The 72089-nt window shown below is 37.5% G+C and overlaps 4 protein-coding genes and 1 pseudogene across 4 annotated transcripts; all 5 read right to left on the bottom strand.

Annotated features, from left to right (window-relative positions):
* Positions 1-3800: 3800 nt before the first annotated feature.
* On the bottom strand, positions 3801-6375 carry LOC115079685 (annotated as a pseudogene).
* Positions 6376-14591: 8216 nt separating this feature from the next.
* Positions 14592-17078, bottom strand: LOC115080011 (protocadherin gamma-A10-like). The gene has a single exon (XM_029584017.1). It carries the CDS (start codon positions 17010-17012, stop codon positions 14592-14594), a length of 2421 nt encoding a protein of 806 aa, XP_029439877.1. The 5' UTR covers positions 17013-17078.
* Positions 17079-26028: 8950 nt separating this feature from the next.
* Positions 26029-28617, bottom strand: LOC115079684 (protocadherin gamma-B1-like). Its single transcript, XM_029583437.1, is given in 3 exon segments — positions 26029-27819; positions 27821-28234; positions 28236-28617. Coding segments are annotated over 3 exon segments (2442 nt in total). The 5' UTR covers positions 28473-28617.
* A 3321-nt stretch (positions 28618-31938) lies between these two features.
* On the bottom strand, positions 31939-35103 carry LOC115079683 (protocadherin gamma-A4-like). The gene is given in 3 exon segments (XM_029583436.1): positions 31939-32025; positions 32524-34419; positions 34421-35103. Coding segments are annotated over 3 exon segments (2508 nt in total). The 5' UTR covers positions 34946-35103.
* A 21542-nt stretch (positions 35104-56645) lies between these two features.
* Positions 56646-59369, bottom strand: LOC115079682 (protocadherin gamma-A4-like). Its single transcript, XM_029583435.1, has one exon. The coding sequence runs from the start codon at positions 59199-59201 to the stop codon at positions 56646-56648; it is 2556 nt and encodes an 851-aa protein (XP_029439295.1). The 5' UTR covers positions 59202-59369.
* Between the last annotated feature and the right edge of the window lie 12720 nt (positions 59370-72089).

Here is a 72089-nt window from a genome sequence, read left to right as displayed (position 1 = left end):
CACAATTAAATTCTGGAATTTGTTGCCAGAGGATGTGGTTAGTGCAGTTAGTATAGCTGTGTTTAAAAAAGGATTGGATAAGTTCTTGGAGGAGAAGTCCATTATCTGCTATTAATTAAGTTGACTTAGAAAATAGCCACTGCTATTACTGGCAATGGTAACATGGAATAGCTTAGTTTTTGGGTACTTGCCAGGTTCTTATGGCCTGGATTGGCTACTGTTGGAAACAGGATGCTGGACTTGATGGACCCTTGGTCTGACCCAGTATGGCATGTTCTTATGTTCTTATATTCTTAACATTTTTGTTGTCTTCTCTAAATCCAGTCATCATGCACTACATATCAGAGTCCATTTCACAAGGAGTATATGGAATGATTCCCCTATGAGGAAAGGCTAAAGAGGTTAGGAATTTTCAGCTTGGAGAAGAGACTGCTGTGGAGTGGAATGAGTAAATGTTGATCAGTTGTTTACTCTTTCGAAGGGTACAAAGACTAGGGGACACAGAATGAAGTTACTCGGTGAAACATTTAAAATTAATAAGAGAAAACATGTTTTTACTCCATGCATAATTAAGATCTGAAATTTGTTGCCAGAGCTATTACTGAAGTTGCATTTAAAAAAGGGTTGGACACGTTTCTGGAGGAAAAATCCATAAACAATTATTAAGGTGTACTTGGAGAAATCCACTGCTTATCCATGAGATAAGCACCAAGGAATCTATCTATCCCTTGGGATCCTGCAAGGTACTTGTGACCTGAATTGGCCACTTTGGAAACAGGATACTGGCTTGATGGACATTTGGTCTGACCCAGAATGGCTAGTCTTATACTCATGTTCTTATGCTTTACATTTATTAGTGAAGGGGTAGCCAACTCTGGTCCTTAAGAGCCATAAACAGGCCTGGTTTTCAAAATATCCACAATGAATAATGGAGGCAATGCATGTAAATCTATCTTATTCATATTCATTGTGAATACATGAAAACCAGATATGTTTGTGGTTTTTGAGGATTGGAGTTGGCTATCCCTGCACTAGTAGGATATAAGTTGGGATGACTGAACCATTTTAGAATATCAATAAATGATTGCTACACACTTCTATGCTGATATAAAACAATTCCCTGTAAACTAAACAGTTTGTCATCATGCTGCATAATTAATACTGTCTTTTTACAACTTGAACAATTACATAGATAATAAAAATGAGGATTCAGGACTTAATTTCCTCCACCTTGTCACTTATACTCCAGCTGAGTACTGTCTGTCTGTCTAGAGCAAGAGTCACATATATATAAAATGGAAGTACATCTGAACTCTGCTCTTCATATGATAAGTGACTGCCTATGCCCAATATTAGTTCAAGAATTTCACATTTTATTGGCCATTCCAACTCATAATTTGAGATGACTAGCTTCAACCAGGACAACAACATTTAAAGATCACTACAATATGGCTCACCCCATCCTTCAGACACTGCTAGCATAGTGCATTCAAAGCCACAAGCCTTTCATGAGAGCAGCTGAGACTTTTATTCCAGCAGAAGACTGTCAGAGCAAGGAGTGAATGGATCATGAAGGAATGCCAGAGAGAACATCAATTTGATGTTCTCTCTGGCAGCATTCTTTAACCCTTAAGGGTACAGCTTGCCATCTATGACATGGAGCAATTTAAATAATTTGTGAACAGGCATTGTGAATTTTAACCACTGTGTGGAATCTTTACATCTCCACAGCTGTAAATATAGAATAACAGAAGTGGTCAACCATTTGGTCAAGGAGTATCCCATTTACCATTTTATAGGGCTTTGCTTAAACAGCAAGTGCAGCACATAAGCATAAAAGCCCTATGAGATTAGTGAACATTAGAAATATGAACTAGAGATTCTGTTAAACAAAAATCAATCAAATGCTCTGGTGTTAGCACTGGGAAGATGGCCTTTCTTTGCTGACATCTAACTCTCTTTTACATTGGCCCTGAAGCAGAAATGGTTTTGTGACAGAAGCACTTGTCAGGGATTTGGGAGTTAATGTTGATAATCTGAAAAATTGCTTTTTTGTATATGTCAGGCTTTTGGCTATGAACTATTTACATTGGAAGTCAGCATCCTTTAGTTGGCTGATGGATCACGAACTAATGAATACTCTATGGAGCCCCATATATCACTTTAATTCCAGTAAATATATTTCCTTGATATAACCATATTGAGAACATTTATCTAAAATTACTCTTCTTAACCTTTCTATGATTTATGGATTCCTTGTCCTTGTATGTTTGATATAAGTTTTTATCTACACTAGAACATCCTGCAAAAACAAATAATTCAATTTATTTTCTCTATTATTTTATGAAAGGAACCAAGCAAGCAAATAAAAAAATGAGAAAGCTCTTTTTGGAAACAAAGTAGGAAGTACTAAATTGATTATAGTCTACATTTTCTGAAGATAAGTTTTGATTATATTTAAATCCCTAATCATATTTGCATTAGTTAGAACACACATTACTATGCATTATAAATTGTAAAGTGTAGCATTTAATAGTCAAAATAGCTGTGAAGAAAACCCTTATTGATCCAAAATCAGAATTATCCAAAGATGATGTTATACATGAATTTTCTAGATCACAAAATCCCTGATCATAATTGACACTAGTTGAAGCATAAATTACTAGGCATTATATATTGTAAAGAGTAGCATTTAGAGTCAAATTAGCTATGAAGGTTCTTTGCAGTATGAGAAAACTTTTATAGGAGAAAACAGAAGGATTATCCAAAGATGATGTTGTACATGAATTTTCTAGATCACATAGGTAATTGCACTAGATTCTTAAAGCAGGACTGACATTATGAACAGAGGTTCAAAACACATCACCTTCACTTTAAGGGTCTTAATCAACACAGATTTTTTCTTGAAACACATAATGGAGAAAAATATTTGGACTGCAGTTTTAAATCTGAAGAAGGGATCTAAGTGGTCTGGAAATCTTGTACATAGAATTGTCTTTGGATAATTCTTATGTTTATCCAATAAAAACCATCATCATTTCAGAATAAAAGATAAATATTTTGAAAATATGTTTATATCAGAACAGTCTTACAGATGTATAATATTGTAAACATAATTAATTAATTACTTAATTAATTAATTAATGAGTTTTATATACCGTCATTCGGAAACATCAAAATAACGCCATCATAACAGTTTACAAAATATAAATATGTTCATATATGTTGGGCATGAGATTTTGAGAGGACAGGCCTGTGTTTTCTAAGGCATGAGAGTACAGGTTATGTGAAGCAATTACTGGGTGATTGGCATAAACAAGCAGTACATACTACAGTGGGTTAATTTAATTATATTAACATTAACATAAATTAATATTGTTGATTTATTTGGTTTAAATAGTTGTAGCAATACTGCAAATTATGCACAGGTATGATATCAATAAGGCAGACATCAAAACATAAATAGCTACTGCAAGACACTATGAGCCTGTCAGATGTTCTACTTCACCTCTGTATTTACCTTAACTTTGCTATACTTTCTTAAATTCTGCTACAGTTTTGTCTTTACTATCTCCGCTGGGAAGCAATTTCATATCACTTTTTCTCTGAAGGCTACTTCCTTACTTTACTCCTGAGTTTCATAACATGACTGTTCTAGAACAAACCTAGTTGCAAATTCAAATGACATTTTGGGAACATGATTGCAGAATAAAAAACTTACCATGTTGGCATATGTGATATTTCTTACAGAAGGGTTTCAGCCTAGAATTAGATTCTACTACAAAAGGTTTTCCAACAAATTAACTCACCTGAGTTGAATTTGGATCCTTATTTTCTAAATCATCAGAAAGTAAGCAAAAATCTTGTTGTTGAAATGTATGGTTATTAGTAAGTGTATTTGAATATCTTGAACTGGGAAAATTCTGCTGACTCTTTCCAGAATCTGAGGTCAGAGAAACTTCTTGAGAGTAAGTCTGAAGAAAGGCTCTGACACCATCTATGCCCAAAAACTGAGAAGTAGGAACAGCTCGGAAATTAATATTGGAATTGGCAAACATTCCTGAATCTTTCCATTTATGGAACTTGAGTGCCAACAGTACTATTATGAAAATAAAGAACAAGCAGGACACAGCAGCAACAGCAATAACCAAATACAATGTGAGATTCGATTCGGAATCTGCAGGAGCTGAAAGACTGCTCAATTCAGAAACCATTTCGGAGATGCTGTCTGCCACCACCACCGTGACAGTAACCGTAGCAGAGAGAGAAGGCTGACCATTGTCCTTCACCAAAATCACTAGGTTTTGTTTGACGGTATCTTTGTCTAGAAAGTAACGAGTTGTCCTGATTTCTCCAGTATGAAGCCCCACAGTGAAGAGCCCTGGATCTGTAGTTCTTAGAAGTTCATAGGACAGCCAGGCATTCTGTCCAGAGTCAGCATCAACAGCAATCACCTTCGTTACCAGATAACCCGGATCGGAGGAACGAGGTGCCAACTCAACTCCAGTGGAACCATCCGTAGGAGGTGAAGGATATAAGACTTCAGGTGTATTATCATTCTGATCCAGAATGAAGAGCGTAAGAGTGACATTGCTGCTAAGAGAGGGGTAACCACCATCTTCAGCCTTCACTTGAATTTGCAGTTCTTTGAATTGCTCATAATCGAAGGATTGCAATGCATAGATAACGCCTGTCTCCGAGTTAATGGAGATGTAGGATGTCAGTGGCACTTCAAGAATGCGACTTTCCATTATGGAGTAAGTGACTTTAGCATTTTTATCCCAGTCTAAATCTGCTGCTTTTGTAGAAAAAATAAAAGTTCTTGGTGGTATGTTTTCCATCACATAACCTGTATAAGATACCTGATCAAATACAGGTGGATTATCGTTGATATCAGAAATCAGCAGGAGAATATTTGTGACTGCAGACAAAGGAGGTGTTCCTTTATCAGTGGCTGTAATAGTTATATTGTATTCCGAAACTTGCTCCCTGTCCAATGTTCTATCTGTCTTCAGACTATAATAATTGCCAAACGACCTATCCAATTGAAACGGAAGACTTGTTGGTATAGAACAAATCACCTGGCCATTTTCGCCTGAATCTCGGTCTTCTACTTTTAGAAGAGCGACTACTGTACCAACAGGACTATCTTCATTTACTGTGTTGACAAACGATGATATTGAAATCTCAGGGATATTATCGTTTTCATTAACTACTTGCAATATAACTTTAGAAAGGGTGGATAAACCCCCACCGTCTTCTGCTTGAACTTCAATTTCATATAATTCAGAGTCCTCAAAGTCCAGATTTCCTTTTACTGATATTTCCCCCGTTTTTGAGTTCAATTGAAATATTTGAGAGGCTTTTTCTGGAATTTTTATATATGAATAAGTTACCTCTGCATTTATTCCCTGGTCCTCATCAGTGGCGCTAACGATTAACACCACAGTACCTTCCGGCACGTTTTCCAAAATATCCACTTTGTATACAGATTGAGTAAAAACTGGCGCGTTGTCATTTGCATCCAGAACAAGGACGCGGATTTGCACTGTGCTGGATCTGGCAGGATCTCCTCCATCAGTGGCTGTGAGGATTAGGTGGTGCACATCCTGTTCTTCCCTATCCAGTGATTTCTTAAGTATCAGTTTGCAATGTTTTACCCCATCTGTTCCTGTTTGTACATCTAGAGCAAAATGTTTATTTTCACTGAGTTCATAGCTCTGGACAGAATTTATGCCCACGTCTGGGTCCTGCGCAGTAGGCAAAATAAATTTTCTTCCTGGTGTTATAAATTCACTGCATTTTAACAGTATTTCCTTGTTTAGAAAACTCGGCGAGTTATCATTTATATCTTGAATCTCGATTTCTATTGCATACAGCTTTACTGCATGCTCAACAAGAATCTCTAAATTTAACAAACACTGGATTGTCTGTCCACAAAGCTGCTCTCTATCTATTTTTTCATTGATATATAGATATCCATTTTTCGAATTGAAAGCAAAGTACTGCGTCCTACCTCTAGAAATAAAACGGACTCCGCCAGCCGAGAGCTTTCTTAAATCCAGTCCCAGGTCCTTTGCTGCATTTCCCACAAAAGATCCTTCCTCCATTTCTTCTGGAATGGAATAACGAATTTGCCCATAAACAGCTTCCCAGGCTGTAACCAGTATCCAGCAAAACAGCACTCTCTCTCTCAATTGCCGGTTTCTTTTCATGATTGTTATTTCAATCTGTCTGTTGCCTCGTGTCCGACTCCAAGTTGTGGAGGATTCCGATATAGTATAACCTCTTTCTTTAAATCGGTGTATGTCGCAGTCGGAGAGATCACCTTCTGAAACCTGGCTCCATAAAGCAATGTCAGACTCTCCACTTTCATGTCCCTCCGCTGTGTAAGTGCAGTGGAAAGAGCGCTGGATCTCTTACTGTATTTCAGCGCCTGATTGGTGAACAGCGGCGCTCAGAGTCCCAACCAATAACTGCAACAGCACTCACAACACACAGCTTTTAGTCATTTACCCTCAGCTGTTGTATGCTTCTGACGTCAATATTTTAGAATATGGAAGTGGGGAAATGTATTTCTTTGTTTTACTATTGATTTGAAATATCTACTTATAGACTGATTTATTATTCTTTAGGAAGGCGCTGAAGTACAATTAGTTTCTTACAGCAAAAATGCAGATATTTATATAGCGGCATTCTTACCCAACCTCAAGGCCAGATGTAGAAAGAGTTTTCTTCCATTTTGTGTCTACGGGAAAATGCTTAATTTATGTAATGCCCTCAGTTTGGGTACACGGAAATAATGGGTTTCCTGGTTCTGTCCAGCAGCTCTCTGTTGGAATCAGTAGATTACATTTCCAGTGCTAGTTTTTCAGGAATCAACAAAATATGCTGATTTCCATTGTAAAAAAATGGAATTCTAGCTGTATTTTTTAAAATGTTAATATGATTTTATATTAGAATCCTACCAAAATGCACAGGGAAAAGAAACTGGATTTCTCAATTAATTTGTTTATAGAACTACTGAATTACTAGTAATTATATAGTATTTTTTGACATGGCATTTAAAGTTTCTTGAAGTGAGTGCAATAAATTATTTTAGTAAATTTGCTAACTAGAAAATTCAAGCCATTTTGTGATAAGAATTTTGCAAAAATCCTCCTAGCAGGAAGTGCACCAAGATTGTGAATTATTTCACAAAGAAAGCTGTAAGCACCATCCATGAATAGCTGGGTTTGAACTAGAGTCAAGGGTAAATTTCCTACAATGATTTGAAAAATATTGTCCATACTATTTGTGTTTGGAAGGTTACTCCAAATCAGTTTCTTGTGATTTATTGTTTGCTTCTACTGTTCTCTCTGTTCCTGTCTAATTGTTTGAAATGGGTTACCCTCCCTTGTGCATAACTGTTTGTTATCAGGCTTTCAGGCAGTTTCCATTCATAACATTCCTTCTGAATGTATCTAGAACAACTTAATTCCACTTCAGAATAAACAGAGTAAACCATCAGTACACATCCTTCTGAAATCTGGGCTTTCAAGATTTGGCGATAAGAAATTCTGTACTTTACTAGCTATTGTCACTTATTATTGTTTTATGTATGATATGGTTATTATGTTTTTTTAAATATTGTAAACAGATGTGGAGGTTAGGTCCAAACATCGGTATAGAAAAAAAATTATTAAATAAATAAATAAATATGCCTTATTATACTGACTTAGTAATCATTTTCATTAGGCTTGACATACATTGGATTTGTGTACAACTTAAAGTTTGATTGACTTTACTTTTTAATGATGGTATCTGTAGTTCTGAATGATAAGTTTTCATTAGGTTGCTGGTTGAAAATTAATAATGATTGCTACACCCTCTCATACTGATTTAAAACAAATCCTTGAATGTTATACAGTTTGACATAATTCTGCATAGTTAACACTGTTTTCTTACATCTGTATCAAGGATAAGATTACAGAGATAATGGAAATGAGGATTCAGTTGCCATAGAATAGCTATGAAAGGAAGCTTGAATAGATATTATGGATTGTGGTATAAAAATTTATGATCCAAACAAAAGCAACCTCCCAGCCTAATCACAGTTGTGGGAGGGCCTGATTGTTATACATCTCCATCAAGCAACTTTTAGTTTCCCATTTTCTTAGAGGAGAAAGAACTGATATGCAACACTTCATCTTTCATTAGATTTATTAGAGATAAAATTCTACATGGCTATGGCACAGTTGCTCTATTCTTGATCTCCCCTTAGCTTCCGGGGTCATTTCTAATATCTTTTATTAACAGGGCATGTAACCAATCAATGCTTCATTCCCTGATGACAAGCATTCTTACATCACATCATTATTCTTATTGATACATAATTTGTCCAAATACAGACCTAATTTAGGATCTATTGCCAATCATTTATTGACCCATTGTAACCAAGTCTGAATACTGAAACACCCATTTTCCATAAATACTAGGTGTCATTAATTATATCACGCTAGATGTCAATTGCAAAGTCTGATGCAACATTGCACAATCCATCCTTCAAGTCAGCATGTAGTCCACTCCATATTTTGACTACAAGATGTCCAAACAAAATCTAACAGTACATTCACTACTTGAGACAACAGCAACTCAGAACATAATATGCTTGCTAAGCTCTACAAAATCTGAAAAATATATTTTTCTTATAAATCCACCGTGCTCCTACATAAAGCCAATCCAACAAAAACAGAGACCTTTAAGAACCCAGAAAAAGCTATTTTTCTTAAATTCCACAGAATCATCATCAACAACCATGCTTTCTGGAAGGGTGAACTAACTGGGGGGGGGGGGGGGGGGGGGGGGGGGGGGGGGGGGAGGGGAGAATCTTGTATGCTTATCTGCCCTAGATAGTGGAGTATAAATGAAGATGATAAACTGTCCTGGATAAGGAGAGATATGTTAAAAGTGGTCATGCTATGCAATTTATAACTGGGATATATCCTTCAGTATAGACAGGAATAGCTGGGCAGAGTGGTTGGTCTTTTTCTTATATCATCTGCTATGTTACTGTGTTACTGTATTGTTTTTCATGAGCATGAAACGCATAGCACTATTACATTGACTGAAAAAAAATGGGGTTTATATTCCACTCTATGAACAATTATGCCTATTTGATATTAGTATTTTGGATGTGAGGTTGTTCATACAAGCATTTGGAGAAGAGGGATAATAATATAAAGCTGATTTTAGAGGTTTCAAATTTATTATTCTATTCTATTCGAGTGTACATTCATTCTTTAATACTTTTTTAACATTTTATTTCAGATTATAATTGATTTTGTTGATTTTATCGCTAATGTTTATTTTAATGTTTATTATGATGTATTTTTATATGCTTTATTATGATGTATTTATATTGTTGCAAACCAGTATGACTGTACCAGAATATCAGTATATAAAACAAACTAAATAAATAAATGTGATCTACTTGAGATTCTGGCAATGATATTCTCTGTCACAGTTGTTCTGGCCTTCAAAGTCTTTTGTAAGCTAGTGAAAAATTCTGGTCTAGAACTAAATCTGTGCATATATATTAGACTGAACTTCAATAACACTTAAATCAATGGATATATTCTGTCTGTTTCCATTATCTTGTCTGTTCTCAGTTTTACAATTGCATTTAAACTCTCTGTAAATAGATTTAGGTCCACCATTGTTCTATTTATACTTCTATTAATTATCTATGGTCCCTCATCAGCTTATTTATTTGTGATTACAGTACAAATATATTTGATCAGTATATCTGTTTCTTCCCAGTAGACATATTTTTGTTATGAAACTGAAGGTGGACCCTTAGTCTGAGGTAGAGTTGGCACTACCTAAGGGAGAATAAACTCTCTTAGGTCCCCACCATTGGAAGGCAAGGCCAGGTAAAGCAGACATTGAACAGTTACTTCACCACTGGAAGCCCACGGTCCCCCCAGGAGAAGACCGTAGGAACCCGAGCCGCTTGGACTTAGGAAACTTCCTGAAGACTGGTATGGATGCAGGCGCCTCCTGCAGGTCATGGGATCCAGGCCGCTGGTGCCTCCAGCAGGTCATAATGCAATCCGGAAGTCGAATCCAAGGAAAGGTTGGAAGCCGGTCCAGTGGTCGAAACCAGGAGAAGAGGAGAAGGGTCGAAAGCTGGCCCAGTGGTCAAAGCCAGGAGAATCCGACCAACAAGAGGAGAAGCAGGAACTGGGAACAGAAGGACAAGACCAAGGAGAACAAGAAGCGGAGTCCAGGAGCAAGAAACAGGAACTCGGAGCTCAGGAACAACACCAACCAGGAGCCAGGATACCAAGGCAAGGTCTGAGGAGCAGACCTTGCCTTAAAATAGTAAACCAGCAGGGAAGGTTCCCCGGAAGGAGCTTCAGCAATATCTGGTAGTGGTCCCTTTAAGAATCCTGCTTAGTCGTGCGCGCGGCTCTAAGCAGGCTCGGCGGGGGAGGAGTCAGTGGCAGAAGGACGTCAGCAGGATCGCAGCCAGGCTTCAGCAATGGCCACAGCCATGAGTCGAGCGTTGGAGCTGGAAGCCCACTCCCGCGGGCACCCTGGGAGTGTCCCGACACCACGGGTGAGTGGCTGGCCCTGGTTGTGGACTGCCGCGACTGGCGGCCATAACAATTTCTCCCCTTAACCATTGTTGTTGATACATTTTGTGAAGACTTAATCGTCATTTGACATGCTGTAGTTTCACCAACAGAGGATAATTGAGACTCTCTACTCCCATTCTATAGTTCAAGTCCAACAATTTTGCAGCTGTTCCTTTTGAGAAAGAGCATAGATCATTAACCATCTTCAATAGAGATTTATCAATTCTATTAACTACCTTCCAAAATTCTGTAAAGTAATCTCTTCTGGTTCTCCATCATGTGAGGCCACAGAAGGTGAAAGAAGGCAAAGAGCCACAGGAGAAGGAATAGCTACCCCAGGATCTTGCAAGGTACTTATAGGTAGAATCCTGGTAGGGTTCTGAGTTATCGCATCATCTAGATTAGTTGTACTCACATATTCCACAGAAATATCAGTCCCTAATGATCCAGAGCCAATAGCCACTCCAAACAACTCATCGTTCACCTCCCATGGCAGACACTCTGGTTGGTGAGTGGTTAATGGCATCGGTGGGGGAGACCAAGGGGCCAGCCTTAAGGAGGTTTCCTCATTAGCTATACTCATATTAATTTGCAGTTGTGTGTGAGGTCAGTACACATGACTATCCATGGGTCCTCTTAACAATGTCGGATTTGGAGAGTCTGATGAAGGAATTTTGCCTTTCCTTTTTCTCCCCATAATGGTAACAAAGGGGGAGGAAAAAAATCAATAAAGGGTGTGTCCCTTTGCCACACAGCTTAGGCACATCGGCAGCAGCTGCGTGCCACCATACACTGGTTCTTATTCCTCCAGGGGCCTTGAGCAATGCCTGCAGAGTCAGACCGTCCACCTCACTGCCTGCAGCTCTTCTTCTTCTCGGGTCCTCGGAGCAGGTAACAGGCACTGGTAAGCTCCCCAACCAGGATGCCATTGCACGTGTTCTTATTCCTCTGAGGGCCTTGAGCAATGCCTCTGGAATTGGGCCGCCCACCTCACTTCCTAGAGAGCTTACTCCTTTTGGGTCCTTGAAGCAGGCAACAGACGCTGGTAGGCTCACCGACCAGGACTCCACTGCACTGGTTCTTATTCCTTTGGGGGCCCTGAGCAATGCCTGCAGAGACAAGCCATCAGCCTCACTGCCCACAGCGCTTCCTCCTTTCAGGTTCTCAGAGCAGGCAACAGACACTGGTAGGCTCGCCGACCAGGACTCCGCCACACTGATTATTATTCCTCTGGGGGCCTTGAACAATGCCTCCAGAATTATGCTGTCCACTTCTCTGACCACAGCACCTCCTCCTCTTGTGTCCTTGGAGCAAGTAACAGACACTGGTAGGCTGCCTAACCAGGACTCCGCCACCATGGCTCTCATTCCTCTGGGGGCCCTGAGCAATGCCTCTGGAGTTGGACCGCCCACCTCACTGCCCACAGCATCTCTTCCTCTTGGGTCCTCGGAGCAGGTAACAGACACTGGTAGATTCCCTGACCAGGACTCTGCAAAGCTGGTTCTTATTCCTCCAGGTACCTTGAGCAATGCCTCCAGAGTCAGGCTGTCCACCTCACTGCTTGTAGCACTTCCTCCTCTCAGGTCCTCAAAGCAGTTTGGTGTCCCCCCCACCCCCATCCCAGTTTTTCTGTTGATAGATATCTTGTGTTAAAATATATAAAGTAAAAAAGTTTAACAATAATAATAAAACATTTTCTTCAACAACATTTATAAGCAGCGACTAATAAGTTCTCTGTTCCATATATCTAGTTAAAAATAAACTTTGCAATACTTTACTTCTAATCTTTTTTTCATTGTTACCTGAGATTTTTTCTTCATTACTCTACAATCTGACAAGACTTCACAATGGTTATAATGGTTGTAAAGTTACATGGAAAAGCAATTCTAGAACTCAAAAGAATATTTATAGAACATACTCCATCCTTTAACTAAAAAAAAGTAGGAGTGTTGTAATAATAAATCCTTTTGAGCAAAAACTATAAAACAGGCAAAATACAATTCTTCAGAATGTGAAGCATAAACTCCAAGTAGAGCTCTTTCAAGGGATTAACTTGCAGTGGAAAATGTGCAGTGTAGACAGGAGAATAGGACTTTACTACCCTATTCTCTTCCACGCTGTCACTTATATTCCAGCTGAGAACTGTGTGTCTGTTTGAAGGAAGACTGCACTTACATCAAAAGTGGATGTACATCTGAATTCTGCCCTTCGTGTGACAAGTGGCTGCCCATGCCTAACATAAATTCAAGAATTTCACAATTTATTGGGCATTCCAACTCAATTTGCGATGACTAGCTTCAACCGAGACAGCAACATTTAAAGATGACTACAACCCTGCACACCCCATCCTTCAGAAATTTCTGACACAATGCCAGCAAGCCAGAGTGGTTCAGGTTTTTAGTCCATCAAATGAATACTAGGGTAAAGAATACCATTAGGTAATGGTGGAAAAAAATAACCCTTTGACAGACTTGAGACAAAAGCTGCCTGTATTCTTTAACCATTCCAGTCATAATAAATTCATAACAAGTGATAACTATGTTTGAAAATATAGTTGTATCAGAACAATTTAATACATTTTTAATAATGCTATTATGATGTAAACATGTTTTCACAAATGTTGGATGAGATTTTGAGAACATATAGCTTGTTTCTCTAAGCCATGAAACCACAGACTATGTGAAATATGAGCAGTACATGTTAAGGTGGATTATGTTTTATTAACACTAAAACTTCCACAAATTAATATTGTTGATTTTATTTGATTTAAATAATTGTAAGAAAAGTGATAGTGTGGCAGGAACCCTCAAACATCAGTTTTGGTCATGTCCAAAAATTAATATCTTTTGCCTAGAGGTGTTGGGACTGATCTTTTCAGTTACGGGGTCTCCAGAGCCTTTAGATAGAAAAATAATTATTTTTGATGACCCTACATGTGATGGTTCCCACCAAACGATGGTATAGGAAAAATGTTAAAAAATAAAAATACCCTTTCATAATAGATATTTGCACCTATGGAGAAGGAAGGTGTTTTTGATAGTAAATTTGCAGAAATGGATGGTATCCAAACTGCTTACTATAACTCAGCTAAGGAATGCAATATTTCAGTATTTTAATATGGAAAAATGTGTCTTTAAGTATGACATGTATAAAGCTAAGCCAGCTTTCTTGCAGACTTGGACTATGTATCTGCAACCATTACCACTCAGAGCTGGTAGCATGATCATGAATGATTTGTCTACTGAGTAAAGGGATCGTATGATGATTTGAGTATGGACATAAGAAATGTTATTATTAGTTCTTGGTAGGACGGTTCAAGGGAGAAGAATTGAGGGGGGAGGGGGGGGGGGGGGAAGTGGGAGGATGGGAGATTTCTTGTTCCCCTGCAGGGGGAATTGTATTGTTCAAATTCTTATCCAGTGATATATAAGCATATCCCATTGTTGAGATTTGTATCTTATTGTGGTAAAAATGAAATAAAAATATTTAAGCATAAATAATTGTGATTATAATGGGAATTATAGAACATACATGACATCAATAAAACAGACATTATAATATAGATAACAACTGCAAGGCTCTTCAAACAGTCAAAGTCCCCTTCCTGTTGCAATAATACATATCTTACTTCATCACTGTCATATCCTATTTCATCACACTAACTTAGCTTTGCCATTCTTTCTTACATTCCATTGCTGTTTTACCTTCACCATCTCTATTAGGAAGTTGCTCCATGTGTCCATCAACCGTTTGTCTGAAGAATAGTCTCATCTTTCTCCTAAATCTACCTTTCCAGATTCATAACTTAACATCTTGATCTAGAACAAACCTAGTTGTTAATTCAACTAAGATTTTGGGAACCTGATTGCAGAATATAAAGTTTAGTTTACCATGTTAGCACAAGTGATATTTCTTACAGAGGGCTGCCACTCTAGATTTTGGTTTCAGAAGAAAAGGATTCCAAACGAATTAACTCACCTGAATTGAGATCTGATCCTTATTATCTAAATCATCAGAAAGTAAAATAAAATCCTGTTGTTGAGAAGTATGGGTATTACTAAAAGTATTTGAATATCTTGACGTGGGAAAATTCTGCTGGCTCTTTCCAGAATCTGTGGTTAGAGAAACTTCGTGGGAATAAGTCTGAAGAAAGGCTCTAACACCATCAATGCCCACAAACTGAGAAGTAGGAACAGAGCTGAAATTACCACTGGAGGACTCAAATATTCCTGAATCTTTCCATTTATGGAGCTTGAGGGCCAAAAGCACTATTATGAAAATAAAGAACAAGCAGGACACAGCAGCAACAGCAATAACCAAATACAATGTGAGATTTGATTCGGTATCTGTAGGAGCTGAAAGGCTGCTCAATTCAGAAATCATTTCGGAGATGCTGTCTGCCACTACAACCGTGACAGTAACCGTAGCAGAGAGAGAAGGCTGACCATTGTCCTTCACCAAAATCACTAGATTTTGTTTGAGAATATCTTTGTCTAGAAAGTAACGAGTTGTCCTGATTTCTCCAGTATGAAGCCCCACAGTGAAGAACCCTGGATTTGTAGTTAGGAGTTCATAGGATAGCCAGGCATTCTGTCCAGAGTCAGCATCAACAGCAATCACCTTCGTTACCAGATAACCCGGATCGGAGGAACGAGGTGCCAATTCAACTCCAGTGGAACCATCGATAGGAGGTGAAGGATATAAGACTTCAGGTGTATTATCATTCTGATCCAATATGAAGAGAGTAACAGAGACATTGCTACTGAGAGGTGGATAGCCTCCATCTTCAGCCTTCACTTGAATTTGCAGTTCTTTGAATTGCTCATAATCGAAGGATCGCACTGCATAGATAACGCCGGTCTCTGAGTTAATAGAGATGTAGGATGTCAGTGGCACTTTAAGATTGTGACCTTCTATTATGGAGTAAGTGACTTTGGCATTTTGATCCCAGTCTAGATCTGCTGCTTTTGTAGAAAATATAAAAGTTCTTGGTGGTATGTTTTCCATAACATAACCTGTATACGCTGCCTGATCAAATACAGGCGGATTATCGTTGATATCAGAAATCAGCAGGAGAATATTTGTGACTGCAGACAAAGGAGGTGTTCCTTTATCAGTGGCTGTAATAGTTATATTGTATTCCGAAACTTGCTCCCTGTCCAAGGTTCTATGCGTCTCCAGACTATAATAATTGCCAAATGACCTATTCAATTGAAATGGAAGATTAGTTGGTATAGAACAAATCACCTGGCCATTTTCTCCTGAATCTCGGTCTTCCACTTTTATAAGTGCAATTGCTGTACCAACAGGACTATCTTCTTTTACTACACTAACAAGAGATGATATGGAAATTTCTGGGACGTTATCATTTACGTTAACAATCTGTAAGAGAAGTTTAGACCTGGATGAGAGACCCCCACCGTCTTCTGCTTGGACTTCAATTTCGTATAATTTAGATTCTTCAAAGTCCAGATTTCCTGTAACTGTTATCTCACCAGTCTTTGAGTTCAGATGAAATATTTTGGAAGCTTTTTCTGTAATTTTTTTAAATGAATAAGTTACCTCTGAATGTATCCCTTGGTCTAGATCTGTGGCACTTATGCTTAATGCCAAAGTACCTTCTGGCACGTTTTCCAAAATGTCCACTTTGTATACAGATTGAGTAAAAACTGGCGCGTTGTCATTTGCATCCAGAATAAGGACGCGGATTTGCACTGTGCTGGATCTGGCAGGATCTCCTCCATCAGTGGCTGTGAGGATTAGGTGGTGAACTTCTTGTTCTTCCCTGTCCAGTGATTTCTCAGTAATTAGTTCTGCATATTTTACACCATCGGCTCCCGTTTGTACATCCAGAGCAAAATGTTTATTTGCACTGAGTTGATAGCTCTGGAGAGAATTAATCCCTACATCTGGATCCTGCGCGTCAGGCAGAGCAAATCGTGTTCCCAGTATTGTAATTTCACTGCATTTTAATAGTATTTCTTTGTTTAGAAAGCTGGGCGAATTATCATTTATATCTTGAATCTCAATTTCGATTGCATACAGCTTTACTATATCCTCAACAAGAAGCTCTAAATTTACCAAACACTGAATTATCTGTCCACAAAGCTGTTCTCTATCAATTTTTTCATTGATATATAGATATCCGTTTTTCAAACTGAGAGCAAAATACTGTGTCCTACCTCCAGAAATAATGCGGACTCCGCGAGCCGATATCTCCCTTAAATCCAGTCCTAGGTCCTTTGCAGCATTTCCCACAAAAGATCCTTCCTCCATTTCTTCTGGAATGGAATAACGAATCTGACCGGACACTGTTTCCCAGGCTGTAATTATTATCCAGCAAAACAGCATTATCCCGTTTAGTTGTCGGCTTTCATGCATTTCTCCCATTTCTCTCTGATTCCAAGTTCTGAGGGATAGCGATACTCGTATATCAGTTATTTAAAGGAAGATACTATGCTCAAAGTATTACAGAGCGCAGGCAGTGAGATCCCTTCTTGTATTCGAGCTCCAGAAGCTAATGTCTGACCCTTCACTTGCATGTTCGTCTCCTCCGTACGAGCAGAGGAGGGGACTGCTCCATCTCTTGCATTTCAGCGCCTGATTGAACAGCGGCGCTCAGAGTCCCAACCAGTAACTGCAACAATTCTTACAAAACAGAACTACAGTAACAGTATTTATGCAGAGAGCACTCAGTGCACCTATCTCAAACAGTTTCAGCAGAGGTAAAATAACTGGATTTTTCTGGTGCTTTCTTTAGCAGCCCCATATTTTTATCGCTAGGTTGCATTTGCCAGTGCTAATTTCTCAGGGAACATAAAAATATGTTCCTTTAGATTAAACATGAAAAAAAAATTTAGATATCAGATGTATTCTTAAGGTTTAATATGAATATATCAGTAATACCCGGACTGCCTAATGTCACCAAAAGTAGAAACTGAAGATCTTAATGAATGTATTCATAGAAAAAGTAGTACTAGTGGATATAAATATTATAATTTGCTTGTATGGTAGTTAAAGCTCGGTAAAGAGCCATGCTCATTTTAGTAAACTTGCTAAAGTGAAAATTCATGTCAGTTTTCAACAATACTTTTAGAGTAATTCTAAGTGGGAAGTGATTTGAGGCCTGAGCATTATTTATAGAAAGAATTGTAAGCCCTAAACACTGTCCATCAATGTCTGGGCTTGAACCAGAAAGAGAGCTGAGATTTTTCACCATGATCTGATGGTTTTCTTGTCCACACATTTCTGATTGAAAGATTGCTTAAAATCTGTTTCTTATTTCACTTTTTGCTTGTTTCTGTTCGCTCTGTTCCTATGTGATTTCTTGATACTGATTACCTTGCTTATTTTCAGGTTCTCAGTTACCAAAGAAAATACCGGGTAGTTTTGATGGAAAAAATTCCTTCCAAATGCCATCTTAGGTAGTTCACATTCAGAATACATAAAGCAGCAATGCTACCCCGAATTAAAACTTTTCATTAGGCGACAATTTCTGGGTTTGTGTACAACATAAAGGTTGTTTCACTTTAATTTGCAATAACAGCATCTATCGTTTTAAATGATAATTTATATCATCTTTGGGCTGCTGGTAAGGAAGAGGTTTTCTCCATAATTATTGGGAGATATTTACATTCTAACGTAGGTATTTTGGAGTTTAATATTGATGAATTGGATAGAGTATTTGATCTTCAGGAGATGCTTTCTTCTTTGTATCTCACCATTATTCATTGCATCTCAGATTTCATTTAATAAGGATTATACTGAGTGATCCTTTATTATTTACATTCACTTGTTACATTCCATAATAGGATGGAATAATTGAACCATCTTAGAGCAATCAATTAGTGTTTCTGATCTTAAAAACACCTCCCTGTATCCAAGATGGTGGATCGCCAAGGAGCAGGAGAGGCAAGCTCTGCCTTTTTGCTTTTCCTTGTGATGAATTACCTTCTGGAACTCAATATGCCACACACAAAGTGGAAAGCTGAACTCCGCGAAACTTTAACTTTTGTTTCTGGAGATTCTTCTCAGCAGAAAGTCAACAGATTCCTCTCATCCATGCTGAAAACACTGGGAGATGCAGCTGTGGTGGGGGTTGGTGAGGAGTGAGCACCACCCTCCTTGGCCGAGGAGATCTCGCTACACCCCGGCGTGCCAGAAATGCCTTTTCTACCCCACAGGGCTCCATTGGAGGGTCTAACATCAACCCTTACACCTAGAATGGTGAACTGAAGAGACCAGATATTGAGGGGAGAAAGACAGATGACCCCAGGAATAGTTGCAGAGGCTGCTGCCCTAGAAAAACAACCAGAAGATTTTCTTCTGTTTGAAGTTACCACAGACTCAACCTCGAACAAAATTCTGGGAGGAATGATATATGTGTGTGCCTGAAGTCTGAAATCAACACAGAGATTCTGGCTTAAGCCAAGCTGCAAAGGAGTCTGGGTAACAAACTCTGGCCATAAGAACCTCAGATTGACCCTGGCTTGGAAAGACTCTGGGAGACATCTGGACTGCATTTAGAGCTGTTCAAATATGATGGAGAGTCATGAGGTCACAAAAAGCACATGGACAAGGTTACATTCTCACAGGATACTGTCTCGACTTGAGGAGCCCCAGTGAAATCAGAGAATCCTGGAGATTTCCCTGAAGATAAAAGATTGACATGACAAAGAACTAACAGAAGATAGACAGTGAGTGGCAGGCACATGGGTCTCAACTGGGCCTTAATTGGGCCTCAAGGTGGGAGGAGAAACAGGATACTTAGATTTTAGTTTGTCTTATTTGGGCATGAGACATGTGGTACGTGATACTCCCATTCATGGATTCCTATTAGGGATTATTGTATGTTTTACCTATAAAAAGCCAGCACTCACTGAGATATGGGGAGATATACAGGAGCAGTTTTGTAAAGATGAAACTGCTACTCTATTTTCCCCCAGAGGTCCCATGATTGCCTTTTGATATGCAATAATAAACTTAAATTTGTTTCTACTAAATTTGGTATTGTACCTCTGTGTTCATGGGGCAGCACCTTTAAGCTGATTTAAAGCTCAATATTTTTGGTGCTGTGACTCGGATCTGACAGCAGCTGTGGCTACTGTACCTTATGTAGTCTTATGTCTGAATCTGCTGGACAGAATCGGACCTAACACTGATTACCCAGACAAATTGGTTCTGGTCCAAAGAGCTTACTGCATAGTAAATCCCAGATTTCTCTGGATGGCTGTTTATTGAACAAGTGATTCCCAGAAGACAGTAGTACTCACGAAGATGGCAATGCTCGCATCAGCGAAAGACAGTTCTGTAAGTAGAATTATTTTTGTTTGCAAGTAAGATTTTCTTTGGCCAATTGTAAATAAAAGTGCACTAGTTAGTTTGATTTTGTTGTGGGGATGTTTAGATTATGGAAACTTGTTAGGCATGTTTCTGGTTCGTTTGCCTGTATAGTTGTCAGTAAACTTCCATTACCAAGGGGTTTTAAGACAACAACAGTTATTTCTTTGTTCTAAGGTCTTGCCTTGGCGGTCTGCTGCTATGGTGTAAATTACAGCAGTTTCAAGTTACAATTGCCATGGAAGTTTTAGCCTTTGAAAGGCTACTGGGAGCTGGAGAATTAACTGTATTGAAAAATATGGGAGTGGGTCTGTTTGGAAGTTATAACCAGTTTGCTGAGGAATTAAAGGTATGGGGGCATGTGTTGATTTCTACAGAAAGTGGATTTATGTTAGTGGATTGTTTACACAAGTTTGGTTTCGCCGGCTTTCTCTTGATGGCTAGCATTGAGTTTGGGCAGATAAAGGATGGTAAAAATGGCTTTGAGGCTCTTTTGTTCAGTTTTTTTTAATATAATGTATGTTTTGGTCCTGAAGCAGACTAACATGTCCGTTAGATGCCTGTGTTTCTTTCAAAGAGTATGTTGCTTTTAAACTGAATGGAAGGAGTTTTCTTGTAAGTGTTTTTGTTGGCTTGATACTGTAAATTGTTTGATGGTCAGGATACATTAGGGGATGGAGTGCGGTGAGTTCGTTATGCTATGGTAATGTGTCAGAGAGGAAATAAATTAAGGATGTGAGTTATTTAATTAAACAGATGGCAGAAAAAAAAGAGAAAAAAAGAAAGAACGTATATGCATATAATCCATGCTAAAGTTTTTGTTAATTAAAGAACTTATGTCATGGGATGATAAAAAGTAGAAAGGGAATGAATGGCATAGGAGTTGGTTTTGATTCTGATAGGAGTACAGGTATTGAATGCTGGTATTGTGGAAGGTTTGGACATTTTGTGGGTGAGTGTGGAGCAGGTTCTAGAGGAAGTTCCTCATATGCAGTCTTGGATTTGGCTAATGCATAATATGGTGTGCTTTCAGCTGCTGCAGAGTAGGAAATTAACAGTTTCCCAGTCCCATGGGGTTTTGTAGAAAGCTTTTTTATTTCTAGTACAGTTAGCATTGAATGCACCTAGTTTGGCTTTTGTTAATTTATCACCTCAAGAAATGGAACAAAAGGGGTTTTTAATCTGCAGATGGAGAGCAGCTCTCACAGCACAACTTGGGGTAGTGCCTTCTAGAGGTATAACAATAGAGACAGGAAAGTAGCTTTATGACTGCTTTTTGCTAAATTAAGGCATATCAGACATTTTAGTTTTAAGGAAACTGTAATGTCACTTTAAAATTTTACTTTAATCATTACATTAATCTTGTCGTATGCCAGATCTTATATTTTCCAGATTGACAGCCTTCCTGCCATGGGAAATATAATGCTTGAAGATTATATTTTTTCCCAGTTTGATTTCTTTTCATTTTTAAATAGATCTATTCTAATTCTGACTTTTGTTTTATTTTTTGCATTGATCCAATCACTTTCTAAACATTTTCAAATACTCTTTGGTCTAATTTTTGAGTGCAAATATCTGTCCATTGTTCTCTGTCTTTGTGTGTCATTGCAAATGAAGAATGAATGAAAGCATGAATTTATGTAATCAGTTCAGTGAAATATATGTTTTTATGTAATATCTGAGTACCTAAGTTGTTTGTGGTTTGGACTATTGAACGTTGTCTTATAACAATGTGGGAATATTATGCAGATTAGTAATAGGGATTACTAGATGCAGGGAGGTATTGACATGATGGAATTTTCTTATTGATTAATTTGATTTGTTTTGCTCTTATACTAGGCTCTAATCCATAACATATGCATCTAATCTAATAATGAGTTAAGAGGCTATGCTCCGATGTCAAAAACTGAGAGAATTGTATATGCCATGCGTTATTGATTTCAGAAATCATCCTTTGCCACAGAATTCATCTTGCACCCTGCATTATATGGACTGAAATGCTTATAATTCATACCTGATCTTTTCTTTATGGTTTTTTCCTTGTTCTATGGGAGTGACCTTACCTAGATGTGGGTTTCTTTTGTTTTCTGAGGCAATGTACCTTTGACATGTGATAACTGATTGTCACAAAATTATTTTTATGACATACCTAGTTAATATCTAGTTATGTACCTATTTGCAAATGCCATTGCTTAGGTTTTCAAATTACTGACATAGTATGAATTGAGAATGCCCTTAGGTTTTTAAACCTGAGGGTTATACATTTTCCAGTAATTCATAAGATTCCTACAGCTGAACGTTTCAAAAATTACCTCTTAAATATTTTGAAAATACCTAAAGATGCAATGCCATTGATTACAAAAGCCTTCTACATATCTCTGAAGATACCCCAAAATAGTAAAGAAGAAGAACAGAAATCTTTGGATTTAACGGGACTTCTGGAAATTTCCCAGGACACTGTGATACAACAAAGAGGAACTCTAGTAGTATTGCTCGCTTCTGAGCAAGAACATAATAATGTCATGAGATTGTTTTTGAGAAATAGAAATGAGCTATTTCATGGATATCGGATTTGGATAAATCTGGATATTATTAAGTCAACACAAGATCAGAGAAAGAAATGTTTAGAGATGAGATCAGAAGTTACCACATTGGGAGAGCAAAAAGCATATTGAAATACCAAAATGTGAAGTATATTTACTATGATCTTATGCAATTAAGGTTGTTTATAAATGCACACTCCTAATTAGGCTCTGACTTAGTAAATGGTAAAGGAAGGCTCCTTATTTTCTTATAATTTTTCCAGAGAAGTGTTTGGATAGCAAGGAAGTTGCTAGAAGGTACGAGAATGTGAAGAAGATACCGAAATGTGAAAACGAAACTTAAAAACAGACAAAGGAATGGATCCAGCTTCTGCGCATGTCACAAACTACACAGGGAACAGTGTTAAAACCCTTAGTAACAAGGCAGGTACATGTGTGAAAAATTTACTAATTGGTCAAGGGATAAGTAGCGTGTATACGCAGACACCTGCTGATTGGCTGAAGGTAAACCCTTATAATATTGTGCACAGATGATAGAACAATGAGTAGAGTCTGAGCTTGCACTGCTTGATTGTGACACTCACTGCTCCTAAAGAAACTATGCCTTTCTTTACAATAAATTTCTTAGATTGACAAAGCTGGTCTTTACTAATCTTTCTTTACCAAGGTTTTTAAACAGAAGTCAATCTATTTGACTTGGATTTCTCTCCTATTTACTTTAATGTGGGGTTGTACAAGAGAGGTACATTTCTTGATCTATTGTAATGTCTACTTACAAATGGTTGTATTTTTCCTTTTTTTTCTGTAACATGATTATAATATTATGCTATTGTATTTTGAAAATTACAAAAAAAAACCCAAAAAACACGTCCCTGTACACTACTCAGTTTTGTACTCTTTTATCAACTGAGTCAGATGCTTTAGGAGAAAGCTTGAACAGATACTGTTTACTCTGGACCAATTCAGATGATAGCCAGTACTATTGCTCCTGGTAAGAATTAAAAACATGCCACATTTATATTGATTGAAAAAAATGGGGTTTGTGTTCTATGTTATAAAAATTACATCTACCTGATATTGGCGACTTGCCTGTGATCTACCTCAGATCCTGGCATTGATCTTCTGAATTGGAGGAAAAATCTAGACCAGAATAGAAACTAGTTTGTAAATACTAGTGAATTTACATAACATTTGAGGTTATCATAAAATTGAGAGTTCAATTATAGTAAAATACACAACACAATAGATATTAATAGACAAGAGCCATTTGGACCACTCAGTACATGAATGTAATCTGCTGTGAAGTTTTTGAAAGGTGGCATATAAATCAAATAATTAAATAGTCCCTGCCTATAACAGTCTGGTTATTCTGTATTTGATTATTGTTTTGAGATACATAGTCAAAATGAAAATCATGAAATTGAGGAAAGTTCAGAAATTGTGAAATAGGCTGAAATCTAAAATTCAGGATGGGTTAACATATGAACTAAAAAAGACAGTCCTTTTGGAGCCAAATAACTGAATATTCAAACATCCTTCAAGAGAGAAATGAATGTGGGTCAGCTTTCCCAGCCCCATTGGAGGGTCAAGTGTAGGACTATTAAAAGTGGAGCATTCTTTTTCATACAGGGAGGACCAGAGGAGAAAGGAAACATCTATACTTTTCAATAAATTTATAAATGATCTGGAAAGAAATATGACAAGTGAGGTAATCAAATTTGCAGATGATACAAAATTGTTCAGAGTGGTTAAATCACAAGCAGATTGTGATAAATTGGAGGAATACCTTCTGAGACTGGAAAATTGGGCATCCAAATGGCAGATGAAATTTAATGTGGATAAGTGCAAGGTGATACATATAGGGAAAAATAACCCATGCTATAGTTACACAATATTAGGTTCCATATTAGGAGCTACCACCCAAGAAAGAGATCTAGGTGTCATAGTGGATAACACATTGAAATCATCGGTTCGGTGTGCTGCAGCAGTCAAAAAATGAAAACAGAATGTTGGGAATTATTAGAAAGGGAATGGAGAATAAAACAGAAAATGTCATTATGCCTCTGTATTGCTCCATGGTGAGACCGCACCATGAATACTGTGTTCAATTCTGGTCGCTGCATCTCAAAAAAGATATAGTTGCAATGGAGAAGGTACAGAGAAGGGTGACCAAAATGATAAAGGGAATGGAAGAGCTCCCCTATGAGGAAAGACTAAAGAGGTTAGGACTTTTCAGCTCAGAGAAGAGCTGGCTGAAGGGGGATATGCTAGAGGTGTTTAAAATCATGAGAGGTCTAGAATGGGTTAATGTGAATCAGTTATTTACTCTTTTGGATAATAGAAAGACTAGGGGGCACTCCATGAAGTTAGCATGTGGCACATTTAAAACTAATCGGAGAAAGTTCTTTTTCACTCAACACACAATTAAATCCTGGAATTTGTTGCCAGAGGATGTGGTTAGTGCAGTTAGTGTAGCTGTGTTTAAAAAAGGATTGGATAAGTTCTTGGAGGAGAAGTCCATTACCTACTTTTAATTAAGTTGACCTAGACAATAGCCACTGCTATTACTAGCAACAGTAGCATGGAATAGACTTAGTTTTTGGGTACTTGCCAGGTTCTTATGGCCTGGATTGGCTTCTGTTGGAAACAGGATGCTGGTCTGACCCAGTATGGCATGTTCGTATGTGCAGAATTTTAAATCCTGAAAGTATTTATCTGTAGTCTCTTTCTATAAGAACATTTTCTCTAGCTTCTGCAGTTATACAGATGCCAGACCCTATTTGACCACTGGTATTACCATCCTACTACTGTTCTTGACCTATAGGTTTTGAATCCTAATACTATTTTACCTCCCTCATCTAACTGGAAGGCTGATCCATGTACAATTACTATTTAATGTCAAGAAATGCTTAAGCTGCTTCAGAGTCTGCCTTGAATCCTCATAATTTGTCTACATTTTTTCTTTTCCATCAAAAATGTTTGCCTCCTGCATTATTTAATCCTTGAGGTATCTAAATAATTGGTTTCTATTTGCTTGCCTCTCCACTCCTTCCCCTCCGCCAACATATTTGTAGAGAACGTCTACATCTCCCTGCCTCCAGTCCCATGCAATTCTTCAATCACTAATTGAAGATATGCATGGGACTGGAGGCAGGGAGATGTAGACAATTGTTATTTTAATGTTTAACAACATTTAAAAAGAAAACAAAGCAAACACCTCAGCAACCCAGAATTCTATATCAAGTTCCTACAATATTGAAAATTAAGTGGTAACCATCTAGATATCTTCTTTAGCAATACATCACAAATCGGTAAATAACATACTTGAATTTCTAGTTCACAATACTGTTTCTCCAAAGCATAAACAGTAAATGAAATAACTTTTCAAAGGCAATCACTGTTTCATTTTTCTCTACCTCGTTCCTCACCTTTTCATTATGACTTAGTTTTGAAAAAGCTTTTTAATTTCAATATAAGATCACGCAGTTGTACAAATAGCAGAAATATTGAAGTTCACTTAGAAATTAGCTCACCTCTTGATAAGGATCAGTCTCAGATTTATCAGTGAAATCTTGCTTGCTTCTATACCGTGTTCCACAGTTGTCAGTAAACATGATACCATCCAGTTTTTCAACATTTGGCTCCAGGAAAGAGAATTCATTCTTTCCGGACTCTGTTGCTGTGCACAGTTGGTAAGTATAAGGTAAAGTCCCATCGCTGTAGTGTGGGAGAAATCTTGGATCAGATTTTGAATAAATATCAGAACTTAGGCATTGAAGAACCGTTGGCTTCCTTAATCTTAGATATTTGTTCATTAGCAGCAGCAAAATCGTCACAAGAAACAAAAATGAGATCAAAGCTAAAGACAGTACTAAGTAAAAATTCAATTCAGAATGTTTTTCCAAGTCTTTGGATTGGTTGCTTAATTCTGGAAGAGCCTCTTGGATGTTTTCAGCAAATATCATATTCATTGTAACTGTTGTTGACAGAGGCGGCTTTCCATTATCCTGCACCATGATTACCAGTCTTTGCTTCACAGCGTCTTTGTCCATAAAGGCACGAGATGTCCTTATTTCTCCAGAGTGGAGCCCGATGCTAAAGAGCACTGGTTCTGTAGCCTGGAGCAGTTTATAGGACAGCCAAGCATTGTGGCCAGAATCTGCATCCACAGCCACCACTTTAGTAACTAGATATCCTCTGTCAGCAGAAGGAGAAACCATTTCGAATAAGGCAGAGCCATCCGATCCAAGTGAAGGGTATAGGATTGTAGGGGCATTGTCATTACGATCTTCAATAAGCACTTTCACAGTGCAATTACTACTAAGAGATGGGGACCCACTATCTTTTGCCTTCACTTCGAATTGAAACTCCCTGAATTGTTCATAGTCGAAAGAGCGCTGAGCATAGATGATCCCAGTCAATGAGTTGATGGAGACGTAAGAGGACACAGGTAATTTTTCAATACTATTGTTCACTATAGAGAAAGTGATTCTAGAGTTTTGTTCAAAATCTGGATCTGAAGCATTTACATTGAAAATGGAAGCTCCCGATAGATTATTCTCTGGAATATAAGCAGTGTAAGACATTTGCTCAAAAACAGGTGCGTTATCATTTATATCCGTAATTTGTATTCGAATTGTTTTTCTGGTGGAAAGAGGAGGATATCCTTTATCACTTGCTACAATTGTAACATTAAACTCCGAGATTTCTTCTCTATCTAGGGTATCGTCAGTTAAGATTTTGAAATAATTACTAGAAGATAATGTTAGCTTGGTAGAAAAATCACTTTGGACGCCACAAGTGACCTCACTATTTTCTCCATAATCTTTGTCATGCACTTTTATCAGTGCAATCACTGTTCCAGGAGGAGAATCTTCAGGAATTGGAGTGGAAAGAGATGTAATTGTAATCTCAGGTGCATTATCATTCTCATCAAGAACCTCAATTAGCACAGTACAGTGAGATACCAGACCACCTCCATCTTTTGCTTCCACATTCATTTTGAAATACCTGATTTCCTCAAAATCTAGATGGCCATTGATTGTTATTTCTCCACTTATAGGATCCAGACTGAAAATATGTCGAGCGCTGTCTGGTATCTTTTTGAAAGAATAAGCAATTTGTGCATATGAACCTTCGTCTAGATCTGTGGCTTTCACTTGAAGTACTTTTGAGCCAGTAGGCATATTTTCCTTCAGGCTTGCTGTGTAGGTATTCTGAATAAACGTGGGCAAATTATCATTTGCATCAGAAACTTTTATGTAAATATCGGCAGTGCAGGTTCTGACTGGATCTCCTCCATCAGATGCAGTCAGGGATAAAACTGAAAGTATTTTGTTTCTCCCTATCCAGGGGTTTTTCCAGCACTAGTTCTGCATATCTCTTTCCATCAGTGCTCTCTTTCTCTTCCATGATAAAAAATTGATTGGGACTAAGCTGATAATGCTGCAGCGAATTGGTACCTAGATCGGCATCTTCTGCGTTTCCTAGAGGGAAACGAGCACCTGGTGAAATAGACTCACTTATTTCTAGATCAATGTTACTGTTAAAGAAACTTGGCGTATTGTCATTAATATCCAAGATGGTCACTTTTATATGAAAAACATTCAAAGGATTAACAACAACTATTTCAATGTTAAGGAAACAATTGATGGATTCTCCACACATTTCCTCCCTATCTATTCTCTCATTTACATACAAGTTTCCATTTTCTGAATTTACGGTGAAATATTGCCTTTTCGGCACTCGAAACAATACGGAGCTTCCGACTTGAAAAGTCTTTTATATTCAGACCCAGGTCATTTGCGATATTTCCTACAAGAGAACCGGTTTCCATTTCTTCTGGAATAGAATAATTAATCTGTCCAGAAACTGCCTGAGAGAGACAAAATAGAAAGGAAAATAGTACTTGCCGTCTCACTCTCCATTCAATCTCCCAGTGTTTTATTTGCTGCACTGCCATATTCATAAACAGGATGATCGGTTTCCAGACGTCTGAGCAAATTCAGCATTCGATACATAAAGTCATTATTAAAAATCTAAATTAGGATAACCTTTTTGTGGTAAAGTGGGTAATGCTATTCCTTTTCCTGGTGTAAGTGCGTGATGAAGTGTTCCTTTCGGATCTGCACCGTGTGACTGCAGATTCACAGGGGGAGGCTCCAATGGATCGCCAGCTCCTGCTCTTGCTCCGCATTGGCCAACAGCGGCACACTGAGTCTTAACTAGAGAAGTACAGCAACTTAATGCCAAGATGCTGCTATTCATTCATCAAATAAAGCTTAGATTGGTAGGAAATTCCTCACTTCGGTTGTAAATAAAAAATCTGCTTTTATTAGCAGAGGTATATAGAATTATGCTTCTTTCCAAAAATATTTGAATTGAATAGCATAGTTAATAATTGCACAACATTTATTTACTTCTTTTCATACAGATGACTAGCTATAGGATTTTGATCTAAAAAATAAAATCCGGAAATGGTACTATAGTAGTAGTATATATTTAAATATTAAACTGCTCCAATATGAAATTGATAATGAGCCATGCAGAAACTGGAACTTTTGGTTTTTGATATATTTTCATGATTTTGGTTATTCTTGAGTATCATTATGTGCTGGGCCAAAAAATTATTAGTATTTGTATTGAACTTCAGTAGAGAAAAAAGTACGATGAAAATTTTCTTATCACAATTTGCGCCAGTACATTATAATAGATACAAATCTCTAGAGCTGTACTGTCATACTACAGCAATATTGCCATAAACTGTACAAAATACTACTGCTGTAATGTTTCATTTTTCACATATCCATACTGTACAGGGAAACATAGGCATATCTATGTGTTTGCAATTGTATACTAGATAGCATATGGTTCATAGCACTGTCAATTGATTGTTTCTAGAATTCCATTATTGTATAAGTCTGAATGCCAAATATGAAGTACTTTATTTAATTTTATTTATTTATTTGTTTTTATATACCAACATTCATTGGGGTATATCACATCAGTTTACATTATAACTCATGAATAATATGACTAAGATGTCTTATTATTACATTATAACATTATAACTTACAACATTGTAACAGGGAAAACAGAGTAACTTAGATAGAGAACTCTGAGTGGAGAGCATCCACTGTGGCGTCTTAACATCTTAGTAGTAACATGAGTCTGGAAATTTAGAAAACAAATTGGAACTTGAGACTGACAGACTACTGGTGGGAAAAATACTAGGATGAAGATCTACAGGGTGGTAGTCGAGCTTTGGAGGTGGTGCTTAAGTAGAGGGGATGAGAGGTTAGATGATGTAGATCTGAATGGGGACAATGGATGTTAGGGGCTGAGCTGATTGGAGCTTAGAATGTGGTGATTTAACATATAGGTTGGTAGGCTTTTTGGAATAACCAAGTTTTCAGGTACCTTTTGAATGACTGGGTAGAGTTGAGTAGGAAGTTTGTTCCATAGGGAGGGGCCCACTATTGAGATGGCGCATTCTCTGGTTGTGATGAGGTGTGCTAGTTTTGTGGAGGGGATGGATAACAGGCCAGTGTTTTTGGACTGAAAATTTCTTTGGGAGTCATGATAGTGGAGGGTGTCCTTTAGCCATTTGATCTTTTCATTGTTGATGGTCTTGTACAGAAGTGTTAGGGTTTTGTATTGTATTCTATAGGTTACGGGGAGCTAATGGAGGTCTTTCAGAATGGGTGTGATGTGTGAGGATCGATTGCTGTTTGTGAGAGATCTGGCTGCTGCATTTTGCAGAAGTTGGAGGGGTTTGAGGGAGGATGCTGGGAGCCCAAGGAGGAGGGAGTTGCAGTAGTCCAGCTTGGAAAATAAGAGGGACTGGAGTACTGTCCGATAGTCATGATGGAAGAGGAGGGGTTTGAGATTTTTGAGGACTTGTAGTTTGAAATAGCCCTCTTTGATTTAGCATTAATGTGTTTTTTTTTAGGTTAAGTTCATTGTCCAGTGTGATGCCAAGGTCTTTTACTTTGGTTATGCATTGGCAGTTTGGTTGTGTGGATATGAGGTCTTGGATGATCATTGTGGGGGGTTGTTTGAAATGAATAGTATTTCTGTTTTTTTGTGGTTGAGTGTGAGCGATATCTGAGTGAGAAGGTTTTTTATTTGGGCTGAGAGGGGTTCCCATAGAGATAGGGTGTTTTGTATGTTGTCTTTGATGGGGAGTAGTATCTGGACGTCATCTGCATAGATGTAGTAGAGGAGGTCCAGGCTGGAGAGGAGTTTGCAGAGGGGAATCATATATATATATTGAATAGGGTGGAGGAGAGTGAGGATCCTTGTGGTATGCCATGGGGGAGTGGGAATTGTTTTGATTCACTGTTGTTTAGATGTACTTTGTAGGATCTTTTAGATAGGTAGGAGCCAAACCATTTTATGGTGTTTCACCTAGCCCAATCTCCATTAGCTGGGTTAGTAATATATCCTGGTTGATGGTATCGAAGGTGGTGGTGTTGTCCAGTAGTATCAGGAAGTAGGAGTGACAGGTGTTGATGCCTCTTAGGGCAGTATCTGTGAGGGACAGGAGGAGAGTCTTGGTGCTGAGAGACTTCCTAAAATCATGTTGGGTGGGGTATAGTATATTATAGTTTTCCAGGTGTTCTGAGAGTTGGAGGTTTACATGTTTTTTCCAGGATCTTTGAAATGAAGGAAAGATTTGAGATAGGTCTGTAGTTGGCTGGGTTGGAGGGTCCAGTTGCAGTTTTTTGAGAATGGGTTTGATTACGGCACATTTCAGGGCTTCAGGAAGAGACCTTGTTCAAGGGATGTATTTATTATGTTGGCAATAGGTTTGGTGATGATTTCAGGGATGAGTTGGAGGGTTTTGACTAGGATGTGGTCCAGCGGGTGGGTGGCTGGGTTTATTTTTTGAATGATCTTTTTGACTTCGGTTGTGGCAATATGTTCGAAAAACTTCATAGCATCCTGAACTCTCTTTCTGTGAGATACATTTTTAAAAATACTAGACAAGAGGATAAACAAAATATCTATTCAAAGAACTCAGTTCCTAAATCATCTGATTAATTTCAGTTTGTTTAAAATAGTAAATTAAATTAGATATTGCTGTATTTGAGTACATTCTGTGTTGAGTAATCTGCAATCAAGAATTAACATTACAAACAACGTCAATAGAGGTGCATGATATTAAATATAGATTTATGCATATCTAATGCTTCAGCTATAGTAATTATCCTATTGGACAAAGCCAATGAGTCAGTGGCAAAACACAATTTTTAAGAGAATAGTGGGGGAGAGGGCATAACTTGTTGATTAAACATACAGTTTAATTTATATAAATAGCGGTAGGCATAGAGCACTAAATGAAACATGTTTTAGAAATTTGGCAATAATGATACCACTACACAACATTCTGGAACATGAGCACTTAGACAATAATGCTCAATTGCGAGTCATCATGTAAACTTCACTGAAACCAGCATACATCTCTGGATATTGAAAATAAGAACGTGATGCCCAATGCATTCTGTATATGTCTCATACTAAAAACAAGATAACCACAACTGTAGAATGTTTATATGAATAGGTCAGAAACTCAGCTAGAAAATAGTCATCATCAATTAGATAATGGCAGAGAAATTCATTATCTCTGTTTCATGTCAACTTCATTATTTTCCAATCTACAAAAAGTACACCAACATTTAGGCCTCTTCCTCATGGTACATCACAAATCGTTGGCTTGCTCTTTGCACTTACGAAAATGACAACTGATCTTTAACACTGAAATTATATCATTGAGATCTTTGTCCCTTATTAACTACTGTGTCCCTTGCCTCTTCTTCTGGCATGCTGTAAAGCACGTGGAGATCTTGGATTTACTTTCTGTCCATGTGCCTAAACTACAGAAGACTTAAGATCAATTGATGAAACTGAATTTTAATAATTAAACATATTCATTTCTTGAAATTTGACTACATACTTATAAACCTTTAAAATAAAGCCCAAATACAAATTATAAATGTTTCAAAAAAGTAGCTCACCTGAAAGAGGTTTAGGTCTTCATCTCTGATATTTAATGCTTCTGTAATTGGGTCTGATGAAGACTGTTTCTGAGATACTTGGTTGACAGCAAGAGTATTTGAATGACTTGAATTAGGATATTTAAACTGGCTCTTTCCAGAGTCTGTGGTTAAACAAAGATCATGGGAGTAAGTCTGAAGAAATGCTCTGACACCATCTACACCTATGTACTGAGTTGAGGGAAATGAACTGAAATTAACATTGGGAGACTCAAAGAGTTGAGATCCTTTCCATTTACGAAGTTTAATGGCTAGTAGTACTATGATGAAAATAAAGAAGAAACAAGAAATTGTAGCAACAGCGATTACCAAATATAGTGTGAGGTTGGATTCGGTGTCTATAGATGATGAAAAGCTACTCAGATTGGAAAGAATTTCCTGGATGCTATCTGTTATCATAACCGTCACAGTAACTGTGGCAGACAGGGGAGGTTGACCATTGTCCCTCACTAAAACCACCAGAATTTGCTTAACTGAGTGTTTATCTAAAAATAAACGGGCTGTTCTAATTTCCCCAGTATGAAGTCCAACAATGAAAAGCCCCGGCTCTGAAGATGTGAGGAGAATGTAGGAGAGCCAGGCATTTTGTCCAGAATCTGCATCAACTGCTACCACCTTAGTCACCAGATAGCCTGGATCACAGGAACGAGGTACCAGCTCCACACCAGTTGAACCTTCGGTTGGAAATGAAGGGTACAAGATTTCTGGAAAATTGTCATTTACATCTACGATGAAGATATTAACGGTGATATTACTTTTGAGAGATGGAGAACCTCCATCTTCAGCCTTCACATGGATTTGGAAATCTCTGAATTGTTCATAATCAAACGACCGTTCTGCATACATTACTCCAGTCTCCGAGTTAATGGATACATAGGAGGATAGAGGGGCTTCACGGAGCTGACTCTCAATTACAGAATAAGTAATTCTAGAATTCTGACCCGAATCCAAATCTGTTGCTTTGGTGGAATAAATGGATGTTCCCGGGGGTACATTTTCTGTTACATAAACTGTGTAAATTGATTTAGCAAAGGTAGGTGGATTATCATTTTTATCGGAAATCAGTAGTAGAATACTTTTGATTGTAAAGAGAGGGGGTGTACCTTTGTCAGTGGCTGTTACAGTTATGTTATATTCCAAAACTTGTTCCCTGTCCAGATGTCTATTAGTCAGTACATTGTAGTATATGTCTGATGACTTCTGTAATCGAAACGGTAAATTGCCAGAAATAGAACAAGTTACACGGCCATTTTCTCCCGAATCGCGGTCGTGGACGTTTAAAAGAGCGACGGTTGTTCCAGGAGGACTATCCTCTGCTATTGGACTGAAGAAGGACGTGACGGTAAGTTCTGGGACGTTATCATTTAAATTAATAACCTGGATGAAAACTTTGCACCTGGCTGAGAGACCTCCATCATTTGCCTGAACTTCGATTTCATGTATTTCAGACTCCTCGAAATCCACATTTCCTACAACAGATATTACTCCAGTTTTAGAGTTAAGTTGAAATATATGTGAAGCTTTATCAGTGATTTTTCTAAATTGATAGGTTACTTCTGAATTTATTCCTTCGTCCTTGTCAGTAGCGTTCAATGTAACCACCACAGTGCCTACTGATACGTTCTCCAAAACATCTGCTTTATATACAGATTGATTAAAAACGGGCGCATTGTCATTTGCATCCAGAACAATGACGTGGATTTGTGTAGTTCCAGATCTGACTGGATCCCCTCCATCAGTGGCTGTCAGGGTAAGAATGTGAACAGCCTGTTGTTCCCGATCCAGAGATTTCTCAAGAACTAGTTCTGCATATTTCACACCATCATCTCCTATTTGTACATCCAAGGTAAAAGTGCTTGCTGTTGCTGAGTTGATAGCTCTGGAGAGAATTATTCCCCACATCTGGATCCCGTGCGTCCAGTAAAAGATACCGCACTCCTGGTGGGGTAGTTTCACTGATTTTTAATGCTATTTGCTCATTAAGGAACGTGGGTGAATTATCATTTATATCTTGAATCATAACTTCAACTGCATAAATTTTCACTGTATCCTGAACAATAATATCTACATATAACAAGCACTGACTTGCTTGTCTACAAATCTCTTCTCTGTCGATCTTCTCTTTAATGATGACGTTTCCGGTTTTTAAATCGAGAGCAAAATATTGAATCTTACCTCTGGAAACAATGCGGGCTGCGCGATCCGATAGCTCCTTTATACCCAGTCTCAGATCCTTTGCAATATTTCCCACAAATGATCCTTTCTGCATCTCCTCAGGAATGGAATATCGAATTTCCCCCAAAACCATTTTGAAAACAGCGAGCACCACAAAACAAAATATCACAAGTCGTTTGAAATTCCCGTGTCTCCCTTTAGCTTGCATTCCAATTTAGCCGTCGCGTTGTTTCCGATAAATAATTCAAATTTTCCTGTCTTCTGTTTATGATATTGGTACTCCAGTAATTGATTCCGACGAGCCCTGAACTTAATTCAGTCCTAGGCAGACAGGATTACGATTCTGTTCTGTGTCCAGACCCTATTTCTGAACCTTTTCTTCAGTGTCTGTAAATGAATCCAGTGAAAGAGATCTGTGCTATTTGCCAGATTTAGCATTTCTCTACCTGATTGGTGAACAGCGGCGCCCAGAGTCTCAACCAATAACTGCAGCAGCACAGACAAAAATTAATTACCTGGAAACCGAATTACATTTTTGAGGATTCCTTTTATTTATTGCAATCTCAAGAGTCTGTATAAAGAGTGGGACAGTCATATAGTACAAATACAAATGCTGTGGCAATATAGCAGCTAGCACTTGTCAAGTTTGAGTACCCCTCAGTGTATTAAAACTTGGATTACAACCTTTCTGTGGTAGACATATTATGTGAATAATTTTTACAAAGTAAAATAAATGTTGAAATAAAGATATAGAATATATATTGTATGCTCATCATCTACATTTATTTCAGATGTAAATTGTTTTTAGGAATTATTCTAGTAAATTGTTTAATGTGATTTTTAGGGTGCAGAAATAGAATGGAACTGTAAAACACTGTTGTAAACTACTGATTTCCACAAGAAAGTGCAACAAAAAGGTGGCCAGAAACATAGGAAGAGGTATATCCAGTAGAAAAAAACGAGGTGATAATGGTTAAAAGTCATTGGTGAGACCTCATTTTGAGAATGTGTCTAATTGTAATGATTAATACCACCTATATAGAGAGTGAAGAGGTAGTATAGAAAAGGACTTTCAAATGGTGCAGAGGCTACACCAGGAGCCCTTTAATATGATCCTTAAGCACATAAATATGAATAGTCTAGAGTGGATATTGGGAGATATGGTGGAGAAATTCAAATACATCAAAAGTAATGCACAAAATACAACACTTTTGAATAGAAAGCAAAATATAAATCAAGAAGCCATGATGCAAGGCTCCAGGAAGAGATTCAGGAATGTTCATTTGGTATATTGAGGTTCTTCATATGTTTTCTTTTATAATATTAGGTACCCGTTATTAAGATACCTTCAATATAATATTTCTTCATAGAAAGGGTGGAGGATGCATGATTCAAATTCTCAGAGAGGTGTTGAGAACAAAAAAAATAACAATTCCAAGAAAGTTTATGATAAATATAGAAGATTCTTGACCATAAATAAATGTAGAGAAAGCCAGAGATCAATTGGGGTGTGTGGCATTTGCAACACTTTGGAGAGCTCAAAATCTTTCCCTCTATATATTATTTATTTCTTCTATATTGTTTTACCACTTCAAAATCAGAAGATTAGAACAATTTGATCAGATATGAACAATATTTTGTATATAAGCATAGAATCTATTTACCTTTTGAGGATTCTGCCAGAATCGTATGACCTGGATTGTTCCACTGTTGGAAACAGGATACTAGGCTGATGGACTTTTGGTCTGACCCAGTATGGTAAATCTTATGTTCTTATGAGAAACTCATCCTAATTGCCTCCCAACCATCTTCCTCCACCCCCATTACAGTATTTATATTCGCCTTTTGGATACTTCAAAGTGCATTTAGGTGTGTGGGCATTTCCTGTCCATGGAGGGCTCAAAATCTAAAGGCAATAGAAGTGATTTGCCCAAGATCACAAAGTGTTGCAATATGATTTGAACCATGACTTTGCAAGTTTACAGCTGCCTTCTCTAACCACTAGGCTACTCCTCCACACTAGGATCTGGATTTTAAAAGGGTTACACGCATAAGTTATGCGCGTAACCCTCTTAAAAGGCCCCTGCAGGCGCCGAGCCTATTTTGCATAGGCTCGGCAGCGCGCGCAAGCCCCAGGATGCGCGTAAGTCCCGGGTCTTTGCAAAGAGGGTGTGTCGGGGCGTGTCGGGTGGGCAGCGCAAATTTTGGGGTGGGGTGGGAGGCATGTCAGGGGCGTGACGCCGGCCCGGGGGTGTGGTTGAGGCCTCCGGCGTAAATCTGCCAACAAAGGTAGGGGGGGTTAGATAGGGCCGGTGGGGTGGGTTAGGGAGGGGAAGGGAGGGGAAGGTGAGGGGAGGCAGAAGGAAAGTTCCCTCTGAGGCCGCTCTGATTTCGGAGCGGCCTCGGAGGGAACAGGCAGCGTGCGCCAGGCTCTGCACGCGTAGGTTGCACAAATGTGCACCCCGTTGCATGCGCCAACCCCGGATTTTATAAGATACGCGTATCTTATAAAATCCAGCGTACTTTTGTTCGCGCGTGGTGCACGAACAAAAGTACGCGCGCGCGCTGTTTTTTAAAATGTACCACTAGGGGTAGTCTCTGCTTGTCTAATTTCCTTTAAGAGTTTGTTATTTATAGTGGACTGTCCTGAATTCTATTATGAAGGAAGAAAAATTCTAAATGAGTTCTTATTCAATTCCTGTTACCGTATATATTTCACCTATTCAGCTGAGAAACTGAGGCTTATCCTATGGAATGCAGCATGTTTATCTATGACCAGGGAAAAACACTGATTTTTGGTGGCCACCAATTTACATGCCTAAGAGCCAGATGTGGCAACCGGAGGAGATTGATTTCATTAATATATGTCTGTTGCTATCCATTATGGAGTCTTGTGTGTGTGTGTGTGTGTGTGTGTGTGTGTGTGTTGTGTGTAAGTGTTTTTTCATTTGACATTACTATCTCTCTTTTCCTCTATATTGGTTGTGTGATGTTGGTGCAATAGGCCACAAATCTGAGTTAGGTTATTTCCTCTAAACCAAATTAAGGGGGTCATTTACTAAAGGTTTTCTCCCATTCTGTGTCTATGGGAAAATGCTTAGAAAATGACCCCCTAAGATGGAAGAGCGGCTATGACTTTAAATTTTGTTTTAAGCCTGGAAAATGCAGATATTATAGAAAAACAAGGTAATAAACCTTATTTGACAAGATACCATAAACTATTTACCTCTGGCTTTTGAAGAAAAAAAAGAACTCAAGCATGGATTACACATTACTTTTCTTTATGTGTTTCTAAGACTATGATCATCTAGGTCAAGATTAACTTTTCACTTCTCCAAAAAAAGGAGAATCTTCTGATCAAAAGCTGTGCTTGGCTCTCATAAAAATGCATGACTGATTGCTTACTTCTTAGAAAGCAAGTAAACTTCTGGGCAGCAGGAACCCTCAGAATCATCAGAGCCATCATCTGGAGCCTGTCATCATACAGGCCTATCCAGTGATTAATACACTCTTGAGACAAGCATTGCCACTGCTGGAAAGTAAATAGAAAATACCTTCAGTTCCTATGTCTGAAGACAGTCATTGACTAGAGATCTATATATTGAATCTGCAAGCTGAAAATTACTACAGAAAAGTTGCTACATCTCTACCTGATATTCTGTGATCAGCCTACATACAGCTGACTCTGAGTACCTGTACCTGAGGATGATGTTTCTGTATTCCTTTCCAGCATGAAAACCATCCATTCAGGGAGAGAAAAGAAGGCAATGGATGATTGACGCCAATTTAAAAAATGGCAAGGCCTGTCCATTGCCCCTACCATGTGATAGGGGCTGGCCAATGGCACCAGTAGCCCCTGTCACATGGTAGGGGCTAAAGGCCACCAATGCCATTTTGGTTAGTGGCAGCTGATGACTCAGGAGTAGCAGATCACTCCTGGACTCCCCCGCTGAACCAGCAGGGGCTTTTGTGACTCTTGTGTGGGTCAGGAGGGTGGGGGGTTATATTTAATTAAATTTGAGGGGGCAGTACAGTGGGTGGGGGGGGGCAGTGGAATGTGGTCCCCACCTCAGGCGGCACATTGCCTTGAGCCACCCCTGGTCCAGGGTGACTTACAACAAGGGAGTCATAAGCCCTTTTCAACATCTTCTCATGCAATATGGAAGGTATGGCCATCTTCCCTGGAAGGACAGGTATTGTAGTGACCAAGAGTATCTTAGCGGGATTGGTGATGTGCCTGGGAGGTTCTGGGACATCCTCAGTTTGGAAGGAGTGAGAGAGGGCATCTGCCCATTGGTTCTTGAGTGCTTGGTGATATTATAGTTCAAAATCAAAGCTAGTGAGGAACAAAGACCAACAGGCCTGTCTTGCATTAAGCTGCTGAGCTTGATGTAGATGTTCAAGATTCTTGTGGGTGGTATATATTGTAACACTGTGTTGAGCTCCTTCGAGTACATGGTGCAATTCTTCAAGTGCTAGTTTAACACCCAAGAGGATCTCAATCTCCAAGTACTGTAGTTACGTTCAGCTAGGGAAGAAACTCTTAGAAATGAAGAAAACATGGACAAAATACCCCTTCAGGAGTGTGATGACTAAGGACAGCCCCTATCCCCAGGGTAGAGGCATCTCTAAGATAAAGGTTCATGTAGAATCCAGGTGACATAGGCAAGGCATTCTTTAGTTTTTGGATTGCTTCAATAGCCTCAAGTGGTCAATCTTTGCTTTTGGCACCCTTGCAGGTAAAGGCAGTAAAGAGAGTTGCCATGGACAATTAATGTGGGATAGACTGACAGTAATAATTAGCAAATCCCAGACATCTTTGTAAGGCCCAGAGCCCTACAGGATGAGGTCAGTCGATGATGGCTTTTATCTAGAATCCATCTCATGATACTATGTAACCAAGGAAGGGGAGCTCCTCTTGTTCAAAGAGATATTTTTTGAGTTAGGCATAGAGATTATTCTCTCACAGTCATTGCAGGACAATGCTAACATCTTTTTGGTGGGAACTTAGGGTTTAAGAAAGATTAATAAGTTGTCAAAGTATACAACCACACAGGTGTACAGCAGATTACAAAATATTTCATTGACCATTTCCTGAAAAGCTGCCATGGCATTTGAAAGACTGAAGGGCATAACCATCTACTCATAATATCCATTTGTGAGTGTCAAATGCAGTTTTCCATTCATCACCATCCTTCACCCTCTGAGTTCCAACTTTGTGAAAATCTTGGTGTCCTGTAGGTGGTCGAAGAGCTCCACTATTAGAGGAAATGGATAATGATCCTTCTTAGTGCTGGCATTCAGACCACAGTAATCTATGCTTGGTCTGAGGGATCCATCTTTCTTCACAATGAACCCAGCCCTTGCCAGGGAGGAGAAAGGGCAGATGCATCCATGTTCCTGATTCACCATAATGTATGTGGTCATGGCCTGAGTCTCTGGGATAGACAGTGGGTAAACACATCCATGTGGGGACATGGTTCATGGGATGAGCTTAATGCCACAGTTGTATGTGCAATGAGGAATCAGTACTTTAGCACTCTTTTTTGAGAAGACATCCTCATAATCAACATACTGAGGTAGAAGTCCCAGAAGTAAGAAAGGGAAGGTGCAAAGAAACAAACCAGAAACCGATCCAATGTTGCAAGTAGCGACCAAATGAAGAAGATCAGTAAACACCAAGGAATTTATTGATATAAAAAGCCTGACTCAGGCTGAAGTTTTGCTCTATTTAGAGCTGCATAGGGGCTACATAGAAATAAATGAAATCAATATAAACATATATAAACACATATAAACATATAAAAATACATTTAAAATACTCATGTACAACCATACTGAACAAAATATTAACAAATAATAAAAATAAGAAATAATATACATACTATTAAATAATAAAAAAAACTATAAAATAAATAAAGAACAAACTATGATCAGGTAAATGGTACAGGGTGGATTCAACAACTGGTAGATTAATTATAAACTGATCAACTAATAATAATAAAGAACAGTGAAAATATTAAAAGAACAGTGATGATGTATTTAAAAGGATATCAGTTTTTCAACCAAGGGGTGGTATATTGTTTAGGACAAGTGATACAGATTGGAATGGATGGTCATCTCAAGAAACTGCATACTGTGACCAACTTATTATGTATTGTTAAGCACAAGCCAGGGTTTGGTATATCAATGTTACGGCATGACCCGCCCATTAATCAACTTTAATCTCCCATTAAAAAACTATAAAAATTATTAATAACAATATCTATAATTGGTACCTATATAAAATCTTAAATAACAAAAACAAAAATATAGAGCATGATAAAAATGTGGAATATGTAAGATGGAATATACAATTTTTTTAATACCTGTTAACCACTGAAAGTGGTGTTTGCAGCAAACATGCAGATAAAATGTCCAAGAGGGTGAGTGTGGTGATTTGTGGGAGCAGCCCACAGATCACCAAGTATAACAAGTGTGACTGTTATTCTTTCCTTTATATCAATTCACAAGGAAAAGTTAAGTTACAGTGAGAGAAAATTAACTTCCTTGGATCAAGTACAAACAAACAATGCCCATTTATGACAGTAGTTGAAATCAGTTAAGTGCAAATAAACAAGGATGCAGAACAAATACTTTCTCTAGTTCAGCAAATAGATATCAAAAGGGAGTACTTTCAAAGGTTATAGCAAAAATCAACAAGAGCCATTATAACTTTGATAAACTCCAAAAAGATTTACAATTAACTTGTAGTTAATGCCAACAACTTAATGAATAGCATCATAATCAGAGTTTGATTCTAATGACAGTTTAAAATTATTCCTCCACAGAAAGTTAGTATTTCAAAGAAATCTCTATTTGTGGAATATTATTTAAGAAATTATGAATGGCAAAAAAATATTGTTTGAGAATGCACCCCTTTCTTTTAGTAAGGAAGACAAGGTCTTTCCCTTTTAACCTATTCCAACAGATAATATGACGTTTAATTGCATTCTTATTTCTTAGAAGGAAGGAGAAGACAGATTTTTACCTTACCCCATAGAAAAGGGCCATATCTTTAGTTTGGGCAGTCAGATAAAGGTCTTCACAATGTTGGTAACTTTCAAACCATGCATATATTTGCGTGTACACATCAGCCTTTTCCAGGTATGTGGTCAATATATAACATAAATCAATCTAAACAGAGAGGATATATTCAATATATTTTATCCTATTTTTATTGCTATTTTAATGTTTTAATAACAAATCAATAGGAACAACACCATCAGTAATAGTGCAACTGTAGTCTAATCCACCGCCTCTCGCCACGCAATGGGCCGCAGGCAATTTCAGCAGTTTGTCAAGCACTCTGTTTTTAATCATTTGATGTTGTTCCTCATTTTACTCATTACATTTTATTCAATTTAATTAAAAAAAAATTATTTTTTATTTTTTACCCCAAAACCAAAAAGATTATTGTGTACTAAATCCTAACGTTTATAATTTAATGTCACTAACAACACTACATTTTAATATCATTCAATCCTAAGATTTATGTATTCAACCGCCCTATAGATTTTACTTCAAAACTGTCACTATCACAATCACTGTAGATTTTTATCATATCATTTTATCCTGAAGTATGTATACTTAGCCCCACTGTAGATGTTAATTCAAAACTGTCCCGACAACAGCGATTGTGATAGTGACAGTTTTGAAGTAAAATCTATAGGGCTGTTGAATACATAAATCTTAGGATTGAATGATATTAAAACGTAGTGTTGTTAGTGACATTAAATTATAAATTTTAGGATTTAGTACACAATAATCTTTTTGGTTTTGGGGTAAAAAATAAAAAATAAATTTTTTTTAATTAAATTGAATAAAATGTAATGAGTAAAATGAGGAACAACATCAAATGATTAAAAACAGAGTGCTTGACAAACTGCTGAAATTGCCTGCGGCCCATTGTGTGGCGAGAGGCGGTGGATTAGACTACAGTTGCACTATTACTGATGGTGTTGTTCCTATTGATTTGTTATTAAAACATTAAAATAGCAATAAAAATAGGATAAAATATATTGAATATATCCTCTCTGTTTAGATTGATTTAATTATTGGGTAAGGATACAGAACTTCTGTGTGGTGATTTCAATATATAACTTATGCATGCAATGCACACATATTATAAAATAGCCTGGCCATGCACATGTGTGCCAAATTTTAAGTGGGTGTGCACATATGCATACAAATCCCACGTCTTACCATGTAAATCAGATGATTTTAAAAGAGGTCTGCACTGACACCATTCCAAGTTTTACCAGTTCTCAGTTCACCCAGGAAGAGGTCCTCCAACCCCCCTCCCCCCAGTTTGATAATCTACTCCCCCCAGTTAGCCTCAACCCTTAAAACCCTGCAGATCTGCCTAGTTTTCTTTAAATTTTAACTTTCACAGCATCCATAACAGAAGTAAAGTTATGCAGTAATGGGGCCTCAGCATGCACTGGGTCATATCAGTATTTACATGCATGTATTTATGTGCACATCTTTGCTTCACGTCCCAAAATGCCCAAGCCCTACCCAGACCAATCCCATGCAACACCCCTTCTCAAAAACAGTATTTGAGTGTAAAGGGTTAGTAGATACTGCCTTTGAAGTCACATTATTTAACCAAGTTTAACTGCTTCCATAGAAGGAAAGACTGTAGTGAGAATTGTTCCTTGTGAAGTTTCCCTTACTAATTATGGAGATATTCCAATCTCCACAAAAAAAACCCAGTTCTGGCATACAATTCAAATAGGAACTATGACAGTTAAACACTCAGTCATAATTATGAGTGGAATGAAAGATGAATTCTTAATAGTTAATGAACTCCTAAAGAGAATCTCTCCTATCCTTGATTATCTACATGAAATCACATGAACTCAGATTAATCACTCAGTTTTTTATGAAAGATAAGAAGGAGGAAGGTGAACAGTTCAAAAAATTAATTTTCATAAATCAGCTGATCCTAGTATTTTAATATAAAAGATCTAAAGAGCCACAGAAAAGATAATAACATTGTACAGATTAATGAAAGTCAGTGACTAATACTGTTATTGATGCTGACAGCTTGAAAATTTTCTTAAACAATCCTCTCACTCCTCCAGAACAGATACAAGAAGAACACAAAGCCCAGGATTTGGAAGAGGTCGTAAAATTAAAATTGTCTAAGAATTCACATCTATACCATTTCAGAAAATATAGTTATGATCATAAGTTTACATGCCTCTGGCAGAATTTGTAAGATGTGTATACAAGGCTTCGTATGCTTACTTGCCTTGTATACAAGGCTTCGTATGATTACTTGCCTTGCATACAAGGCTTCGTATGATTACTTGCCTTGTACTCCACAATCTAAATTCTGTGCACTATTGTTGAGTGCACAAATTAAATATTAGTGCTCTGGTTAAAGTGGTATTGTCCAGTTTAATTGTTTGCCGCACATTACTCTGCTGTGGTGGGGCTTCGTATGATTACTTACCTTGTACTCCACAATATAAATTCTGTGCACTATTGTTGAGTGCACAAATTAAAATATTAGTGCTCTGGTTAAAGTGGTATTGTCCAGTTTAATTGTTTGCAGCACATTACTCTACTGTGATTTAATTAAATGTGTGTGCCTTTTACTCCGCCCCTTCTGTATGCTATAGCATTTTAAGAAAACATGAGTGATGAGACAAAACACATCTGTAATTTAAACTATTATACAACACAGAATACCACAATCATTAAACAAATCATAGCAATAAAGGAAATAATAAAAAGGTCCTGTTAAAAAGTTTGCATACCCTTGAATCTTTGGGCTAATAATATACACTCAAGTTGACACATGGCAATGAAGGGTAGGTATTCACACCTGTATCTTGTTTGATTGTAATTAATATCTGTGTATAAATAGTAAATTAACTCTTGAGCAACCCTTGTGCATTTCATTCAGGGCCACAGTGACTTTGGTGGTTGCTGAAGTATGAATAGTCCTCAGCCCTCCCTGAATTTAATGAAAGTTATTAAGTCTCTCTAAATATTCATAATGCCTTTTGACCCAGACTGAGGAATATCTATATATGAACACAATCATATTAGGGATATAGTTCAATTTTAGGTTTGTTTCAAAAAGTCAGGTTATATAAATATACTCTCTCAGAAAAAAGCCAAACAATTTTAATGCAACTACTTTAGGGCCTCATTTACCAATATCGCATTGGTAACGCATTAAGGGGCGGGTCCCATGCAAATGATGCTTTTTTCGTGCAGTGGGGAAACATCGCGTGTGGCGATGTTTTCGCGATTTGCGCAAATGTGTTTCGCAAATCGCGACATATCTTCGCGGTGCACGATAAAACCAACCAAAGAATCATCGCACTTCACGAAAGTGTCTGGACAGCCTATTTCCGCTCTTAGGTGCTGCAAGCAACATGTTGTATGAAACTGAGCAATTGTCTCACACCTCTTTTTAGATCCCGGACAGGCATTTGTCACATTTTCGACTACAATGGGGAGAGAGAGAGAGAGAGAGAGAGAGAGAGAGAGAGAGAGAGAGAGAGAGAGAGAGAGAGAGAGAGAGAGAGAGAGAGAGAGAGAGAGAGAGAGAACCTTGTTATAGATCCTACTCCCTAGACAGGTATTTGTATCCCCATGGTAGGCCCACCTAGTAACTCGAGGTGGGGATTAGGTATGAGCGTAGGGGGTTGGGGGCCACTTTCACATTCAACATGAGACGTACGAACAGAACAGTGGTCTCTTGTGAAGATTTGATGACCTTCGGAGTGAGGAAACTCACTCCAAGAAGAGATTTGGGCAACAATCTCTCAACCTAGCTTGTTGTTGCCCAGGTAGAGTGTCCATCAAGCTAGGTTGAGAGAACGTTGCCCAAATCTCTTCTTGCTCGACAGTTATTGAATAGTGCACAGTTTAATGCTTGTCTGAATGTATTTTCCAGTGATATCATCTGTAACTTGAATGATAATTTAGATCATATTTGAGCTGCTAGTAGGGAATTGTTGCAATCCCACTCATGGGTGGTCCCCACGATTGATCTCACTCACTTCCCCAGATGCAGCTGACATCACAGAGCTATACTGCACTGAGTCACTTCACTGCTGGCCTGATTTGTTGTGGCCTGAATGCCGCCACCTCCATGCTTCCTGTAGCCAGGTTGCCGCTGACTCCGCCTGTTCTTCGTGGCCTGAATGCCACTGACTCCAGCTCTCCCTGATGTCCCTTAGGTAACCACAAGCTTGCTTCTGCTGGCAATTTAAAGGGATTGTGGCAGGAAAAGCCCCGTGGCCCCTCTTGATGACATCAAGCCTGCATCCCTATAATAGGGCTCCTTAGTCACTTCCTGGTTGCCTTTGCAAGGACATTAATTGGTCTTCTTGTTCAATGTTCCTGGTCATCTGTCTGCTTGCAAGGTCTCGTCTTGTCTTCAGTGGTTCATTGTTCCTGGTTTCATTGGCGAGTTCCTGATGTCTTCATTTTCAAAAGTCCAGTTCGAGTCTTTGTTCAGTCCAAGTCTTCCATTCCAAGTTCAATGTTCCAGGTCTCCTTCCTTGTCTCCTGTCCTGAGTCTGCTGTGTCCAGTTGTGAGCTTGTTCCAAGTTCCTCCAGGTGTGCCAGCGACATAGTCTGTGTCCAGCCCACAGGTTGTATAGGGCACCTCATGTCACAAAGCCTTTATCAGAGTCTTCTCTGCTGGATCAAGTCTCCAGAAGTCTTTCCTTGATTTTGAAGTCTGAGTCTGAGTTCCAAATTCTTGAGTCTAGTCCCTGGTCTTCAGAGTTCTTCTTCCAGCTTCCACCTTGGTCCTGTTGTCAAGTTCTCATCATGTTCCAAGCCTAGAGTCTGTGCCACCATCAGTGTGATCTGTGAACAGCCCACGGGCTGTGTAGTGTGTGCAGTGGTGCTGGGCTCCCCCAGAGCCTTTGTTTTTTCCAAGTCTTTAGAGCCTTTGTCTTCTCCAAGTAGTCAGAGTCTTCATCTTGTCATAGCCTTCAGAGTCACATTCAAGCCTTTGTCACATTTTTTCTTGAATCCTCTGCCTCCGTCTGTCCCAACGCACAAGCCATTCCCAAGTGGCAGGTCTGAAAGGGCTATCAAGTGGCCAGAGGGTTTCCTCAGAGACTGTCCTCTGGCAACAAACTTCACAGTTCAATTGTGTGATGAGTGAAAAAATGCATTCTTAGATTTGTTTTAAATGTGCTACCTATGTATTTAATGGTCTGTAACCTTGTCTTTGTACTATTTGAAAGGGTAAATAACCATTCCTTATTTACCCATTTGACCCCACTGATGATTTTGTATACCTCTATCTTATCTCCTCTCAGCTATCTCTTCTCCATGCTGAACAGCCCTAACTACTACTAGCCTCCTCTCATAGAAGAGTTATATCATCCCTTTTTAGTTACCCTACTCTATCTTTTCTAGTTCTGTTATATCTTTTTTGAAATAAGGTGACCAGAACTGCACATTATATTGAAGGTGCAGTCACACCATGGATTGATACAGGGGCATTATGATATCTTCTGTTTTATTTCCCACTCGTTTCATAATAATACCTAACATGCTGTTTGCTTTTTTCTTTTTCTACAGCTGCACACTGGGCTGATGATTTCAAAGTACTGTCCATATGATTCAAAAATTCTGTTTCATGGATTTATGATGCTAGTATTGCACCCAGTATCATATAACTTTAGTTTGGATTATTCTTTTCTATATGCATCACTTTGCATTTGTCTACATTAAATTTCATGTACCATTTAATCACCCAAGCCTCAGTCTCGTAAAAATCATATTGCAATTCCTCACATTTGGCTAGTGATCAGAACAATTTTGCATCAACTGAGAATCACCTCCATTTTCCAGATCATTTGTAAATATATTAAAAAGCACTGGCCCCAGAAGAGATCCCTAGGGCACTTGACCATGTACCTGTTTCATAGAGATAATTGACCATTCCGTCTATCTCCTATCCTTTAGCCAGTTTCCAATCCACAACAGGACATTTCTTCTGATTCCATAACTTTTAAATTTCCTGATGAGTCTCTCTTGAGGAACATTGTTAAATGCCTTCTGAAAATCCATTCACTATATCAATTGAATCATCCTTGTCCATACATTTGTTAACCCCACCAAAAAAAATCTAACATATTTATAAGGCAAGATTTCCCATTAATAAATCCATTTTGGCTCTGTCCCATTAGTCTGTGTATATCCGAATGGTGAGTAACTGTTTTTCAGACTAGCTTCTACTATTTTGTAGGGTACTAACATCGGACTCACTGGTCTATAGTTTTCTGGATCATCTCTGCATGATGTTACATTGTCCTCCCTTCAATCCTCAGCTACCATAGTTCATTTGAATGAGATTACTAGTAATAAGGCAAAATTTTATATTTGAGTTATTTCAGAACTCAGGGGTATATACCAACTGGCCTTGGTAATGTGTTGTGCTTTAGTTTGTCAGTTTATTTATTTATTTATTTATATATGTATGTATTTTATTGCATCTATTTCATCTTCATGGTTCATGTGATTTGATTCAGTCCCACTCAGTCATCACCCTCAAGGAATGTTAGCAATGTAGGTGTCTCTCAACAACATACTTTATAAAGACCAAAGCAAAGAATTAATTTAGCTTTTCTGCTTCGGTCTTGTCTTCCCTGAATGCTCCTTTTACCTCTTCATCATGTAGTGGTCCAGCCCTCATTGCCTTCTTGCTTTGAATATAGTTGAAAAAGTTTTTAATTTTGAGTTTTGCCTCTCTGGGCAAGTTTATTTTCAAATTATCCTTAGGTCTGCCTTATTAATGCCTCATATCTAACTTTCCAGTGCTTATGCTCTTTCCTATTTTCTTCATTTGGAACCACCTTCCTGTTTTTGAAGGATGTCCTTTTGGCTTTAATAGCATTTTTACCTCACCATTTAACTATTTTGGCAGACATTTTTCTCTTCTTTCCACTTTTTTTAATTCACTTAAAATCCTAATTAAAATTAGAAGCATTTCTAAATGATTTAGGGTTTAAAATTTCAATCATATGTTAACTAGTATATATAATTTGAATTCCTGATCACCTTTGGTATTGGACAAAGCAGAAAATACAGCATATCATAAATTTGAATGTACAGGATTTAGTATCAACTTGTCCCTGAAGAAAACAAATCTGGTGCATTTGCAGTCTGAGAAACTGTTTATTGGCCTAACAAGGAGCCTTTGCAAAGATGCTATACATGAACCTTTAAGACCACATAGATCTGGATGCCCACAGCAGGACTATTAAAATCTATCATCCTCACTGTAAGGGCCTTATCCAAAAAGGATTTCTTCTATAGGCACAGAATGGTGAAAAATACTTTTTGAAAAGGAGCCTTAATCTGAAGAAGGGACATATGTGATCTGGAATGCATTCGTACAAAGCATGTTTGGATAATACTTAAATTAGCCCAATAATAGGCATCCCAAATTCAGAATAAATGAAAATGTCTTTGCATCAGAACAGTTTTACACATTTATTATAATAATAATGTTAAGTTTCTTGTTTTGGATTATTTAAGGAAAACAAATATTTGCTAAAATATTTGTATTCCTTATTTGTGCTGCAGTAGCAAGTTTACTGGAATCCCCTGAATAGAATATTTGATAGTTCTTTGTATGGTTTATCAGCAGGGTCATGCAATAGGGCAGTGCCTGAGGGCCCAAGGAAGTAGGGGACACATAGGCCCTCTCTGCCCTAGCACCAGATGGGTGGTTAGGGGTCAATGACTCTTATTGCCCAGGGACCTAGATCACTGTCAGTCTGCCCCTGTTTATCATGAATTAAAACACACTATCACTACCAACACATCATTTCAAATCAGTTCCTATAATACTGAAGATGAAATAGTTCTTTTGTGACATGATATACTAATCATTAAGGTGTCATCTTCATCATTAAGATCTCGATTCCCTGAATAGCAGAACCCTTGATTTCTCAAAAGTATTTATAAGTAATGAAATATCTTATTAAAGGTAATAAAATTATTTTATTTTATTTATGAGAGAAGCTTTTAGTTGTAGTTTAAAAAAAGATCAAGCAGATGATCAACTAGCACAAATTCTGTAATGCACCTAAGAAACAGGCTCACCTCTTGATAAGCTTTAGTCTCTGATTCACCACTAATATCATACTTGCTCCTATATTGTGTTGCACAGTAGTCAGTAAACATAATGCCATCCAATCTATGAGCATTTTGTTCCAGGACAGTGGAATCTTTCTTTTTGGGCTCTGTTGCTGTGTATAGCTGGTAAGCAAAAGGTGAAATCCCATCACTGTAGTGTATGGGAAATCTGGGATCAGCTGTCGAGTAAATATCAGAACCTAAGCACTGAAGAACTGATTGATCTTAGGTATGTCTTTATTAGCAGCAGCAAAATAGTCACAAGAAACAAAAATGAGATCAAAGTTAAAGATATTACTAAGTAAAATTTCAATTCAGATTGATTTTCCAAGTCTCTGGGTTGGGTGCTTAATTCTGTTGTCAGCAAATACCATATTCATAGTAATTGTTAATAAAGGATGTTTTCCATTATCATGCACCAAGATGACCATTTTATGTGTCATAGCGTCTTTGACCATAAAGGCACAAGATGTTCTTATTTCTCCAGAATAGAGTCCAGTGCTAAAGATCACAGTTTCTGAAATCCGAAGCAGTTGATAGGACAGTCAAGCATTGTGGCCAGAATCAGCATCCACATCTACCACTTTCATAACTAGATAACCGCTGAGAACAGAAGAAGAAACCATCTCAAATAAGGAGCAGCCATCTAACCCAAGTGAAGGGTGCAGGATTTTAAGTACATTATCATTAAGATCTACAATGAACACTTTCACAGTGGAACTACTACTGAGAGATGGGGAACCACAATCTTTTGCCTCCACTTGGAACTGAAATTCCCTGAGTTGTTCACAATCGAAAAAGCGCTGAACATAAACAATCCCATTCTATGAGTTGATGGAGACATAGGAGGACACAGGTATTTTTTCAATGTTAGTTTTCACTATGGAGTAAGGGATTCTAGAGTTTTGTTGAAAATCCAAGTCTGAAGCATTTACACTGAAAATGGAGGATGTGGGGAATTATGAGCTCTGCCAGCAGGCCATGTCAGGGTTTAACACTAACTTCCCTTCTCCCTGACCTTTGCATTAAATGAAGCAACACTTGTGCTTAAGCCTCTCTGCCTAGGAGAGGATACCTGACTGTCACGTATTTCTCTAGGTTATAATTAACCCTGATTACCTGAAAGAAGAGCTAGTTGCCCCTAGTCAGAGGCAGGACAAAGACAGGAGGTATAGGATTCAGCAGCCAATGAAATGATCCGCACACACCCCCTGAGCCAAGCCAATAGTGTAGTGACACGTCTGTATGCTATGGGGAGAGGAGCCAATGAGGTGATGACACATTGTATGCTATTGAATGTATGCACAATAAAAAGGGGACCCATGGGAGTGGCCCTCCCCTTTTCCTGCCTGCCATGAATCCTGCCTGATGTGTCTTCATTGCCTCGATAGGAGGATCCTGATAAATTATTCTCTGAAACATAAATGGTATAAGACATTTGCTCAAAAATAGGTGCATTATCATTGATATCAGTAATCTGGATATTAAAGGCCAGATTTTAAAAAGCCTGCATGTATAAAACCTGGGGTTTACATGTGTGGCTGGGAATTGCGCACTGCACAAATTTTCAAAGGGGCCCAGCCATGTGCGTAAACCCTGGTACATGCACAAGTGCCAGGCCCTCTTCAAAGGGGCAGGCTGGGGGGCAGACTGGGACAGCTCCATTGTACGCTGCCTGATGACTCTTGCACCGGCAACCGACCAGCGCATGGAACTTATTTCAGCTCTGGCCCTGAAGTTGAGTAAGTTGAGAAACAAACAAAAAAAATGATATATAGGTTGGCTTTAGGGGGTAGGGAACTGGGGAAGGCCCGATTGCGTCGCTGCACGAATTTGCAAAAGTTCATCCCCCTTGCACGCACCACCTGCACATGCACACATGGATTGTAAAATCTGGCGCACATGTGCATGCAGCCACCCAATGTTATAGCATGCATGTGCCAGCGCATGCCTGTTATAAAATCGGTGCATCCATGTGCACGTGCCAGGAACTGCACGTAGATGGACGCACGCGCACTTCTTTTAAAATCTACCCCTAATTGTTTTGCTGGTGGATAGAGGAGGATAATTGCTATCATTTGCTACAATTGTAACATTCTGAGATTAGTTTTCTATCTATGCTACTGTCAGTTAATATTTTGTAATAATTAATAGGTGATATCAACTTGATAGGAAACACCCCTTGCACATCTCCATAATCTAGATCACAGGCTATTATCAGTGCACTTACTGCTCCAAGAGGAGAATCTTCAGGAATTGGAGTGGAGAGAGATATAATTGTTATCTCAGGTGCATTATCATTCTCATCAACAACGTCAATAAGCACATTACAGTGGGATATCAGTCCACCTCCATCCTTTGCCTCCATATCAATTTTGAAATGCCTGATTTTTTCAAAATCTTTGTGCTCATTAATTGAAATGTCTCCACTTCCAGGAGCAAGGCTAATAATATGATGAGCACTGTCTGCATACTTTTGAAAGAATAAGCAATTTGTACATTTGATCCTTCATCTTTATCTTCGGCTTTCACTTGAAGTACGATGTAGCCAGTGGAAGTATTTTCTTTCAGGCTTGCTGAGTAGATATTCTGAATAAAAGTGAGTAAATTATTACTTGGATCAGAAACTTTAATATGAATGTGGGCACTGCAGGTTCTGATTAGCTCTCTCCCATTAGATGCAGTCAGAATAAAATTCAAAGAACTTTGTTTCCTCAGGACCAGCTCTGCATATCTGTTTCCATCAGTGTTCTCTTTCTCTTCTATGATAAAAGCTGATTGGTTCTTTAAGATTGGATGAGGTACTAGGCAGAGGTGCCCATTATCCCCACTACTTTTTAATTTTCTATTGAACCCCTGGCTAGATCATTTAGGCAGAGCCCTTTGATTCAGGGTATTCGCCTTAGGGGGAATGTACTAAGGTATGTCTTTATGCTGATGATGTGCTAGTATACTTAACAGCGCACCAGGTGTCTGGCCCTGCATTGTTGGATCTGCTTCAGGAATCTGGGAGCCTCTCAGATTATAAGACCAATTATGATAAATCAGAATTGTTTTCTTTTGGTAGAAAATTACCTTTACTGGAATGTTTGTCCATCTTTCACAAGGTTGATGATGGCTTTAAGTACCTTGCTATTCAAATTACTATGAATTTAAAGACCTTTACTCCAAAAACAATGGGCCTATGTTAATTTGTATAAAACAAGACCTGGCAGCATGGGAGCATGTATCAGTTTCATGGATGGTTAGGATTCATTTACTTAAAATGATTATCCTGCCTAAGTTATTGTATTTGTTTCAACACCTCCTATGCACTGTGCCTGCTTGGGTATTTGATGATTTGCATAGGGCTATGGCCAAGTTTATCTGGAGACAGCAAAGAGCAAGAATGATATTGAGCAAGTTGTGGCTTCTCAAAGTACAGGGTGGTATGATGCTACTTAATATACAGTTATATTATTGGGTGGCCAGATTGTTTGGGATGCATGAGTGGTTGAATGGGGGAGGGGGGCTCTTCCATGATTGGAAGAGAGAACAGGCCAAACTAGTTAATTTAGCCATGCTTCCATTTCTTGCCCCTATTTCACCACTGAGGCATAAAATAGGAAGAACTAGTCCTATACTTGTTCATACACTACTAGTCTGGAGCCAAGTTCAGACGTTCTTGAAAATAGATGGAGTAGGTTTGTCCCCTATTGCATTGATTTTTAAAAACCCTGTCTTGGCCAGCTGTACTTTTTCCTCTATTTTTAAGGCATGGAGAGATAAGGGATTGGTTTTCATTTCTCAATAGCAGGACCATCTATTTGGAATAACATCCCTTCAAGCCTCAGATTAGAACCCTGCCTCATAACGTTCAGGAAAAAACTCAAGATGTGGCTCTTTCACCAAGCCTTCTCTGATCCTCCAGACAATCACTAGTCATCATTATTCTCACCTGGACGAATGGTCTTCTATCCTCTCGAACGATGGACTCAGGCTCTTCCAGGTTAAAGCACCTTAAGCTTTAACCCATATTCTTTATTGTATCATGTTACAATTACTTCCTGCCTTTACCTTCTTCCAGCTATTTAAGCTTCCAAGTTTTTTACTCCTTGTTAAATGTAACTTTGCCTTATTCACCTCTATTGTTATGTACTTTATTTATTGCTTCAGTTATACCCTTGTTCTAAGTAAACCGATCCGATATGGTTATTACTATGAAGGTCGGTATAAAAAAGTGTTAAATAAACAAATACATAAATAAAGGGTGATATTCTATGAATTTTTCTGAGCTTGAGAGTGAGTTTGAGTTTTGCTCGGGTTCATATGCCTCCTTTTTTCAAATTAAGGTAGTTAAATGGAGTGGAAAAGTACCTGAGTGATCCTGGGGCTAAAAGAAAAGGAGTTGCTTTGTTGTATAGGGGCATCCTTATGGGGAAATATGGTTCAGCTACTTCGCTTTCTTTGACTGAGACATTTTATGTAGATCTGGGGGTAAATTTAGATGTTAGAGCCTGTAAAAGCATATGGCATTCTGCACATCAAGTATCAATTTGTACTAAATGGACTGAGCTAATTGTAAACTACTGCATACAAATTATTGCATGCCATATACTAATTTTTTTTCTGCTGTAACCATGTGATGATCTTCTCCTGAAGGGTTTCTTCTTTGATCTGCCTCCTTTGAATGCTCCAAGAGGTCTCCAGTTCCAGCTCTTGTTCCGCATTGGCCAACAGTGCAATACTGAGTCTCAGATAGAGAATTTCAGCAACTTAATGCAAAGATCCTTCTATTCATCTATCAAATGTAGATTGATAGGAATCTACTCACTTTGATAGAAATAAAAAGGCAAACTCTCCTTATTTGATTTATCCAGAATTTTGTTTAAATCCAAACAGTATTTTAAGTAGAACGTATGGGTTATAGATGCACAACATGTTTTCATATCAATGGCCAACTGCAGTATTCTGATCTCAAACATAAAATCTAGAACTGGTAAGAATAATTGTTGTCTGTTTTTAAATATTAATGTGTTCCAGTTTAAAGTGATTTTGATCCATGTAGAAACTTGAACTTTCACATTTTACATATTTTAATGATTTCAGCTGTATATGAGAAAGATTCAGTGTTGCGTGATGCTCGTGTAAAGAAGTATGATGGTGGATGTTAACAATACTGAATTTCAGTAGTGAAATAAGTAAGATAAAAAGTTGCCATTATATTATAATAGGAGGCTTATAGTGATGTCAATTGTTTACATATATAATTCCATCTTTGATAAGTCTGTTGAATATGAACAATTTAATAGAATCTGTATTTCAGGTAGACACATTTTTAAGTACTGCATACTGAGAAAAACAATGTCTGTCTTTAAAGGTACATAGTTCTCTATTCCCCTAGTTCACTCCAGGTTGTTTTAAATAGTAAATCAAATTGATATTATCTTAGTGTATTATAATAGTAATATGCAATCAGAAAATAATACAACAAATTGAGGCAATATCACTACATATGACTTTAAAGATGGATTTATGCATGGCTACTGCTTCCACTATACTGACTTTTTCACTTTGTTCAACATGATTGCAAATAGTTATGTTGGACAAAATGAAATGGTAAGTGCGAAAACATTTTTGAGAGAATTATGGAGGAAAGGGCATGACATGTTGATTAAGAATTCATGAAGTACTACTGTTGTATGGAAAGGGAATATGTTCTACTGAGTTCAAAATAATTCTTTAATTGCACAACACCCTAGTAAAGGAGAACTTAAGGAATAATGTCTAGCGCAATCTTAGGATATTATAATCATGAAATCAAAATGCATCATGTATGCACATAATACTGAAACAAGGCAACCACAAGTGCAAAATGATCATATCAAGTCATAAACTCGGCAAGAGTTTATGATAATCATCCATTAGGAAGGAATAGAGAAGACATCTTTCCTGATCTTTTCCAATCTAGAAAAAAGTACACTACCTCTTCCTACATAGTAACATAGTAACAGAAATGAGGGCAGAAAAGAACCAAAATGGTCCATTCAGTCTGCCTAGTAAGCTTCATATGGTAGTATCTGCTGCACCCATGCAGGTTAACCCATGTTTCTCTTTCTGGTAGCAACTGCTGCTCCCAGCAGTTGTTCCTAACCAGACATTGTGGTAAAGGAGAAAACCAGACATTGTGGAAAAGAAGAAAAGCAAGAGTGACATGCAAATAGAAGTGTCAATATCAAATGACTATTCTGTGGATGGTATGGCCAGTCAGAAGATCAAGTAACAAGAGATGTGATCAGAGACCAAAAAAGGGGGTAGAAAGACACAGAAATAGTCCAAAATGCACTCGGTGCCACGACCTAATTAAAAAGAATTTCCAGGTGCGCCTTGATATGTTTACTATATATATTACATCTTATGAACTACTGAAGAAAGCTCTTTTTTAGACAATGAAAGTACTGAAGCAAGCACTAGCCTTAAATTTGAGAGTTTGCGATGTATGCAACATACCCTGTCATATGAGTGAGGTTCATTATTGTCATGGTGTGTGCAAAATAAGCCATGCAGAGACATTACCCTTTGATAGACCAGAAATGATTGAACTGATTTTTCCACCTGCCAAAATAATAACTGACCTCCAACACTAAAATATTATCTTTGAGAACACTGCTGTTTTTCTTGCCTTTGTTTCTGTCTTGTTGCAAGGCACATAGAGATCTTCGATTTATTGGCGATCTCCATGTGCCTAAAACACTTTAGATCAATTGCTGAAACAGAATTATAATTGGTAAACATTTCTTTCTTGAGTGGAAATCTTTTAAACTCTTAAATCGTAGTAAAAAAAAAAAGTAGAAATCTTGAAATAAAAGTAAATGAAAACTCACCTTAAAGAGAGATTGATCCTCATCACTGATATTTAACGCTTCTGTAATTAGAATAGATGCTTGTTTCTGAGATACTTGGTTGACAGCAAGCGTATTTGAATGGCTTGAATTAGGATATTTAAACTGGCTCTTTCCAGAGTCTGTGGTTAAACAAAGATCCTGAGAGTAAGTCTGAAGAAATGCTCTGACACCATCTACACCTACATAATGAGATGTGGGAATAGCACTGAAGTTAACACTAGAAGATTCAAAGAGTTGAGATTTTTTCCATTTACGGAACTTGATGACTAATAGCACTATGATAAAAATAAAGAAGAAACAAGATATAGTAACAATAGCGATTATCAAATACAGTGTGAGGTTGGATTCGGTGTCTGTGGGAGATGAAAGACTGCTCAGATCGGAAAGAATGTCCTGGATGCTGTCTGTCACCATAACAGTTACAGTAACAGTAGAAGACAGGGGAGGTTGACCATTGTCCCTCACTAAAATCACCAGAGTTTGCTTGATGGAGTGTTTTTCAAAAAATAAACGGTCTGTTCTGATTTCTCCAGTATGAAGTCCAACCGTGAAAAGCCCCGGCTCTGAAGATGTGACGAGAATGTAAGAGAGCCAGGCATTTTGTCCAGAATCTGCGTCAACAGCTACAACCTTAGTTACCAGATAGCCTGGATCACAGGAACGAGGAGCCAACTCTACACCAGTAGAACCATCTATGATAAATGAAGGGTATAAGATTTCAGGAGAATTGTCATTTTGATCTAAGATAACGATTTTAACAGTGGTATTACTTTTGAGAGATGGGGATCCTCCATCTTCAGCCTTCACCTGGATCTGTAAATCTTTGAACTGTTCATAATCATATGATTTTAATGCATATATTACTCCAGTCTCCGAGTTAATAGATACATAAGAGGATAGAGGGACTTCACCGAGCTGACCCTCAATTATAGAATAAGTAATTCTGGAATTCTGGCCCTGGTCCAAATCTTTTGCCATAGTAGAATAAATGGAAGTTCCAACGGGTATATTTTCTGTTACATAAACAGTGTAAAATGACTGATCAAAAATAGGTGGATTGTCATTTTTGTCGGAAATCAGCAGTAAAATGTTTTTAGTTGTAGACAGAGGGGGTGTACCCTTGTCAGTGGCTGTTACTCTAATGCTATATTCTGTTACTTGCTCTCTATCCAAGTTTCTATTGGTTACTAAACTGTAAAAGTTGCCAGATGATTTCTTTAGTTGAAACGGTAAATTGCCCGAGATGGAACAGGTTACACGGCCATTTTCTCCCGAATCTCGGTCGTGCACATTTAATAGAGCAACGGTTGTTCCAGGAGGACTATCCTCTGATATTGGACTGAGTAAGGATGTGAAGGTAAGTTCTGGGATGTTATCATTTAAATTAATAACTTTAATTAAAACTTTACACCTGGCTGAGAGACCGCCTCCATCGTTGGCCTGAACCTCGATTTCATATACTTCAGACTCCTCGAAGTCCAAATTTCCCACAACAGATATTGCTCCAGTTTTAGAATTAAGTTGGAATATTTGGGAAGCTTTATCGGTAATTTTCCTAAATAGATAGATTACGTCTGAATGTATTCCTTCGTCTTTGTCAGTAGCATTCAAACTAATCACGACGGTGTCTAGTGGTACGTTTTCCAAAACATCTGCTTTATATAAAGATTGATTAAAAACGGGAGCATTGTCATTTGCATCCAGAACAATGACGTGAATCTGTGTAGTTCCAGATCTAACTGGATCTCCTCCATCAGTGGCTGTCAGGATGAGATAGTGGACAGCTTGTTCTTCCCGGTCCAGAGATTCCTCAAGAACTAGTTCTGCATATTTCAAGCCATCATCTCCTATTTGTACATCCAAAGTAAAGTACTTGCTGTAGCTGAGTTGATAGTTCTGGAGAGAATTATTCCCCAAATCTGGATCTTCCGCATCCTGCAGGAGATACCGCGCTCCTGGTATTGTGCTTTCACTGATTTTTAACACTATTTCCTCATTAGGGAATGTTGGTGAATTATCATTTATATCCTGAATCGTAACTTCAATAGCATAAATTTTCACTGTCTCTTCCACAACAATATCTACATTTAAAAGACATTGACTAACCTCTCTACAAATTTCTTCTCTGTCGATCTTCTCATTAATAATAACTTGCCCGTTTTTAAAATCGAGAGCAAAATACTGATTCCTACCTCTTGAGATTATGCTGGCTGTAAGGACCGATAGCTCCTTTATATTCAGTTTCATATCCTTTGCAATATTTCCCACGAAAGAGCCTTTCTGTAGCTCTTCAGGAATGGAATAACGAATCTGCCCAAAAATCATCTCGCAAACCGCAAGTATAAGAAAGCAAAATACCACTTGTCTTTTGAAATCCCGGCGTCTTCCTGTAGCTGCCATTTCCATTTAGCTGTCGCGTATTCTTTTTCTTTTTTGACAAACTCAAAAATTTTCGATGTCTTCCTTTTTTGATTTTGGTACTTCAGTAATTGATTTCGAAGAGCACTATAGTAAATTCAGTCATAGATAGACAAGATTAGGATTCCGTTCGGTGTCCAGACCCTGTACTTGGGTCTTCTCTTCACTGTTTGTAAATGTTGTAAATGAAAGAGATCTGCGGTATTTGACGAATCTCTCGATGCATTTCTCTACCTTATTGGTGAACAGCGGCGCTCAGAGCCTCAACCAACAATTGCAACAGCACAGACACAAATTAATGGCTGAAAGCTGCATTGTATTTTTGAGAGTGCCCCGTCCTTTTTACTTTTTATCACTTCAATAGTCCATGTAAAGATTGGGGTATATATACAGTACAATTACAAATGCACTGGCAATGTGGCAGTTAGCACTCAGATTTGTCAAGTTGTAGTACCTCCTGTTTTTCAGTACCTTTATTAATTATCAAGGTTTATTGAATAAGTTGATTGCAATCTTCTTTTCGGAAAACATATGCTTATATTTGTAAATGACGTATGTATTAATGTTTAAATATAGGTAATTAATTTAGACTGCATTGCTGGCTCATTATAGATTCACATCTTAGTAAGAATTTTTAGAATTTAATATAGTTGATTCTGTCGCTATGACTTTTAGTCATACATTGAGGTGCAGAAATCCAATTCAGTAACTGATGCCAACCAAACTCGAGGGAGTTCTTAATGATGATCATATCTGATGATACCTATTGTACCTGAAGAGCCTGAAAAGTGGAGTATTAATAAATAAGTAATCTCATGGCTGGAAAATAGTGCAATTCGGCAGTAGCCAGAGCCAGAGGAATACTAAGATACATAGAAAGAAATATATCTAGTAGAAAATTGAAGGTAACAATTCCTCTGTGCAAGTCATTAGTGAAACCGCATCTTGAGTATTGTTTCCTGTTCTTATGATAATACCTCATGAAGAATACAAACAGAGCAGGAATAATCCAGAGAAATACTACCAAATGGCAGAGTCTGTAGCTGGTGTCCTCTGAAATAGGGCTTCAGAACAACATACTGGTATCATAGAAGAATAAAGGGTGAAGAGGGAAAGATTGGAGAAAATCAAACAATACAAAAGTAAAAGTAAAGAACAAAAAGCAAATATGTTTGAAGGTAAAGAAAGATAATAAAACAAGAGGTCATGATGTGAGGATCAAAGGGGAAAAACATTTCTTCACAGAAAGGGAGGCAGATGCATGAAACAACCTCTCAGTGGAGTTGTTGCAGGCAGAAACAGTAACAGATTTCAAGGAAGCTTAGAACAAGTACAGAATATCCTTAGCTGTGAAGATGTAGGAAAAGCCAGAGATCATGTGGTGTCTAAAACATTGCAACAGGAAGAAAATTACTAGACTAGATGGGCCTTATACTCCTATCCTGCTATCATATTCTATTCTATTTACTTATTTATTTACTTATTCAAATATATGTATTCCTCACCTTAACACAGGTCAAGGTGGGGTATAAATAAACAAAATTCACAATAAAACTATATCAGATTACACTGGGGAACACAATTTTCGTTGAGTTAGATCTGACACTTGTTTTTGACTAACTTTTGACATCTGAATCCATAAATGACCCCTGTTTTTCTCTATCATGTCAACTTTTAAGGTACAGGATACCCTCCCTTTATCCCAAAAATCATACAAAATGTACATACAAAGGAAATAAAAGAAAATATTTTCTGAATATACTATTTATTTAGAGTCATTTTATTCATACAAAGGCTATATATTGTTACTGTAAGTCAAATTGTGTACAAGTAGTAAAGTTCTGCTACCAAATATACATATTAAGGTAAAAATGTATGCTTATAGCTTTTCTGGCAGTGTTCAATCTGTGGACAATCTCGTCTGATGCTCCAACAATAGTCAGCCATCATATGTACATCCCATCTACCCTGATACCTTGCCTCCATGAACTTCAAATCTTGGTGAAATCAAAATCATTCACCTTGCTCATCATTGACTGCACCAAGGTTTTTCGGGAAGTCAGCAAGATAGCTATGCAGAAAATGTGCCTTGATGCTCATGTTGCAATGAAGCATTTTGAAGCTCTCCAAGAGTTTCTCGACAATTTCGGTGTAATTCTGTGCCCATGTATTTCCAAGAAAGTCCTTGACAAGGTTTTTGAATGACAACCAAATATTCTTTTGGAGATCTGACATTGTCTCGATGAAATATTCATCTTTAATGAGCTGCCGAATCTGTGGACCATCAAACACACCGGCCTTTATCTTTTCAAATGACAGGCTAGGAAATGCCAAAATGAGATACTTGAAACAGTCTCCTTCAGTTGGCAAAGCTTTAACAAATTGCTTCATGAGATCCAGTTTTATGTGCAGAGGTGGGAATATAATGTTCTGTCAACAAGTGGCTCATGTAAAATGTTTGGATCACCAGGTTTGAGGTCAGATCTTGGAGGCCAATTTGACTGCACCCAATGCTTCTCATGAGCTCTGCTGTCCCACATACACAGAAACCAGGGATACTTGGTGTATCCGATTGCTCACCAAAAGGAAGCAGACCATTTTAAGGTCAACACAGATAATCCAATTGTGCTTGTGATATGGCAACAGATTAGTGACTCTCTTTATGTCTTCATAGTTTTCACGAAAACAAACTGAATGTCCAATTGGGACTGCACCAAATAAAATGTTATTGTGGAGGAGGATAGGCTGTAGAGAAAAAGCTTGATGTGATAGAAGAAAGCTAACTGCAGTTTTGAAATCAGATGCCTATGTAAGTCTAAAGCAGCTGAAAAATTGAACTCAACAGGAATTATGTTAAAAATTGTTCCCCAGTGTTATTATCAAATTATTAAATTAGTGTGAGTGTAAATTTTGTAATGCTATAGAAATATGAAGTTGATCACATTATGCTACATATTTTCATTTTTATAATACATAGTAATACGCTTGTTCTTTGGGCTTTATATGTATTTATTTTGATTCATTAAGATTGATATAGTATGCTTAATTCCTAAATATATTAAATGCAAAGGGAAATTAAGCATTGAAATTACATAATAATTTGTTCAACAAGTTAAAATATTCTTTGTATCTCTGCATCTCACGCTCCATATATACTGGTAGATAAATTTTGAGAATTCTAAATTCTACATTGTGTTGAAGTTCTACATTTGTTAAATCAAAACAGGGAACAGCCTGGGACATCTGTATAGACCTGATCTACCCAGGTTCAAATTCTTGCATGATCAGTTCTTTATCTATACATTCTTTCAAGACAAGAAAAAAAATCAATGCTAATTATAATTAGAAATAACAAGAGTAAAAACAATAATTGTACAATCTATCTATAATGCACCCAAGAATTGTAAAAGAACAAATATATTATAAAGTTCTTGTGATAGGTCATTTAGGGATATTCTTTAAGAAATGATACTCTACACTTAAATGTCCTAGTGGAAATCATAGCAATTACTATGCCAAATTATGGTGTTACATTGCTTCTTGTGTTGAAGTTCTACAGGAAGAGGTAATAGCTCAATCATCATCTCCAAATTTCCTATAAGAATTATGTTGTAAGATTAACAGCTATAGATCTAAAGGATTTGAAACAAGTTCTAAAGTTTGACAAAGTGACGACAAATAATAAAATAGGGCTTGAGTCATCCATTTTAGAGCCAGAAAGAGGTTTTGGCAAATAGGAATTCAGGAGTGACAAAGAATAAAAATATTTGCCATTCAAAACATGAGCAAAAGCTAAGAAGCGAGAGAAAAAAGGTGATGAATTAGGTGATAATGAGTGGGTAATGAAACATATTATGTCAGTCCTATTTTGAGCTATGAAATGCATTAGCTGCTTCATTTCCCTATGCATGGACCCAATTATCCTTTTTTCGCCATGCAAACTCACTCTGCTGATACCAGTCCCATATAGAAAAAGACATTCATGAAAAATGAGATGCTAGTGTGTTCTAAGGCAAGAAATAAAACTGTTCTGCTCATATATTAATCTTCATACTACCTCATTTGTATAATTTCTGAAAAGCATATTCTCCTTAACTCCATAGTAACCTCTGGAAAAACCTCAGTAATCACATAGACATTTAGCAGCCCCCACCTCCCCCCCCCCACAATTTACAGCAAGAAAATAAAGCATGAATGCATTAGCAATCAGCAAAGAATTAACAATTGTTAGAATGCAAGACCAGCATGTGTTCAAATAGAAAACACCTTTTTCCTATCCTGATAGCAAACATGTGACGAATGACAACATTCACAAGACACTAACCTCATATCTTTCCCATGCAATCCTCCACTTCTGAATTGCTGTCATAGCCCCTTAATTTCATAAGCATTTTTCACATTACTCATCAAAGCTAGGAGAATTAGCAAATGGAGTCTCACACACATGGCCTCCATCATTGCATCACCTTCACTGCATTCCCATAACTCATGCTTATTTTGAAGATGTTGCCTTCATTCATCCTTCCATCCAATTCCTGCAAGCATCTTGCCATCTTCAACACACAACTATGATGCATATTTTCTGGCAGAGCACCTTCTGTCACTGCTTTGAGCAGCACATGTCAGTACTCATGAAGGAAATCCAGCCATATACAAACCAATGGATACATCTGGTGGGTAAAGAGAGAGTGTTGTCTTCCTCTTTTTTCTCCTTCTCTAAAACAGTTGTTTGGGTTCATTGAAGAGCACAGAATGCCTACTACATATGCCTAAGCAGCACAAACAAACTTGGGCCTGTTTAATACTGCCAATGCATGGACGGAAGGATATGAAAGTTATTAAATCAAAATGGGTATTTAAGTTAAAGTTAAGTCCTAAAGATTATATGGAGTAATATAAAGCATGATTAGCAGAAGTTGATTATGATCAGCAGTATGAAGAACTATATTAACTATTAAATGAAAATGACAACTCTTAGATAATTATTGGCTTTAGAAAATGAAATTCAATTATAAGACAATTTGTTGTGAAAACAGTATAGCTTCATGTGGAATTACAAAAGAAGTCTACAGAGAGTAATGTTTAGGGACTGATGTAGAGGAAAAGATGACAAGAGTTTTCAAACTCAAAAGGGCAATTATATGATTTAAAACAATCAGATTATATACATAGTACATGGCATTAGACCAAATGCTATGTGACAAGGGTTATCAACAAATAGAATCTGATCAATCCATTTATATAATGTGACAAGGAGAAGAATTTATTTATTTCATGTATTTATTTTATCCACCACATATTCTCAAGATCATGGAGTATGTAATGAATAAAATAAAAACATACATAATAACATAAAATCATGCAAAACTCATAGACAATTTCACTAATACTTATAGACAATTCAAAGTAGCCCCTTCTAGTTTTTGCCCAAGATTCCAGGTTAGAATTTACTGCTTGCTCATTCCATTATCGTCTCACATGACTGAAGCCCAAAGGCTTGTAAAAAAAAAAAAAAAGCCAAATTTTTAAGCCTTTCTTGAAAAATGTTATGTCTCTTTTTACTGATAGTTCTTCAGACATTGATATAGGGGCCTACTACTGATATTACAAGATCTCTCATAAGCAGAACAACCAGTCAAAACATGAGCAGTCAAGTTTTGTACTTATTGAAATGTTCTGAGAGAGAATGAGCATGGTTTTAAGAAGCATCTGAAAAACGTCAGGTTCTAATAATGGTTTTAGCTGTTGTAACATATGTAACTTGTAAACTCCATTGTTATTAAGTTGTGAATATGAACTTTCATTCATCCTTTATTATTTAAGAGCATCCCCAGATCACAAACATGATGCACAATGACCATCAAATTCAAGTTGGGGTAACTCCATATCATTTGAACTCCTGGTCAGGTAGATTATTTGAGTTTTTATGATATCTAATGCTAATCTATTTTGGAATATCCATTTATTTACAGCAATTAAGTAAATGTCCAACATGGAAATAGAGCTATTAAAAGGAATGAAGAACTGAATATCATATGTAGATAAACAAAAATTTAAACTTATCCCTCCAAGCAACTTACATAATAGCAAAAAATGTGGGACACCTGTTTTGATTTTAGTCCAGTTTGAAGCTCTGTGATCTATATGGATTTGTTGGGACTGATTGGATATGAATGAACTAAACCATTTTAAAACAGATCCCATAATGATGAATCCTTCATGACATTTCATTAAATATTTTTGTTGGTAGCATCAAAAGTGGCCAAGATATTGAGAAGTACTGGTATATAGCCTTGACCCTGTCAAAACTGTGCCACATTATATCGAACATAGATAACAACTATGTTTCCATACTATGATTAATTCTAAAGCCAAATTAGTTTGGATTAAGCAGGGGTTATAAGATAGCCCTGCTTAATGTATGGCATTATGTTTTATTTCGTCTCAGTTTTGTTCTTCCTTAGCCATCCTTTAGTTATTTCTCTAGTTATTAGTCACTGTTATCCCATCCCCATCCCCTGTTTTATGTAATTTTCTATCTGCAGTTTGGATGTAAACCGATATAATGTACCCACTAATATCGGTATAGAAAAGGCTCTAAATAAAATAAATAAATAAATACATAAATTTTAAATTATTTTTCCAATAAAGGGCAATGAAAATATCAATCTATATTAGGCTTCAGGATCAAGATGATGATTCTTTAAAATTGGTTTTATAGATGTCTTTTGAATCAACTCTGGAAGGACACTTTCTGTCAGCAAAATATTGAAATTTTCACCACACAGGGTGATATATCTTCCTAAATACTTTCTAGTGTGCATGTAGAAATAGAGTTCAAAGCACAATATGTTGGATATAAGTTAGCAATTAATTGTTGACTGTCTGTTATGGAAACCAGAGAGAAATATTCCCAACCTTATGATTAATAAAAGTTAGTATATCATAAGATTGGGGATCATGGTACAACCTTATGATTAATAGTGAGTAGTGAGTCTGTTAAAGGGGGGAAATCATATAATTTTACCCTCTTTATTAAAGAAAAATTGCAAACTTTTCACATTTTGAAGGGGATAGTCAAGACCTCATGTTCTTCTGAATCTCAAAAGAGGATTTAGTGAAACTTTCTACAGTAGAATATAGAAATTTTCCATTAAAACCTATTTTGTGAATTTTCAAAGGAAAATACTTTTTTGCTATATTAATGGAGTCTCTTTATTTCTGTAACAGGGCCAATACAGCTCTAAGTTTGAATTAGAATTATCTGTTCTCCGTTTATGTTCAACATGTTGCAGCACCTGTTTGACCTCTCTTAATTTGGCTGAATACAATAGTCACTTTTTTCTTTGGTTCCCTATCAGCTATACTAGATATGTATGTAGATGTCATGAAATGAAGTTGGCCATAAAAGCAAAAACTCAAAATTAAAAATTAAAAAAAATATATCCAAAGCAAGAAACCTGTGAGTGAGTCAACTGGACTGTTAGATGACTGATGGGATAACGGAGATCTTCAGGAAGATAAAGCCATTGCAGAAAGACTAAATTAATTCTTTGCTTCTGTGTTTACTAATGAGGATGTTGGGCAGATACTGGTTCTGGAGATGGCTTTCAAGGGTGATGAGTCAGATGAATTGAACCAAATCACTGTGAACCTGGAAGATATAGTAGGCCAGATTGACAAACTAGAGTAGCAAATCACCTGGACTGGATGGTATGCATGCCAAGGTTCTGAAGGAACTAAAAAATGAAATTTCCGATCTATTAGTTAAAATTTGTAACCTATCATTAAAATCATCCATTGACCTGAAGACTGGAGGGTGGCCAATGTAACCCCTATATTTAAAAAGGGCTCCAGGGGTGATCTAGGAAACTTTAGAGCAGTGAGCCTGATTTGTGCTTGGAAAAATAATGGAAGAGGTTAGACCTATTCAGCTTGGAGAAGAGACAGATGAGGGGGGATATGATAGAGGTCTTTAAGATCATGTGAGATCTTGAATGAGTAGATGTGAATTGGTTATTTAGAATTTTGGATAATAGAAGGACTAGGGGGCATTTCATGAAGTTAGCAAGTAGCACATTTAAGACTAATTGGAGAAAATTATTTTCATTCAACGCAACGCACAGTTAAACTCTGGAATTTGTTGCCAGAGGATGTGGTTAGTGAAGTTAGTGTAGCTGGGTTCAAAAAAGATTTGGATAAGTTCTTGGAGGAGAAGTCCATTAACTGCTATTAATCAAGTTTATTTAGGGAATAGCCACTGCTATTAATTGCTTCAATAGCATGGGATCTTCTTGGTGTTTGGGTAATTGCCAGGTTCTTGTGGCCTGGTTTGGCCTCTATTGGAAACAGGATGCTAGGCTTGATGGACCCTTGGTCTGACCCAGCATGGCAATTTCTTATGTTCTTAGCAAAGCATATAGAAAGACATGGTTTAATGGAACACAGTCAGCATGGATTTACCTAAGGCAAGTCTTGTCTCATAAATCTGCTTCATTTTTTGAAGGGGTTATTAAACATGTGGAAAAAGGTGAACTGGTAGATGTAGTGTATTTGAATTTTCAGAAGGCGTTTGACAAAGTCCATCATGAGAGGCTTCTAAGAAAAATAAAAAGTCATGGGATAGATGGCAGTGTCCTTTTGTGGATTACAAACTGATTAAAATCAAGAAACTGAGAGTAGGATTAAATGGTCAATTCTCTCAGTGGAAAAGGGTAAACAGTTGAGTGCCTCAGGAATCTGTACTTGGACAGGTGCTTTTCAATATATTTATAAAAGATCTGGAAAGGAGTATGATGAGTGATGTAATCAAATTTGCAGATGATACAAATGTATTCAGAATAGTTAAATCATAAGAGGATTGTGATATATTGCAGGAGGACCTTGTGAGACTGGAAAATTGGGCATCCAAATGGCAGATGAAATTTAATGTGGACAAGTGCAATGTCATACATATATGGAAAATAATCCATGCTGTGATTACACAATGTTAGGTTCCATATTAGGAGCTGTATCCCAGGAAAGAGATCTAGGCATCATAGTGGATAATACATTGAAATCATTGGCTCAGTGTGCTGCAGCAGTCAAAAAAGCAAACAGAATGTTAGGAATTATTAGGAAGGGAATGGTGAATAAAACAGAAAATGTCATAAAGCCTCTGTATTTCTCCATGGTGAGACTGCACCTTGAGCACTGTGTACAATTCTGGTCATCGCATCTCAAAAAAGATATAGTTGCGATGGAGAAGGTACAGAGAATGGCAACCAAAATGATAAAGGGGATGGAACAGCTCCCCTATGAGGAAAGACTAAAGAGGTTAGGCCTATTCAGCTTGGAGAAGAGATGGCTGAGGGGGAGATATGATAGAGGTCTTTAAAATCATGAGAGGTCTAGAACAGGTAATTTTTGGAAAATAGAAGGACTAGGGGGGGAACTTCATGAAGTTAGCAAGTAGCACATTTATGTTCAAACAATTTTTATTGATTTTTACACAGCAATACAACATTGAGGAGGGCGTGTTCCTGAACCCAACTAGCAAGTAGCACATTTAAAACTAATCAGATCCTCTAAAGTGACTTTAGAAGAAAGTCTGAAGGCTATATCATCTATTGAGAGATCAATCACATCTTTAACGTTAATGGTGAAAGAGAGTATTACAAAAAATCAGATTATAGAGAATAGAGTTGAGAAAAATGAAGTTGCAATGGTTGGATTGGAAAAGAAAGTACTTGAGATGGAATAATAAGGCAATTTGATTAAATCAAAAAATCTCCAGATGATAAAACTGGAAAACCTTGAAAATCATATAAGGAGAAATAATCTAAGAATTCTTAATTTTCCTAAGATGCCACTATTAGCTCATCATGAACTTTTTAAGAGCTATCTCCTCAATATACTAAAAATATAGGAGCAGGAAATACCAACTATTGTTAAAATCCATTATTTACCTCAAGTGGACAGAGGGAAGAATCAAGAACAGGATGAGAAGGGAGCAGAATCATTTGATTTGACATCCATTTTGGAAAAATCTCATGAACTGGTTGTGGAAGATAGAGCTATGCTGTTTGTACAACTTGCTACTCCATCTGATAGAGACTTAACTCTGAGAACATGTTTCCATAATCAATCTAAAATATTTTATGGTTATTCAATAAAAATATTTCCAGACATAACTAAGATCAACCAAATAAAGAGGAAGAAATGTTTAGCTATGAGAGAGGAAGTTCAGGCGAGTGGAGCTAAATATATGCTCCATTTTCCATGCTATTGCATTGTTGTATATCAAAAGTCTAGATATATCTTTAGAGAACCTGAACAGCTACAGGTATATCTTGACTCCCACTCTAGTTAACCTTTAAGGGGGGGTTGGCATTAAGATTAATATACACTGGTTAATTCCGAAGCAAATATGGTTATTATATATTGGTATAGATTTTCCTGTAATTCTGCTTAATATTACATCTTGCCTCTCAGATTTCCTGTAATATTGACATATAGCAGGGGGAAATGTTAGTTTTGATTTAAAATGAGTTGTTTATTTTAAATTTAAACTATAATGTCATATTTTCTGAATGCATGTTCTGTAAATATTTTTGAAAAATTCAATATATAAATAATTAAAACTAATCAGAGAAAATTCACTCAATGCACAATTAAGTTCCGGAATTTATTGCAAGAAGTTGTGGTTAGTGCAGTTATTGTAACTTGGTTTAAAAAAGGTTTGGATAAGTTCTTGGAAGAGAAGTACATTAACTGCTATTAATCAAGTTGACTTAGAGAATAGCCACTGCTATTACTGGCATCAGTAGCATGGGATCTACTTAGTGTTTGGGTACTTGCCAGGTACTTGTTGCCTGGATTGGCCACTGTTGGAAACAGGATGCTGGGCTTGATGGACTCCTGGTCTGACCCAGTATGGCAATTTCTTATGTTCTTGTAGAAACATACAGCAATTTTTTACAAGGAGAAAAACTTTCTAGACATCAAGATTAAACTAAAAGATTTAGGAGAGCCAAGACAAATGTTAGGCATTGACAGAGATTGAAATGTAGACAAATCAGTTGTAAATCAGTTAAAAGAACTATATTGAAGAAATTCTAAAAAGTTTTTGTATGCATGAATTAAACCAATGTCAATACCCATTGAGCTAAGCCATAAAGAAAATGAATACATCATCCAGATGTTCTATACTAGAGTCTTATTGGACATTTCAAATATCTTGCACAGGTGACAAGACAAGATACTACATTTGCAATTTCAATATGTGCCATATGACTTAACACTGGAAGATGGCCAAATGTATCCTCAGATACCTTCAAGGAACAAAACATAATATTTTGTGTTATGAAGCTTCTGGAGAAAGAATAATTGGTCATTCAGATGCAAGCTAAAATTCTTGGATTCAAGATGGCAGATCTACTGGAGGTTATGTATACAAACTATCACAAGCAGCAATTAGCTGTATAGCTGTTAAACAACAAATGGTGTGCTTATCTATGTGTGAGGCTGAAAATATCAATCTATGTGAAACTATCAAAGAAGGCAAATGGTTAACTAAATTCTGGAAGAACTTGGATTTTTAAGTACCATAAAACCCTGTTGACATAAAACCTAATAGCCAATTTGTGAAGAAAGTTGACATCAAACAAAATGTATAGATCTTAAAAACTTATTCATAAGAGATAATAAAAACAGGGACAATTTCATCCCAACATAAGAAATGCCTTGACCAAACTACTTCAGAAAAATAAAAATGAATCTGAACTCATTAAAGATTACCATTGCAAGTGACATTCACATAAATGGGAGAGTTTTGGATACATGTTTCATGTCAATGTACTGGATTGTATTGAGTTAACTAGTACTGAACTGTTTTGGGCTATTATGGCTTCTGTACTCCTCCATGGGTGTACTGACATGCTTCTTGTTTCTGTATGAGTTTACAGCTCCCTTTTACCTTATATTAGTAACAGCAGTGCTATTTTACTGCTTTTGCAAAGACAAAACCTCCCTGGCTTGTTTGATTTTCTTTAGAAGACATTCTCTTATGCTATAAATCACTAACATAAATTGCTAGTTGTGGGCAGGAACACAGGTGGTGTGTTATAATAGGCAGGTTTCATCTCCTACACATTCTGAATATATTTTTTGGTTACTTTAAAGATCTATTTGTGAGTATCATAACAGCATGAATAAGGGGAGAATAACCCATTTGATTATAATGGGGATATTTGAGAGTCATAGGGGCATGGGAACGAAGAAATTATGTTTCATGTAAAATAAGTGGATAAGAGTTAAAGCTTTATAGAGTGTTTTGGATTTCACAGAATTTATTTTTCATTTTTGCACTTTTTGAAAAGAAAGTTTTTTTTGAACTGATGATTGGTTAATAGCTATTTACTTAGAGCTATTACTCTAGATGGCATTCTGAAGTCATTTTCCTCCTTCACTCAGGGTGGTGGTATCTATTTTCTGAAGTTCTGTTTCTGTGTTCCATATATGTAGTCCACTGTTTCCATTTATTATGTGGATTATGTATTATTTATATATCTATCTAAAGAACTGTTCTATAGTCAATTGACTTCCCTGTAGCTCCACTTCTGTGGTAAAGATATACATGTCTTTGCCACTAGTCCTATGCAAACTCACCTCTCTTCAGCTACTAATGGAACAGACTAGAACCCTGCTTCCAACAATTTTCTAAGTTGGACATAACACCCTTGGCTTCATTACTTTTCTCTCAGTTGGTTTTTTTCTTTTTTTTTTTGTGGCTGCATCCAGATCCTATCTATCATGAATGGACTGATGTCGACCCTTCTTCCCTTAGTACCTTTGTTTCTTATCTATAGTCTGTCAACATTTTATTTTTCTTTGAAT

This window comes from Rhinatrema bivittatum, chromosome 18, assembly GCF_901001135.1.
Source record: "Rhinatrema bivittatum chromosome 18, aRhiBiv1.1, whole genome shotgun sequence".
NCBI classification, from domain to species: Eukaryota; Metazoa; Chordata; class Amphibia; order Gymnophiona; family Rhinatrematidae; genus Rhinatrema; species Rhinatrema bivittatum.
This window is presented reverse-complemented; position numbering and strand designations above follow the sequence as displayed.

Coding starts and splice junctions, on each gene's coding strand:
- LOC115080011 (XM_029584017.1), bottom strand. CDS start 17,012: ATGGGAGAAATGCATGAAAGCCGACAACTAAACGGGATAATGCTGTTT.
- LOC115079682 (XM_029583435.1), bottom strand. CDS start 59,201: ATGGAAATGGCAGCTACAGGAAGACGCCGGGATTTCAAAAGACAAGTG.